Source organism: Triturus cristatus, chromosome 2_2 (assembly GCF_964204655.1).
Source record: "Triturus cristatus chromosome 2_2, aTriCri1.1, whole genome shotgun sequence".
Taxonomy (NCBI): domain Eukaryota; kingdom Metazoa; phylum Chordata; class Amphibia; order Caudata; family Salamandridae; genus Triturus; species Triturus cristatus.
The window spans coordinates 248,910,717-248,982,805 of NC_140582.1; positions in this window are offsets into that span (position 1 = coordinate 248,910,717).

A 72,089-nucleotide genomic window follows, 5' to 3' on the forward strand; every position below is an offset into this window, starting at 1 on the left:
AACCTATGGTTTTTTCAGTGAATTTCAAAGATTTTTTAAATGCTAATTCCTTACTATATCAGGCCTGAAACCTATGGTTTTTTCAGTGAATTTCAAAGGTTTTGTAAATGACAATTTTTAATGTATTAATTGTTATACTCACTTTTTTGATACTGATTTACTACATTTTTTAAACTATTTATTTTTAGATATTTTATTTTTTTAATTACATTATAATTACATTATACATGACAATACAAAATATACTTTCTCAGAATGAATTACTTTAGTTTAAATACTTTGCCAATAGGCAATAGAATTTTAAGTACATTAGTTACAGTTGTTGCAACGGGCAACAAAATTTCAAACACAATGCAACATTGAGCTCAATGTGAATTTCTAGTCAAATGCAATTACTTACTTTATGGATTACTTTTCTAACCACAGGACTGGATCCTAGATTCAGTACTTGGACATCTCCTGTAAACACTTGAGTAAAAGTGTGTTGGTTACAGTAGTGATTTTTAAGGAATATTATTGTATTTTAAAAGTTGACACAGAATTATTTTCACATCACCAATGTTATCCTACGGCAGAAAATTCACTTAGCAGGTAAGTAGTGTTATTGTTAGTTTTTCTTACTCAGTGGTGGATCCTGTATCCAGCACTGGTGCATCTCCTGTAAACAGTTGAAAGAATGTGTTTAAGTCATACAGACGATTTTTTAGGAATATTTTTAGTTTGTGAAAATAAACACTTAGAAACTTGACTGCTGAAAACCACACAATGGATTCCTATGGAAGGAAATACAAGTTACTGGTAAGTACACTTAGAATTACTTTTCAGGGTCAGTGCTGGGCTAAAAGATGCAGAACTGCGTTCTCTCCTGATAACAGGTGAGTAAATTGGAATTCGTAGTTCGGCTGATTTTAGAGGAATATTTGTACGTTTCAAAAATCGACACAGAAACTTTTCTGCTGAAAACCACACAATGGATTCCTATGGAAGGAAATACAAGTTACTGGTAAGTACGCTTAGAATTACTTTTCAGGGTCAGTGCTGGGCTAAAAGATGCAGCACTGGGTTCTCTCCTGATAACAGGTGAGTAAATCGGAATTCGTAGTTCGGCTGATTTTAGAGGAATATTTGTACAATGGTGAAGGAAGGGGGCGGGGCCTGAGGTGACGTGTGCAAACACGCCCTGTGGCGCATTTTAAGTTGGGGAATTAATTCCTCTTCAATCCTGCGGTCCCCTGGGGGCCAAGTAGCCCACCAGGTACCTTCAGTATGTGCCAGGGAGCTGCGTTGCAGAGAGGTGTTCAGAGGCCACGGCCCGTTTTACAACACTCTGCAACGCAGCTTCGTGGTGCTAACTGGAGGTACCTGGTGAGCTAGTTGGCCCCTAGGGGACCTCTGTATTGAAGAGGAATGAATTCCCCAACTTAAAACGCGCCACAGGGCGTGTTTGCACACATATCACCTCAGACACTGCCCCCTACCTTCACCACTGTGCAAACGCGCCCGTGGCATGTTTTAAGTTGGGGGATTAAGTCCCCTTGAATCCTGAGGTCCCCTGGTGGTCAACTAGCCCACCAGGTACCTCCAGTATGCACCAGGGAGCTGCGTTGCAGAGAGGTATTCAGAGGCCATGCCCCTTTTTACAACACTCTGCAACGCAGCTCCTTGGCGCTTAGTGGAGGTACCTGGTGGGCTTGTTGGCCCCTAGAGGACTTCTGGATTGAAGAGGAATGAACTCCCCAACTTAAAAAGCGCCACAGGACGTGTTTGCACACATATCACCTCAAGCCATGTCCCCTACCGTCACCACTGTGCAAACGCGCCCCATGCCACGTTTTAAGTTGGGGGATTAAGTCCCCTTGAATCCTGAGGTCCCGTGGTGGCCAACTAGCCCACCAGGTACCTCCAGTAAGCGCCGCGGAGCTGTGTGTGCAGAGAGGTGTAAAAAGGGGCGTGGCCTCATTACACCTCTCTGCAACACAGCCCCCTGGCGCACACTGGAGGTTCCTGGTGGGCTAGTTGGCCCCCAGGGACCCCCAGTATTCAAGGGGAATTAGTTCCCCCTCTGTAAACGCGCCATGGGGCACGTTTGCAAAGTGGTGCAAGGACGGGGCGTGGCCTCCGGCCCGATCCCGTTTAAAAAAAAAAGATTTAAGAAGGGGGGCTGTGTAGCCCCCCTTCTTTTTCTAATTTATTGGTCCTGGGGACCCCATCCCCCAGGGCCTGCCCACAATTTTTTTTTTTTTTAAATATAAAAATCGGGAAGGGGGCTGTATGGCCCCCCTCGCGAGGCCATAATTTGCCCCGGGTACCCCATCCCCGGGGCATGGCCCTCTTTTTTTAAAATGTTTATTTTGGAGGGGGGCTGCCTTGCCCCCCTCCTGTGGCCACTTATGGCCCCGTGGACCCAATCCCCTGGGGCCGTTTCTTTTTTTTTATAGGAGGGGAGCTGCGTGGCCCCCCTCCCGTGCCACTACTAGTCCCGGGGACCCCATCCCCCGGGGCTGGCCCTCTTTGTTGGGGGCCGTGGGGGGGTCCCCAATCCCCCCCCCGGTCCCAGCCGGCTCCCCGCGTCCTGCGGGAGCCGGCATTGCTTTTCCACATGGGGAGCAGCTAACATGCTGCTCCCCCTGTGGAAAAGCAATCTGCTTTCCTATTTGGAAGAGAGAGCAGGTTTCCTGCTCTCTCTTCCAAATAGGAAAGCAGTTTGCAATGACAGGGTGGGAGCCACAAGGCTCCTGCCCTGTTATCGAAAACTACAGTGTCCCGGGGGTGGGCACCCCGGGACACTGCAGGAGCTGGCCCTGGGGGTGGCGGTCCCCAGGGACTAGACAAGGCTCCAGGAGGGGGGGTGCATGGCCCACCTTCCACATTTTGAAGAAGCCCCGGGGGTGGCGGTCCCAGGGGATGGGAGGGCCTGAGAGCCCCCAAACCAATTTAATAAGGGCTGGGGGGCCTGGGAGCCCCCCCTCCCAATATTAATAAACCCTTGGGGGTGGCGGTCCCTGGGGCAGTGTGGCGGAGATTGGGACCCCCCACACTATATTTTGAAAATGTCCCCCCCCGGGGGCCAATTATCAAAGAAGCTCGGGAGCCCGCGCTTCATCATTTTTTTAATTTTCAGCCGAAATTCGCGCTGGGTGTGCGAATCTCACCGATTTTTTTAAAAAGAAAATGCTTTGTATGGCCCTGGGGTCCATGTGGGACCCCTTGAGCAGGCCTAGGGGGTCAGGGTGTTTCTACCCTGCCCCCTTTTTGCCTTTTTCGCATTTCTTATGCTGATTTCTTGTGCCTCAGTTCTACCGAGGCACAAGATGGCTGCCAACACTTCCTGATTTGGAGTGTTGACAGCCTATTAGAATACAACTCGTGCACGGCAGGGTGCGCTTAGACTGCGCTTAGGGTACGCGGACCCTCCGAGGCCATAGATATATATGTACTTTTAAATGTCATTTTCTCAGAAACTACTGAACAGATTTACACCATTTAAGCAAAAGGCACAAGTCTGAACTAAGGACTACCTCTTTGCCAAATTTGGTGTAATTCCGTTCAGCAGTTCGGGCTGTAGCTGCGGCTCAAGGTCCTATTGGAAATTGCATGGGGAAAATGCGTTTTGGGACCCCCCTTATTTCTCGGCCCCCACTTGACGAATCACCATGAAACTTTCAGGAAAGGAGTGGACCGGAGCTGGCCAAATGTTTTGAACATTTCGCAAAGATTCGTCAATCGGCGCCAAAGTTATTCCAAAAAGAATGTTGCGGACCACCTATGGAAAATAGGTCCTAACTATATCTACCTACTGGCGACTGCCAGTAGGTAATATATATATATATATATATATATATATATATATATATATATATATATATTCACCTCCAAATGCTCACTCCCTTATACGAAGTAGGCAGGACACAGCTCCAGGGGTTAAAAAAGTGGCTTTATTGAAGCAGTTGATGCGCACACAGGATGTCCATGAATCGCTGAGGCAGACGCGTTTCTGGCCATGACGGCTTTCATCAGTGCCGGAATCATAGGTAAGGTTCAAATGCACAAGGAGATCTTTAAAACATTCAGTGACCACTCCCAGTGTAGCAGTTACTTGGCTCCTCCTTGTGACCAGGTGTGTACCTCCTCACGCAGCGTTTCCTGGCAGGTTGCATGCTGGAACATGTTGTTTTTCCGTGGAAATCTCATCAAGTGATGAAGCGAATCCAAAGCACACAATGTTGCCCCCAAACTTGGCGAAATGCACCATATTCCGCCGCAGCTTGCCAAGGTGAGATTGTCCGGTTCATTCCACTTGTGTCCCCTTTCTCAGGCAGTACGATTACTCCTCCTCTCTCCCCCATGCAGAAAAGTAATACCTGAATGGCAATTACCCGCTTGGGCGGGGCTCTGCGTTGCAATGTCATTGCGCCAAACAAAAGTTGTCGACTCCAGCAGAGCGCCAGAACGAGAGGGCGTGTCCTTTGCCGGTGTTGACAGTACCGGCTAAACATTCACCTCCAAATGCTCACTCCCTTATACGAAGTAGGCAGGACACAGCTCCAGGGGTTAAAAAAGTGGCTTTATTGAAGCAGTTGATGCGCACACAGGATGTCCATGAATCGCTGAGGCAGACGCGTTTCTGGCCATGACGGCTTTCATCAGTGCCGGAATCATAGGTAAGGTTCAAATGCACAAGGAGATCTTTAAAACATTCAGTGACCACTCCCAGTGTAGCAGTTACTTGGCTCCTCCTTGTGACCAGGTGTGTACCTCCTCATGCAGCGTTTCCTGGCAGGTTGCATGCTGGAACATGTTGTTTTTCCGTGGAAATCTCATCAAGTGATGAAGCGAATCCAAAGCACACAATGTTGCCCCCAAACTTGGCGAAATGCACCATATTCCGCCGCAGCTTGCCAAGGTGAGATTGTCCGGTTCATTCCACTCGTGTCCCCTTTCTCAGGCAGTACGATTACTCCTCCTCTCTCCCCCATGCAGAAAAGTAATACCTGAATGGCAATTACCCGCTTGGGCGGGGCTCTGTGTTGCAATGTCATTGCGCCAAACAAAAGTTGTAGACTCCAGCAGAGCGCCAGAACGAGAGGGCGTGTCCTTTGCCGGTGTCGACAGTACCGGCTAAACATTCACCTCCAAATGCTCACTCCCTTATACGAAGTAGGCAGGACACAGCTCCAGGGGTTAAAAAAGTGGCTTTATTGAAGCAGTTGATGCGCACACAGGATGTCCATGAATCGCTGAGGCAGACGCGTTTCTGGCCATGACGGCTTTCATCAGTGCCGGAATCATAGGTAAGGTTCAAATGCACAAGGAGATCTTTAAAACATTCAGTGACCACTCCCAGTGTAGCAGTTACTTGGCTCCTCCTTGTGACCAGGTGTGTACCTCCTCACGCAGCGTTTCCTGGCAGGTTGCATGCTGGAACATGTTGTTTTTCCGTGGAAATCTCATCAAGTGATGAAGCGAATCCAAAGCACACAATGTTGCCCCCAAACTTGGCGAAATGCACCATATTCCGCAGCAGCTTGCCAAGGTGAGATTGTCCGGTTCATTCCACTCGTGTCCCCTTTCACAGGCAGTACGATTACTCCTCCTCTCTCCCCCATGCAGAAAAGTAATACCTGAATGGCAATTACCCGCTTGGGCGGGGCTCTGCGTTGCAATGTCATTGCGCCAAACAAAAGTTGTCGAATCCAGCAGAGCGCCAGAACGAGAGGGCGTGTCCTTTGCCGGTGTCGACAGTACCGGCTAAACATTCACCTCCAAATGCTCACTCCCTTATACGAAGTAGGTAGGACACAGCTCCAGGGGTTAAAAAAGTGGCTTTATTGAAGCAGTTGATGCGCACACAGGATGTCCATGAATCGCTGAGGCAGACGCGTTTCTGGCCATGACGGCTTTCATCAGTGCCGGAATCATAGGTAAGGTTCAAATGCACAAGGAGATCTTTAAAACATTCAGTGACCACTCCCAGTGTAGCAGTTACTTGGCTCCTCCTTGTGACCAGGTGTGTACCTCCTCACGCAGCGTTTCCTGGCAGGTTGCATGCTGGAACATGTTGTTTTTCCATGGAAATCTCATCAAGTGATGAAGCGCATCCAAAGCACACAATGTTGCCCCCAAACTTGGCGAAATGCACCATATTCCGCCGCAGCTTGCCAAGGTGAGATTGTCCGGTTCATTCCACTCGTGTCCCCTTTCTCAGGCAGTACGATTACTCCTCCTCTCTCCCCCATGCAGAAAAGTAATACCTGAATGGCAATTACCCGCTTGGGCGGGGCTCTGCGTTGCAATGTCATTGCGCCAAACAAAAGTTGTCGACTCCAGCAGAGCGCCAGAACGAGAGGGCGTGTCCTTTGCCGGTGTCGACAGTACCGGCTAAACATTCACCTCCAAATGCTCACTCCCTTATACGAAGTAGGCAGGACACAGCTCCAGGGGTTAAAAAAGTGGCTTTATTGAAGCAGTTGATGCGCACACAGGATGTCCATGAATCGCTGAGGCAGACGCGTTTCTGGCCATGACGGCTTTCATCAGTGCCGGAATCATAGGTAAGGTTCAAATGCACAAGGAGATCTTTAAAACATTCAGTGACCACTCCCAGTGTAGCAGTTACTTGGCTCCTCCTTGTGACCAGGTGTGTACCTCCTCACGCAGCGTTTCCTGGCAGGTTGCATGCTGGAACATGTTGTTTTTCCGTGGAAATCTCATCAAGTGATGAAGCGAATCCAAAGCACACAATGTTGCCCCCAAACTTGGCGAAATGCACCATATTCCGCCGCAGCTTGCCAAGGTGAGATTGTCCGGTTCATTCCACTCGTGTCCCCTTTCTCAGGCAGTACGATTACTCCTCCTCTCTCCCCCATGCAGAAAAGTAATACCTGAATGGCAATTACCCGCTTGGGCGGGGCTCTGCGTTGCAATGTCATTGCGCCAAACAAAAGTTGTCGACTCCAGCAGAGCGCCAGAACGAGAGGGCGTGTCCTTTGCCGGTGTCGACAGTACCGGCTAAACATTCACCTCCAAATGCTCACTCACTTATACGAAGTAGGCAGGACACAGCTCCAGGGGTTAAAAAAGTGGCTTTATTGAAGCAGTTGATGCGCACACAGGATGTCCATGAATCGCTGAGGCAGACGCGTTTCTGGCCATGACGGCTTTCATCAGTGCCGGAATCATAGGTAAGGTTCAAATGCACAAGGAGATCTTTAAAACATTCAGTGACCACTCCCAGTGTAGCAGTTACTTGGCTCCTCCTTGTGACCAGGTGTGTACCTCCTCACGCAGCGTTTCCTGGCAGGTTGCATGCTGGAACATGTTGTTTTTCCGTGGAAATCTCATCAAGTGATGAAGCGAATCCAAAGCACACAATGTTGCCCCCAAACTTGGCGAAATGCACCATATTCCGCCGCAGCTTGCCAAGGTGAGATTGTCCGGTTCATTCCACTCGTGTCCCCTTTCTCAGGCAGTACGATTACTCCTCCTCTCTCCCCCATGCAGAAAAGTAATACCTGAATGGCAATTACCCGCTTGGGCGGGGCTCTGTGTTGCAATGTCATTGCGCCAAACAAAAGTTGTAGACTCCAGCAGAGCGCCAGAACGAGAGGGCGTGTCCTTTGCCGGTGTCGACAGTACCGGCTAAACATTCACCTCCAAATGCTCACTCCCTTATACGAAGTAGGTAGGACACAGCTCCAGGGGTTAAAAAAGTGGCTTTATTGAAGCAGTTGATGCGCACACAGGATGTCATGAATCGCTGAGGCAGACGCGTTTCTGGCCATGACGGCTTTCATCAGTGCCGGAATCATAGGTAAGGTTCAAATGCACAAGGAGATCTTTAAAACATTCAGTGACCACTCCCAGTGTAGCAGTTACTTGGCTCCTCCTTGTGACCAGGTGTGTACCTCCTCACGCAGCGTTTCCTGGCAGGTTGCATGCTGGAACATGTTGTTTTTCCGTGGAAATCTCATCAAGTGATGAAGCGAATCCAAAGCACACAATGTTGCCCCCAAACTTGGCGAAATGCACCATATTCCGCCGCAGCTTGCCAAGGTGAGATTGTCCGGTTCATTCCACTCGTGTCCCCTTTCTCAGGCAGTACGATTACTCCTCCTCTCTCCCCCATGCAGAAAAGTAATACCTGAATGGCATTTACCCGCTTGGGCGGGGCTCTGCGTTGCAATGTCATTGCGCCAAACAAAAGTTGTCGAATCCAGCAGAGCCCCAGAACGAGAGGGCGTGTCCTTTGCCGGTGTCGACAGTACCGGCTAAACATTCACCTCCAAATGCTCACTCCCTTATACGAAGTAGGTAGGACACAGCTCCAGGGGTTAAAAAAGTGGCTTTATTGAAGCAGTTGATGCGCACACAGGATGTCCATGAATCGCTGAGGCAGACGCGTTTCTGGCCATGACGGCTTTCATCAGTGCCGGAATCATAGGTAAGGTTCAAATGCACAAGGAGATCTTTAAAACATTCAGTGACCACTCCCAGTGTAGCAGTTACTTGGCTCCTCCTTGTGACCAGGTGTGTACCTCCTCACGCAGCGTTTCCTGGCAGGTTGCATGCTGGAACGTGTTGTTTTTCCATGGAAATCTCATCAAGTGATGAAGCGCATCCAAAGCACACAATGTTGCCCCCAAACTTGGCGAAATGCACCATATTCCGCCGCAGCTTGCCAAGGTGAGATTGTCCGGTTCATTCCACTCGTGTCCCCTTTCTCAGGCAGTACGATTACTCCTCCTCTCTCCCCCATGCAGAAAAGTAATACCTGAATGGCAATTACCCGCTTGGGCGGGGCTCTGCGTTGCAATGTCATTGCGCCAAACAAAAGTTGTCGACTCCAGCAGAGCGCCAGAACGAGAGGGCGTGTCCTTTGCCGGTGTCGACAGTACCGGCTAAACATTCACCTCCAAATGCTCACTCCCTTATAGGAAGTAGGCAGGACACAGCTCCAGGGGTTAAAAAAGTGGCTTTATTGAAGCAGTTGATGCGCACACAGGATGTCCATGAATCGCTGAGGCAGACGCGTTTCTGGCCATGACGGCTTTCATCAGTGCCGGAATCATAGGTAAGGTTCAAATGCACAAGGAGATCTTTAAAACATTCAGTGACCACTCCCAGTGTAGCAGTTACTTGGCTCCTCCTTGTGACCAGGTGTGTACCTCCTCACGCAGCGTTTCCTGGCAGGTTGCATGCTGGAACATGTTGTTTTTCCGTGGAAATCTCATCAAGTGATGAAGCGAATCCAAAGCACACAATGTTGCCCCCAAACTTGGCGAAATGCACCATATTCCGCCGCAGCTTGCCAAGGTGAGATTGTCCGGTTCATTCCACTCGTGTCCCCTTTCTCAGGCAGTACGATTACTCCTCCTCTCTCCCCCATGCAGAAAAGTAATACCTGAATGGCAATTACCCGCTTGGGCGGGGCTCTGCGTTGCAATGTCATTGCCCCAAACAAAAGTTGTCGACTCCAGCAGAGCGCCAGAATGAGAGGGCGTGTCCTTTGCCGGTGTCGACAGTACCGGCTAAACATTCACCTCCAAATGCTCACTCCCTTATACGAAGTAGGCAGGACACAGCTCCAGGGGTTAAAAAAGTGGCTTTATTGAAGCAGTTGATGCGCACACAGGATGTCCATGAATCGCTGAGGCAGACGCGTTTCTGGCCATGACGGCTTTCATCAGTGCCGGAATCATGGGTAAGGTTCAAATGCACAAGGAGATCTTTAAAACATTCAGTGACCACTCCCAGTGTAGCAGTTACTTGGCTCCTCCTTGTGACCAGGTGTGTACCTCCTCACGCAGCGTTTCCTGGCAGGTTGCATGCTGGAACATGTTGTTTTTCCGTGGAAATCTCATCAAGTGATGAAGCGAATCCAAAGCACACAATGTTGCCCCCAAACTTGGCGAAATGCACCATATTCCGCCGCAGCTTGCCAAGGTGAGATTGTCCGGTTCATTCCACTCGTGTCCCCTTTCTCAGGCAGTACGATTACTCCTCCTCTCTCCCCCATGCAGAAAAGTAATACCTGAATGGCAATTACCCGCTTGGGCGGGGCTCTGCGTTGCAATGTCATTGCGCCAAACAAAAGTTGTCGAATCCAGCAGAGCGCCAGAACGAGAGGGCGTGTCCTTTGCCGGTGTCGACAGTACCGGCTAAACATTCACCTCCAAATGCTCACTCCCTTATACGAAGTAGGTAGGACACAGCTCCAGGGGTTAAAAAAGTGGCTTTATTGAAGCAGTTGATGCGCACACAGGATGTCCATGAATCGCTGAGGCAGACGCGTTTCTGGCCATGACGGCTTTCATCAGTGCCGGAATCATAGGTAAGGTTCAAATGCACAAGGAGATCTTTAAAACATTCAGTGACCACTCCCAGTGTAGCAGTTACTTGGCTCCTCCTTGTGACCAGGTGTGTACCTCCTCACGCAGCGTTTCCTGGCAGGTTGCATGCTGGAACATGTTGTTTTTCCATGGAAATCTCATCAAGTGATGAAGCGCATCCAAAGCACACAATGTTGCCCCCAAACTTGGCGAAATGCACCATATTCCGCCGCAGCTTGCCAAGGTGAGATTGTCCGGTTCATTCCACTCGTGTCCCCTTTCTCAGGCAGTACGATTACTCCTCCTCTCTCCCCCATGCAGAAAAGTAATACCTGAATGGCAATTACCCGCTTGGGCGGGGCTCTGCGTTGCAATGTCATTGCGCCAAACAAAAGTTGTCGACTCCAGCAGAGCGCCAGAACGAGAGGGCGTGTCCTTTGCCGGTGTCGACAGTACCGGCTAAACATTCACCTCCAAATGCTCACTCCCTTATACGAAGTAGGCAGGACACAGCTCCAGGGGTTAAAAAAGTGGCTTTATTGAAGCAGTTGATGCGCACACAGGATGTCCATGAATCGCTGAGGCAGACGCGTTTCTGGCCATGACGGCTTTCATCAGTGCCGGAATCATAGGTAAGGTTCAAATGCACAAGGAGATCTTTAAAACATTCAGTGACCACTCCCAGTGTAGCAGTTACTTGGCTCCTCCTTGTGACCAGGTGTGTACCGCCTCACGCAGCGTTTCCTGGCAGGTTGCATGCTGGAACATGTTGTTTTTCCGTGGAAATCTCATCAAGTGATGAAGCGAATCCAAAGCACACAATGTTGCCCCCAAACTTGGCCAAATGCACCATATTCCGCCGCAGCTTGCCAAGGTGAGATTGTCCGGTTCATTCCACTCGTGTCCCCTTTCTCAGGCAGTACGATTACTCCTCCTCTCTCCCCCATGCAGAAAAGTAATACCTGAATGGCAATTACCCGCTTGGGCGAGGCTCTGCGTTGCAATGTCATTGCGCCAAACAAAAGTTGTCGACTCCAGCAGAGCGCCAGAATGAGAGGGCGTGTCCTTTGCCGGTGTCGACAGTACCGGCTAAACATTCACCTCCAAATGCTCACTCCCTTATACGAAGTAGGCAGGACACAGCTCCAGGGTTTAAAAAAGTGGCTTTATTGAAGCAGTTGATGCGCACACAGGATGTCCATGAATCGCTGAGGCAGACGCGTTTCTGGCCATGACGGCTTTCATCAGTGCCGGAATCATAGGTAAGGTTCAAATGCACAAGGAGATCTTTAAAACATTCAGTGACCACTCCCAGTGTAGCAGTTACTTGGCTCCTCCTTGTGACCAGGTGTGTACCTCCTCACGCAGCGTTTCCTGGCAGGTTGCATGCTGGAACATGTTGTTTTTCCGTGGAAATCTCATCAAGTGATGAAGCGAATCCAAAGCACACAATGTTGCCCCCAAACTTGGCGAAATGCACCATATTCCGCCGCAGCTTGCCAAGGTGAGATTGTCCGGTTCATTCCACTTGTGTCCCCTTTCTCAGGCAGTACGATTACTCCTCCTCTCTCCCCCATGCAGAAAAGTAATACCTGAATGGCAATTACCCGCTTGGGCGGGGCTCTGCGTTGCAATGTCATTGCGCCAAACAAAAGTTGTCGACTCCAGCAGAGCGCCAGAACGAGAGGGCGTGTCCTTTGCCGGTGTTGACAGTACCGGCTAAACATTCACCTCCAAATGCTCACTCCCTTATACGAAGTAGGCAGGACACAGCTCCAGGGGTTAAAAAAGTGGCTTTATTGAAGCAGTTGATGCGCACACAGGATGTCCATGAATCGCTGAGGCAGACGCGTTTCTGGCCATGACGGCTTTCATCAGTGCCGGAATCATAGGTAAGGTTCAAATGCACAAGGAGATCTTTAAAACATTCAGTGACCACTCCCAGTGTAGCAGTTACTTGGCTCCTCCTTGTGACCAGGTGTGTACCTCCTCACGCAGCGTTTCCTGGCAGGTTGCATGCTGGAACATGTTGTTTTTCCGTGGAAATCTCATCAAGTGATGAAGCGAATCCAAAGCACACAATGTTGCCCCCAAACTTGGCGAAATGCACCATATTCCGCCGCAGCTTGCCAAGGTGAGATTGTCCGGTTCATTCCACTCGTGTCCCCTTTCTCAGGCAGTACGATTACTCCTCCTCTCTCCCCCATGCAGAAAAGTAATACCTGAATGGCAATTACCCGCTTGGGCGGGGCTCTGTGTTGCAATGTCATTGCGCCAAACAAAAGTTGTAGACTCCAGCAGAGCGCCAGAACGAGAGGGCGTGTCCTTTGCCGGTGTCGACAGTACCGGCTAAACATTCACCTCCAAATGCTCACTCCCTTATACGAAGTAGGCAGGACACAGCTCCAGGGGTTAAAAAAGTGGCTTTATTGAAGCAGTTGATGCGCACACAGGATGTCCATGAATCGCTGAGGCAGACGCGTTTCTGGCCATGACGGCTTTCATCAGTGCCGGAATCATAGGTAAGGTTCAAATGCACAAGGAGATCTTTAAAACATTCAGTGACCACTCCCAGTGTAGCAGTTACTTGGCTCCTCCTTGTGACCAGGTGTGTACCTCCTCACGCAGCGTTTCCTGGCAGGTTGCATGCTGGAACATGTTGTTTTTCCGTGGAAATCTCATCAAGTGATGAAGCGAATCCAAAGCACACAATGTTGCCCCCAAACTTGGCGAAATGCACCATATTCCGCAGCAGCTTGCCAAGGTGAGATTGTCCGGTTCATTCCACTCGTGTCCCCTTTCTCAGGCAGTACGATTACTCCTCCTCTCTCCCCCATGCAGAAAAGTAATACCTGAATGGCAATTACCCGCTTGGGCGGGGCTCTGCGTTGCAATGTCATTGCGCCAAACAAAAGTTGTCGAATCCAGCAGAGCGCCAGAACGAGAGGGCGTGTCCTTTGCCGGTGTCGACAGTACCGGCTAAACATTCACCTCCAAATGCTCACTCCCTTATACGAAGTAGGTAGGACACAGCTCCAGGGGTTAAAAAAGTGGCTTTATTGAAGCAGTTGATGCGCACACAGGATGTCCATGAATCGCTGAGGCAGACGCGTTTCTGGCCATGACGGCTTTCATCAGTGCCGGAATCATAGGTAAGGTTCAAATGCACAAGGAGATCTTTAAAACATTCAGTGACCACTCCCAGTGTAGCAGTTACTTGGCTCCTCCTTGTGACCAGGTGTGTACCTCCTCACGCAGCGTTTCCTGGCAGGTTGCATGCTGGAACATGTTGTTTTTCCATGGAAATCTCATCAAGTGATGAAGCGCATCCAAAGCACACAATGTTGCCCCCAAACTTGGCGAAATGCACCATATTCCGCCGCAGCTTGCCAAGGTGAGATTGTCCGGTTCATTCCACTCGTGTCCCCTTTCTCAGGCAGTACGATTACTCCTCCTCTCTCCCCCATGCAGAAAAGTAATACCTGAATGGCAATTACCCGCTTGGGCGGGGCTCTGCGTTGCAATGTCATTGCGCCAAACAAAAGTTGTCGACTCCAGCAGAGCGCCAGAACGAGAGGGCGTGTCCTTTGCCGGTGTCGACAGTACCGGCTAAACATTCACCTCCAAATGCTCACTCCCTTATACGAAGTAGGCAGGACACAGCTCCAGGGGTTAAAAAAGTGGCTTTATTGAAGCAGTTGATGCGCACACAGGATGTCCATGAATCGCTGAGGCAGACGCGTTTCTGGCCATGACGGCTTTCATCAGTGCCGGAATCATAGGTAAGGTTCAAATGCACAAGGAGATCTTTAAAACATTCAGTGACCACTCCCAGTGTAGCAGTTACTTGGCTCCTCCTTGTGACCAGGTGTGTACCTCCTCACGCAGCGTTTCCTGGCAGGTTGCATGCTGGAACATGTTGTTTTTCCGTGGAAATCTCATCAAGTGATGAAGCGAATCCAAAGCACACAATGTTGCCCCCAAACTTGGCGAAATGCACCATATTCCGCCGCAGCTTGCCAAGGTGAGATTGTCCGGTTCATTCCACTCGTGTCCCCTTTCTCAGGCAGTACGATTACTCCTCCTCTCTCCCCCATGCAGAAAAGTAATACCTGAATGGCAATTACCCGCTTGGGCGGGGCTCTGCGTTGCAATGTCATTGCGCCAAACAAAAGTTGTCGACTCCAGCAGAGCGCCAGAACGAGAGGGCGTGTCCTTTGCCGGTGTCGACAGTACCGGCTAAACATTCACCTCCAAATGCTCACTCCCTTATACGAAGTAGGCAGGACACAGCTCCAGGGGTTAAAAAAGTGGCTTTATTGAAGCAGTTGATGCGCACACAGGATGTCCATGAATCGCTGAGGCAGACGCGTTTCTGGCCATGACGGCTTTCATCAGTGCCGGAATCATAGGTAAGGTTCAAATGCACAAGGAGATCTTTAAAACATTCAGTGACCACTCCCAGTGTAGCAGTTACTTGGCTCCTCCTTGTGACCAGGTGTGTACCTCCTCACGCAGCGTTTCCTGGCAGGTTGCATGCTGGAACATGTTGTTTTTCCGTGGAAATCTCATCAAGTGATGAAGCGAATCCAAAGCACACAATGTTGCCCCCAAACTTGGCGAAATGCACCATATTCCGCCGCAGCTTGCCAAGGTGAGATTGTCCGGTTCATTCCACTCGTGTCCCCTTTCTCAGGCAGTACGATTACTCCTCCTCTCTCCCCCATGCAGAAAAGTAATACCTGAATGGCAATTACCCGCTTGGGCGGGGCTCTGTGTTGCAATGTCATTGCGCCAAACAAAAGTTGTAGACTCCAGCAGAGCGCCAGAACGAGAGGGCGTGTCCTTTGCCGGTGTCGACAGTACCGGCTAAACATTCACCTCCAAATGCTCACTCCCTTATACGAAGTAGGCAGGACACAGCTCCAGGGGTTAAAAAAGTGGCTTTATTGAAGCAGTTGATGCGCACACAGGATGTCCATGAATCGCTGAGGCAGACGCGTTTCTGGCCATGACGGCTTTCATCAGTGCCGGAATCATAGGTAAGGTTCAAATGCACAAGGAGATCTTTAAAACATTCAGTGACCACTCCCAGTGTAGCAGTTACTTGGCTCCTCCTTGTGACCAGGTGTGTACCTCCTCACGCAGCGTTTCCTGGCAGGTTGCATGCTGGAACATGTTGTTTTTCCGTGGAAATCTCATCAAGTGATGAAGCGAATCCAAAGCACACAATGTTGCCCCCAAACTTGGCGAAATGCACCATATTCCGCCGCAGCTTGCCAAGGTGAGATTGTCCGGTTCATTCCACTCGTGTCCCCTTTCTCAGGCAGTACGATTACTCCTCCTCTCTCCCCCATGCAGAAAAGTAATACCTGAATGGCATTTACCCGCTTGGGCGGGGCTCTGCGTTGCAATGTCATTGCGCCAAACAAAAGTTGTCGAATCCAGCAGAGCCCCAGAACGAGAGGGCGTGTCCTTTGCCGGTGTCGACAGTACCGGCTAAACATTCACCTCCAAATGCTCACTCCCTTATACGAAGTAGGTAGGACACAGCTCCAGGGGTTAAAAAAGTGGCTTTATTGAAGCAGTTGATGCGCACACAGGATGTCCATGAATCGCTGAGGCAGACGCGTTTCTGGCCATGACGGCTTTCATCAGTGCCGGAATCATAGGTAAGGTTCAAATGCACAAGGAGATCTTTAAAACATTCAGTGACCACTCCCAGTGTAGCAGTTACTTGGCTCCTCCTTGTGACCAGGTGTGTACCTCCTCACGCAGCGTTTCCTGGCAGGTTGCATGCTGGAACGTGTTGTTTTTCCATGGAAATCTCATCAAGTGATGAAGCGCATCCAAAGCACACAATGTTGCCCCCAAACTTGGCGAAATGCACCATATTCCGCCGCAGCTTGCCAAGGTGAGATTGTCCGGTTCATTCCACTCGTGTCCCCTTTCTCAGGCAGTACGATTACTCCTCCTCTCTCCCCCATGCAGAAAAGTAATACCTGAATGGCAATTACCCGCTTGGGCGGGGCTCTGCGTTGCAATGTCATTGCGCCAAACAAAAGTTGTCGACTCCAGCAGAGCGCCAGAACGAGAGGGCGTGTCCTTTGCCGGTGTCGACAGTACCGGCTAAACATTCACCTCCAAATGCTCACTCCCTTATAGGAAGTAGGCAGGACACAGCTCCAGGGGTTAAAAAAGTGGCTTTATTGAAGCAGTTGATGCGCACACAGGATGTCCATGAATCGCTGAGGCAGACGCGTTTCTGGCCATGACGGCTTTCATCAGTGCCGGAATCATAGGTAAGGTTCAAATGCACAAGGAGATCTTTAAAACATTCAGTGACCACTCCCAGTGTAGCAGTTACTTGGCTCCTCCTTGTGACCAGGTGTGTACCTCCTCACGCAGCGTTTCCTGGCAGGTTGCATGCTGGAACATGTTGTTTTTCCGTGGAAATCTCATCAAGTGATGAAGCGAATCCAAAGCACACAATGTTGCCCCCAAACTTGGCGAAATGCACCATATTCCGCCGCAGCTTGCCAAGGTGAGATTGTCCGGTTCATTCCACTCGTGTCCCCTTTCTCAGGCAGTACGATTACTCCTCCTCTCTCCCCCATGCAGAAAAGTAATACCTGAATGGCAATTACCCGCTTGGGCGGGGCTCTGCGTTGCAATGTCATTGCCCCAAACAAAAGTTGTCGACTCCAGCAGAGCGCCAGAATGAGAGGGCGTGTCCTTTGCCGGTGTCGACAGTACCGGCTAAACATTCACCTCCAAATGCTCACTCCCTTATACGAAGTAGGCAGGACACAGCTCCAGGGGTTAAAAAAGTGGCTTTATTGAAGCAGTTGATGCGCACACAGGATGTCCATGAATCGCTGAGGCAGACGCGTTTCTGGCCATGACGGCTTTCATCAGTGCCGGAATCATGGGTAAGGTTCAAATGCACAAGGAGATCTTTAAAACATTCAGTGACCACTCCCAGTGTAGCAGTTACTTGGCTCCTCCTTGTGACCAGGTGTGTACCTCCTCACGCAGCGTTTCCTGGCAGGTTGCATGCTGGAACATGTTGTTTTTCCGTGGAAATCTCATCAAGTGATGAAGCGAATCCAAAGCACACAATGTTGCCCCCAAACTTGGCGAAATGCACCATATTCCGCCGCAGCTTGCCAAGGTGAGATTGTCCGGTTCATTCCACTCGTGTCCCCTTTCTCAGGCAGTACGATTACTCCTCCTCTCTCCCCCATGCAGAAAAGTAATACCTGAATGGCAATTACCCGCTTGGGCGGGGCTCTGCGTTGCAATGTCATTGCGCCAAACAAAAGTTGTCGAATCCAGCAGAGCGCCAGAACGAGAGGGCGTGTCCTTTGCCGGTGTCGACAGTACCGGCTAAACATTCACCTCCAAATGCTCACTCCCTTATACGAAGTAGGTAGGACACAGCTCCAGGGGTTAAAAAAGTGGCTTTATTGAAGCAGTTGATGCGCACACAGGATGTCCATGAATCGCTGAGGCAGACGCGTTTCTGGCCATGACGGCTTTCATCAGTGCCGGAATCATAGGTAAGGTTCAAATGCACAAGGAGATCTTTAAAACATTCAGTGACCACTCCCAGTGTAGCAGTTACTTGGCTCCTCCTTGTGACCAGGTGTGTACCTCCTCACGCAGCGTTTCCTGGCAGGTTGCATGCTGGAACATGTTGTTTTTCCATGGAAATCTCATCAAGTGATGAAGCGCATCCAAAGCACACAATGTTGCCCCCAAACTTGGCGAAATGCACCATATTCCGCCGCAGCTTGCCAAGGTGAGATTGTCCGGTTCATTCCACTCGTGTCCCCTTTCTCAGGCAGTACGATTACTCCTCCTCTCTCCCCCATGCAGAAAAGTAATACCTGAATGGCAATTACCCGCTTGGGCGGGGCTCTGCGTTGCAATGTCATTGCGCCAAACAAAAGTTGTCGACTCCAGCAGAGCGCCAGAACGAGAGGGCGTGTCCTTTGCCGGTGTCGACAGTACCGGCTAAACATTCACCTCCAAATGCTCACTCCCTTATACGAAGTAGGCAGGACACAGCTCCAGGGGTTAAAAAAGTGGCTTTATTGAAGCAGTTGATGCGCACACAGGATGTCCATGAATCGCTGAGGCAGACGCGTTTCTGGCCATGACGGCTTTCATCAGTGCCGGAATCATAGGTAAGGTTCAAATGCACAAGGAGATCTTTAAAACATTCAGTGACCACTCCCAGTGTAGCAGTTACTTGGCTCCTCCTTGTGACCAGGTGTGTACCTCCTCACGCAGCGTTTCCTGGCAGGTTGCATGCTGGAACATGTTGTTTTTCCGTGGAAATCTCATCAAGTGATGAAGCGAATCCAAAGCACACAATGTTGCCCCCAAACTTGGCGAAATGCACCATATTCCGCCGCAGCTTGCCAAGGTGAGATTGTCCGGTTCATTCCACTCGTGTCCCCTTTCTCAGGCAGTACGATTACTCCTCCTCTCTCCCCCATGCAGAAAAGTAATACCTGAATGGCAATTACCCGCTTGGGCGGGGCTCTGCGTTGCAATGTCATTGCGCCAAACAAAAGTTGTCGACTCCAGCAGAGCGCCAGAACGAGAGGGCGTGTCCTTTGCCGGTGTCGACAGTACCGGCTAAACATTCACCTCCAAATGCTCACTCCCTTATACGAAGTAGGCAGGACACAGCTCCAGGGGTTAAAAAAGTGGCTTTATTGAAGCAGTTGATGCGCACACAGGATGTCCATGAATCGCTGAGGCAGACGCGTTTCTGGCCATGACGGCTTTCATCAGTGCCGGAATCATAGGTAAGGTTCAAATGCACAAGGAGATCTTTAAAACATTCAGTGACCACTCCCAGTGTAGCAGTTACTTGGCTCCTCCTTGTGACCAGGTGTGTACCTCCTCACGCAGCGTTTCCTGGCAGGTTGCATGCTGGAACATGTTGTTTTTCCGTGGAAATCTCATCAAGTGATGAAGCGAATCCAAAGCACACAATGTTGCCCCCAAACTTGGCGAAATGCACCATATTCCGCCGCAGCTTGCCAAGGTGAGATTGTCCGGTTCATTCCACTCGTGTCCCCTTTCTCAGGCAGTACGATTACTCCTCCTCTCTCCCCCATGCAGAAAAGTAATACCTGAATGGCAATTACCCGCTTGGGCGGGGCTCTGTGTTGCAATGTCATTGCGCCAAACAAAAGTTGTAGACTCCAGCAGAGTGCCAGAACGAGAGGGCGTGTCCTTTGCCGGTGTCGACAGTACCGGCTAAACATTCACCTCCAAATGCTCACTCCCTTATACGAAGTAGGCAGGACACAGCTCCAGGGGTTAAAAAAGTGGCTTTATTGAAGCAGTTGATGCGCACACAGGATGTCCATGAATCGCTGAGGCAGACGCGTTTCTGGCCATGACGGCTTTCATCAGTGCCGGAATCATAGGTAAGGTTCAAATGCACAAGGAGATCTTTAAAACATTCAGTGACCACTCCCAGTGTAGCAGTTACTTGGCTCCTCCTTGTGACCAGGTGTGTACCTCCTCACGCAGCGTTTCCTGGCAGGTTGCATGCTGGAACATGTTGTTTTTCCGTGGAAATCTCATCAAGTGATGAAGCGAATCCAAAGCACACAATGTTGCCCCCAAACTTGGCGAAATGCACCATATTCCGCCGCAGCTTGCCAAGGTGAGATTGTCCGGTTCATTCCACTCGTGTCCCCTTTCTCAGGCAGTACGATTACTCCTCCTCTCTCCCCCATGCAGAAAAGTAATACCTGAATGGCATTTACCCGCTTGGGCGGGGCTCTGCGTTGCAATGTCATTGCGCCAAACAAAAGTTGTCGAATCCAGCAGAGCCCCAGAACGAGAGGGCGTGTCCTTTGCCGGTGTCGACAGTACCGGCTAAACATTCACCTCCAAATGCTCACTCCCTTATACGAAGTAGGTAGGACACAGCTCCAGGGGTTAAAAAAGTGGCTTTATTGAAGCAGTTGATGCGCACACAGGATGTCCATGAATCGCTGAGGCAGACGCGTTTCTGGCCATGACGGCTTTCATCAGTGCCGGAATCATAGGTAAGGTTCAAATGAACAAGGAGATCTTTAAAACATTCAGTGACCACTCCCAGTGTAGCAGTTACTTGGCTCCTCCTTGTGACCAGGTGTGTACCTCCTCACGCAGCGTTTCCTGGCAGGTTGCATGCTGGAACGTGTTGTTTTTCCATGGAAATCTCATCAAGTGATGAAGCGCATCCAAAGCACACAATGTTGCCCCCAAACTTGGCGAAATGCACCATATTCCGCCGCAGCTTGCCAAGGTGAGATTGTCCGGTTCATTCCACTCGTGTCCCCTTTCTCAGGCAGTACGATTACTCCTCCTCTCTCCCCCATGCAGAAAAGTAATACCTGAATGGCAATTACCCGCTTGGGCGGGGCTCTGCGTTGCAATGTCATTGCGCCAAACAAAAGTTGTCGACTCCAGCAGAGCGCCAGAACGAGAGGGCGTGTCCTTTGCCGGTGTCGACAGTACCGGCTAAACATTCACCTCCAAATGCTCACTCCCTTATAGGAAGTAGGCAGGACACAGCTCCAGGGGTTAAAAAAGTGGCTTTATTGAAGCAGTTGATGCGCACACAGGATGTCCATGAATCGCTGAGGCAGACGCGTTTCTGGCCATGACGGCTTTCATCAGTGCCGGAATCATAGGTAAGGTTCAAATGCACAAGGAGATCTTTAAAACATTCAGTGACCACTCCCAGTGTAGCAGTTACTTGGCTCCTCCTTGTGACCAGGTGTGTACCTCCTCACGCAGCGTTTCCTGGCAGGTTGCATGCTGGAACATGTTGTTTTTCCGTGGAAATCTCATCAAGTGATGAAGCGAATCCAAAGCACACAATGTTGCCCCCAAACTTGGCGAAATGCACCATATTCCGCCGCAGCTTGCCAAGGTGAGATTGTCCGGTTCATTCCACTCGTGTCCCCTTTCTCAGGCAGTACGATTACTCCTCCTCTCTCCCCCATGCAGAAAAGTAATACCTGAATGGCAATTACCCGCTTGGGCGGGGCTCTGCGTTGCAATGTCATTGCCCCAAACAAAAGTTGTCGACTCCAGCAGAGCGCCAGAATGAGAGGGCGTGTCCTTTGCCGGTGTCGACAGTACCGGCTAAACATTCACCTCCAAATGCTCACTCCCTTATACGAAGTAGGCAGGACACAGCTCCAGGGGTTAAAAAAGTGGCTTTATTGAAGCAGTTGATGCGCACACAGGATGTCCATGAATCGCTGAGGCAGACGCGTTTCTGGCCATGACGGCTTTCATCAGTGCCGGAATCATGGGTAAGGTTCAAATGCACAAGGAGATCTTTAAAACATTCAGTGACCACTCCCAGTGTAGCAGTTACTTGGCTCCTCCTTGTGACCAGGTGTGTACCTCCTCACGCAGCGTTTCCTGGCAGGTTGCATGCTGGAACATGTTGTTTTTCCGTGGAAATCTCATCAAGTGATGAAGCGAATCCAAAGCACACAATGTTGCCCCCAAACTTGGCGAAATGCACCATATTCCGCCGCAGCTTGCCAAGGTGAGATTGTCCGGTTCATTCCACTCGTGTCCCCTTTCTCAGGCAGTACGATTACTCCTCCTCTCTCCCCCATGCAGAAAAGTAATACCTGAATGGCAATTACCCGCTTGGGCGGGGCTCTGCGTTGCAATGTCATTGCGCCAAACAAAAGTTGTCGACTCCAGCAGAGCGCCAGAACGAGAGGGCGTGTCCTTTGCCGGTGTCGACAGTACCGGCTAAACATTCACCTCCAAATGCTCACTCCCTTATACGAAGTAGGCAGGACACAGCTCCAGGGGTTAAAAAAGTGGCTTTATTGAAGCAGTTGATGAGCACAAAGGATGTCCATGAATCGCTGAGGCAGACGCGTTTCTGGCCATGACGGCTTTCATCAGTGCCGGAATCATAGGTAAGGTTCAAATGCACAAGGAGATCTTTAAAACATTCAGTGACCACTCCCAGTGTAGCAGTTACTTGGCTCCTCCTTGTGACCAGGTGTGTACCTCCTCACGCAGCGTTTCCTGGCAGGTTGCATGCTGGAACATGTTGTTTTTCCGTGGAAATCTCATCAAGTGATGAAGCGAATCCAAAGCACACAATGTTGCCCCCAAACTTGGCGAAATGCACCATATTCCGCCGCAGCTTGCCAAGGTGAGATTGTCCGGTTCATTCCACTCGTGTCCCCTTTCTCAGGCAGTACGATTACTCCTCCTCTCTCCCCCATGCAGAAAAGTAATACCTGAATGGCAATTACCCGCTTGGGCGGGGCTCTGCGTTGCAATGTCATTGCGCCAAACAAAAGTTGTCGACTCCAGCAGAGCGCCAGAACGAGAGGGCGTGTCCTTTGCCGGTGTCGACAGTACCGGCTAAACATTCACCTCCAAATGCTCACTCCCTTATACGAAGTAGGCAGGACACAGCTCCAGGGGTTAAAAAAGTGGCTTTATTGAAGCAGTTGATGAGCACAAAGGATGTCCATGAATCGCTGAGGCAGACGCGTTTCTGGCCATGACGGCTTTCATCAGTGCCGGAATCATAGGTAAGGTTCAAATGCACAAGGAGATCTTTAAAACATTCAGTGACCACTCCCAGTGTAGCAGTTACTTGGCTCCTCCTTGTGACCAGGTGTGTACCTCCTCACGCAGCGTTTCCTGGCAGGTTGCATGCTGGAACATGTTGTTTTTCCGTGGAAATCTCATCAAGTGATGAAGCGAATCCAAAGCACACAATGTTGCCCCCAAACTTGGCGAAATGCACCATATTCCGCCGCAGCTTGCCAAGGTGAGATTGTCCGGTTCATTCCACTCGTGTCCCCTTTCTCAGGCAGTACGATTACTCCTCCTCTCTCCCCCATGCAGAAAAGTAATACCTGAATGGCAATTACCCGCTTGGGCGGGGCTCTGCGTTGCAATGTCATTGCGCCAAACAAAAGTTGTCGACTCCAGCAGAGCGCCAGAACGAGAGGGCGTGTCCTTTGCCCGTGTCGACAGTACCGGCTAAACATTCACCTCCAAATGCTCACTCCCTTATACGAAGTAGGCAGGACACAGCTCCAGGGGTTAAAAAAGTGGCTTTATTGAAGCAGTTGATGCGCACACAGGATGTCCATGAATCGCTGAGGCAGACGCGTTTCTGGCCATGACGGCTTTCATCAGTGCCGGAATCATAGGTAAGGTTCAAATACACAAGGAGATCTTTAAAACATTCAGTGACCACTCCCAGTGTAGCAGTTACTTGGCTCCTCCTTGTGACCAGGTGTGTACCTCCTCACGCAGCGTTTCCTGGCAGGTTGCATGCTGGAACATGTTGTTTTTCCGTGGAAATCTCATCAAGTGATGAAGCGAATCCAAAGCACACAATGTTGCCCCCAAAGGTGGCGAAATGCACCATATTCCGCCGCAGCTTGCCAAGGTGAGATTGTCCGGTTCATTCCACTCGTGTCCCCTTTCTCAGGCAGTACGATTACTCCTCCTCTCTCCCCCATGCAGAAAAGTAATACCTGAATGGCAATTACCCGCTTAGGCGGGGCTCTGCGTTGCAATGTCATTGCGCCAAACAAAAGTTGTCGACTCCAGCAGAGCGCCAGAACGAGAGGGCGTGTCCTTTGCCGGTGTCGACAGTACCGGCTAACCATTCACCTCCAAATGCTCACTCCCTTATACGAAGTAGGCAGGACACAGCTCCAGGGGTTAAAAAAGTGGCTTTATTGAAGCAGTTGATGCGCACACAGGATGTCCATGAATCGCTGAGGCAGACGCGTTTCTGGCCATGACGGCTTTCATCAGTGCCGGAATCATAGGTAAGGTTCAAATGCACAAGGAGATCTTTAAAACATTCAGTGACCACTCCCAGTGTAGCAGTTACTTGGCTCCTCCTTGTGACCAGGTGTGTACCTCCTCACGCAGCGTTTCCTGGCAGGTTGCATGCTGGAACATGTTGTTTTTCCGTGGAAATCTCATCAAGTGATGAAGCGAATCCAAAGCACACAATGTTGCCCCCAAAGTTGGCGAAATGCACTATATTCCGCCGCAGCTTGCCAAGGTGAGATTGTCCGGTTCATTCCAATCGTGTCCCCTTTCTCAGGCAGTACGATTACTCCTCCTCTCTCCCCCATGCAGAAAAGTAATACCTGAATGGCAATTACCCGCTTGGGCGGGGCTCTGCGTTGCAATGTCATTGCGCCAAACAAAAGTTGTCGACTCCAGCAGAGCGCCAGAACGAGAGGGCGTGTCCTTTGCCGGTGTCGACAGTACCGGCTAAACATTCACCTTCAAATGCTCACTCCCTTATACGAAGTAGGCAGGACACAGCTCCAGGGGTTAAAAACGTGGCTTTATTGAAGCAGTTGATGCGCACACAGGATGTCCATGAATCGCTGAGGCAGACGCGTTTCTGGCCATGACGGCTTTCATCAGTGCCGGAATCATAGGTAAGGTTCAAATGCACAAGGAGATCTTTAAAACATTCAGTGACCACTCCCAGTGTAGCAGTTACTTGGCTCCTCCTTGTGACCAGGTGTGTACCTCCTCACGCAGCGTTTCCTGGCAGGTTGCATGCTGGAACAAGTTGTTTTTCCGTGGAAATCTCATCAAGTGATGAAGCGAATCCAAAGCACACAATGTTGCCCCCAAACTTGGCGAAATGCACCATATTCCGCCGTAGCTTGCCAAGGTGAGATTGTCCGGTTCATTCCACTCGTGTCCCCTTTCTCAGGCAGTACGATTACTCCTCCTCTCTCCCCCATGCAGAAAAGTAATACCTGAATGGCAATTACCCGCTTGGGCGGGGCTCTGCGTTGCAATGTCATTGCGCCAAACAAAAGTTGTCGACTCCAGCAGAGCGCCAGAACGAGAGGGCGTGTCCTTTGCCGGTGTCGACAGTACCGGCTAAACATTCACCTCCAAATGCTCACTCCCTTATACGAAGTAGGCAGGACACAGCTCCAGGGGTTAAAAAAGTGGCTTTATTGAAGCAGTTGATGCGCACACAGGATGTCCATGAATCGCTGAGGCAGACGCGTTTCTGGCCATGACGGCTTTCATCAGTGCCGGAATCATAGGTAAGGTTCAAATGCACAAGGAGATCTTTAAAACATTCAGTGACCACTCCCAGTGTAGCAGTTACTTGGCTCCTCCTTGTGACCAGGTGTGTACCTCCTCACGCAGCGTTTCCTGGCAGGTTGCATGCTGGAACATGTTGTTTTTCCGTGGAAATCTCATCAAGTGATGAAGCGAATCCAAAGCACACAATGTTGCCCCCGAAGTTGGCGAAATGCACTATATTCCGCCGCAGCTTGCCAAGGTGAGATTGTCCGGTTCATTCCAATCGTGTCCCCTTTCTCAGGCAGTACGATTACTCCTCCTCTCTCCCCCATGCAGAAAAGTAATACCTGAATGGCAATTACCCGCTTGGGCGGGGCTCTGCGTTGCAATGTCATTGCGCCAAACAAAAGTTGTCGACTCCAGCAGAGCGCCAGAACGAGAGGGCGTGTCCTTTGCCGGTGTCGACAGTACCGGCTAAACATTCACCTTCAAATGCTCACTCCCTTATACGAAGTAGGCAGGACACAGCTCCAGGGGTTAAAAACGTGGCTTTATTGAAGCAGTTGATGCGCACACAGGATGTCCATGAATCGCTGAGGCAGACGCGTTTCTGGCCATGACGGCTTTCATCAGTGCCGGAATCATAGGTAAGGTTCAAATGCACAAGGAGATCTTTAAAACATTCAGTGACCACTCCCAGTGTAGCAGTTACTTGGCTCCTCCTTGTGACCAGGTGTGTACCTCCTCACGCAGCGTTTCCTGGCAGGTTGCATGCTGGAACAAGTTGTTTTTCCGTGGAAATCTCATCAAGTGATGAAGCGAATCCAAAGCACACAATGTTGCCCCCAAACTTGGCGAAATGCACCATATTCCGCCGTAGCTTGCCAAGGTGAGATTGTCCGGTTCATTCCACTCGTGTCCCCTTTCTCAGGCAGTACGATTACTCCTCCTCTCTCCCCCATGCAGAAAAGTAATACCTGAATGGCAATTACCCGCTTGGGCGGGGCTCTGCGTTGCAATGTCATTGCGCCAAACAAAAGTTGTCGACTCCAGCAGAGCGCCAGAACGAGAGGGCGTGTCCTTTGCCGGTGTCGACAGTACCGGCTAAACATTCACCTCCAAATGCTCACTCCCTTATACGAAGTAGGCAGGACACAGCTCCAGGGGTTAAAAAAGTGGCTTTATTGAAGCAGTTGATGCGCACACAGGATGTCCATGAATCGCTGAGGCAGACGCGTTTCTGGCCATGACGGCTTTCATCAGTGCCGGAATCACAGGTAAGGTTCAAATGCACAAGGAGATCTTTAAAACATTCAGTGACCACTCCCAGTGTAGCAGTTACTTGGCTCCTCCTTGTGACCAGGTGTGTACCTCCTCACGCAGCGTTTCCTGGCAGGTTGCATGCTGGAACATGTTGTTTTTCCGTGGAAATCTCATCAAGTGATGAAGCGAATCCAAAGCACACAATGTTGCCCCCAAAGTTGGCGAAATGCACTATATTCCGCCGCAGCTTGCCAAGGTGAGATTGTCCGGTTCATTCCACTCGTGTCCCCTTTCTCAGGCAGTACGATTACTCCTCCTCTCTCCCCCATGCAGAAAAGTAATACCTGAATGGCAATTACCCGCTTGGGCGGGGCTCTGCGTTGCAATGTCATTGCGCCAAACAAAAGTTGTCGACTCCAGCAGAGCGCCAGAACGAGAGGGCGTGTCCTTTGCCGGTGTCGACAGTACCGGCTAAACATTCACCTCCAAATGCTCACTCCCTTATACGAAGTAGGCAGGACACAGCTCCAGGGGTTAAAAAAGTGGCTTTATTGAAGCAGTTGATGCGCACACAGGATGTCCATGAATCGCTGAGGCAGACGCGTTTCTGGCCATGACGGCTTTCATCAGTGCCGGAATCATAGGTAAGGTTCAAATGCACAAGGAGATCTTTAAAACATTCAGTGACCACTCCCAGTGTAGCAGTTACTTGGCTCCCCCTTGTGACCAGGTGTGTACCTCCTCACGCAGCGTTTCATGGCAGGTTGCATGCTGGAACATGTTGTTTTTCCGTGGAAATCTCATCAAGTGATGAAGCGAATCCAAAGCACACAATGTTGCCCCCAAACTTGGCGAAATGCACCATATTCCGCCGCAGCTTGCCAAGGTGAGATTGTCCGGTTCATTCCACTCGTGTCCCCTTTCTCAGGCAGTACGATTACTCCTCCTCTCTCCCCCATGCAGAAAAGTAATACCTGAATGGCAATTACCCGCTTGGGCGGGGCTCTGCGTTGCAATGTCATTGCGCCAAACAAAAGTTGTCGACTCCATTCCCTAAACCTTCTTCTACATTCAGATTGCGCTTCAAAAGTACCCGACAGTTTAAACATACATCTACATTTTTGTCTAAGCCAGCAGTTTTTGATACATACTTTTCCAAAGAATCCCATTTAGTCTGTAATTTTTCTGAAAGAGCAATTGTTATTCCTTGATGCTCTATTTTATCAATAGCTTCAATGTGAACTATTTCTTGATTTTCCAATTTCATAAGCTCTCTATTAAATGTATAACACTCTTCCACTGTAGGCATTAAGCAAACTTTCATTTTCTTGTACATTACTTCTGCTGGTGTGTTTTCATTTGTAAACAAGTTCTTTAGTAGACGACTTTGGAAAGCTTGTTTACCATGTTTGCTTAGAACACCAATTCTTACATCTTTTAGAATATTTCCATAATCTTCATCTCTTGCTTGTCGCATAAAGTGAGTTCTTTATATTCAAAATGTATCCACAGATTCACATTTCCAATACTTCCCAAAGATTTCTTAGTGTCTTCATATAGAAGAGTTTTAAACACTGGTTCTACTTTTACAGGGGTTAGATGTAGCAGATCTCCAAATACAATTAAAGGTTTTCCCCCAAAGAGAACGTCGTAATCTGTTTTTAATACCTGTTGCATTCTTAAGTGTACTAAAGAAAGCATTAAGTTTGAGACCATGCTCACCTCATCAATAATTAAAAGTTTCATTTTCTCCAGCACTCTTGACACTTCATAAGAAGCTTCTCCAGACAACTTCTGATATTCTAATTTATTATCATGCTCCACTGGTAACATCAATAATCTATGCAAAGTAACTCCTTTAACATTGTGTGCAGCTAATCCAGTTGGAGCTGTTACCACACAACATACATTTGAACCAGTAGTTTTTTTAAGAAAACTGTTCAAAACTTTAATTTAAAAACTTTTACCTGTCCCAGCTTGGCCACTGATGTACATCCGAAGAGGTTTAAAAGATGAACACAGACATTCTTTTTTTTAATGCAACAAAACATGTTTAATCCGTTCTCTCACTTGCACATATATTTCTTTCTGTTCAACATTTACTTGTTCTTCTAACTTTTCCAATGTTATATTCTCCTTGTGTGCTTGTTGCATTGCAATTTTGACTTCATGCATAGCAATCGCTGCTTCATTTTCCAGCATTGGTTGTCCAAGAGGATCTTGACTACATTGACCACTACTTTGACTATCTTGAGAACTATCATGAGCTATTTCAGCTATAATAGTCTTTTCCTGTTCAACTTCATCATTCAACATTTTTAAATATGTAGGGGAAAATTGGACATCGAATGCTATCTTTACAAGCATTAAAAGTATCTTCATAGCAGTCAAACTCTCCAAGTAATTCACTTTCACTATGCCATGGTTTAAACAGCTGCAGAAGTGCTAAATAGTAAAATTCTCGCTTATCAGGAGTTTCACAACTAAGTTTCTTGTGGTTTATAAGATTACCCTTTGCATGTTTTACTAAACAAACATGACATCCAACTACTGCAAACTTTCCTTCTTTTAAATTCTCTTTAACATTTCTTTTGAAGCTGTAATGTTGAAGTACTTCATACAGACATAGCTGTTCCAGAGGTTGACTCCTTTTCGAATAGTATGTGTCCAATATATTAGTTTTAAGTATGTATGTACTCTCTGGCTCATTTGTTGCTAATTGTTCAATTTCTTCCAATGATTTCAACACTCTATTTCATTTGCAGGCAAGACCTAAACCTACCCAAATGATTCCTCGTGACTTTGAATATAAACTTGAAGAACACAAGCGGTCTGAACATTCATACGATCCAATTTCTTGGTGGGAAAGCATTTTCAAACTAAAGATGTACAATAAGACTATTCTCTTGTGCAATTCCTTCCCACATTTGTTTCATCTCTGTTTTTTCAGATATTGTTATGTACGATGTAACATAACGTGCAACAGCAATTGAGTTATCGGCAACATACTGGATATCCATGTTCGCATTCCACATTTTTAAAATGACTGGATTGTAGTCATTGATATACTTTGACACTTCTGTTCTTTTTAAGTTGTAGGAATTGTTTGGAGATTTCCGAGTGATTGTGTGCCTCACAGAAAAAAAAAATAATGTACTCTTTCTTTACAAATGACTGGACGGGGAAAACCAAACCGACATTTGCTGTAACAGTTTCCTTTAGACTTGTATTTTCTTCTGCAATACTTTCCACAAGAGTGACTTTGGAAACGTAAAACTTGCTGTCTCAAGCTTCTATCTCCTCCTCCTCTTGGAATCTCACATGTCACATACTGTTCGATGAAAGACAATACTGTTTCATCAGAATCATTTCCAAATTTAGGTGCATCCTTGATCCATACTAGCATATGTATATGAAGTGCACCTCTTGCTTGATACTCCTTTCTCCAAAAGAAATCGGTAACTTCTCCAAGAGGTGGATTCTTTTTATTACAGATAAAAGACATCATACCTTGAAGCTTATGATTAAAATATCTGCACACATTTCCAGGATCCAATGAACACAGTTCACCAGGAGTCTTTATTTCAACATTTTTTATATTAGAATTTGCTTCTCTTAAAAACTCAAGCAAATCTCATGCATACTCTGCACTGCTAAGTGTGACAAACCATGTTGGTGTACCTAAGTTCCGTAACATACACTTGAGTTCTCCATGACGATGATACCAAAACTCATTTGTTCCACATTGACATGCCATCAAATTGATTAACTGTGTTTCTAAATATTCATCTGTTTCTTGAACTTTCTCCACAAATTCTTTCGCAGAAAGAAGTGATTCATGAACTCCAGTTTTAAGTATATGATTCACTGCATACGAGAGAGAAGACAGATCACTTTCAAACAAAAGGTGAAATATGTATGGAATGCACTGTCGAAATCTAGTATCTTCAGAATATAAACTTATTGACCGATATTCTGAAGCTGGAATCCATACAGGTCGGTCATCATATCGTCCACCTTCTCCAGTAGAAAACAACTGTGGAAAACAATGAGCTTCAAAGCTTTTCTCCCATACACTCATTGAAATTCCCTGTGCCTTTTTCATTTGGAATAACTCAATGCTACTTCCTATCACTTCTTTTGAATGCAAAGGACATATTGCATAATGTTAATAAATCTCTTCAGTACTTGACTTGTCCACTTTCTCTATTTGACCACTTGAAATTTCAAAATCATCTTCTAAACGTATTACCTGTTCATCCACATTTACATTGTTGTAATAAGTATTGTTCTCTATAAGATATAAGGTAGCCTTTACAACTTTATGAACATCCACAAATTCTTGCCATATTTTCCGACTCTTTGTGGGTACACCATTTACTAAAATAACTACTGCCTCATCTTACTCTTTCTCTCCAGCAATAGTTTCAATGTTTTTCTTAAAATCCAAAGGTAAGTACACCACTCTTTCTTTCAGCCCTCTTTGCAAGTCTGTTGGTGGCAGTTTACCTGTTTTAGGCTCCATCCGAATTATAGTTTGAAAAGGATGAACAGATTGAATTAGAACCGACTCATATGTATTCAATTTGGCCAACTCCTGCGGAATAGTTACTAACTCCAACTTATTATGGACTGCTCTTGCAGGCATTTTGTTCTCTTCTAATTTGTTGTAACAATATTTACATATACGTTGATCACTACCTAACTCAAATCAACCTTCAACAAACAAGTAAGTTGCAAATTCTTTCCACTTACCATTGTTCTCCTATTCACTTTTCAAATACAAATCAACATTCCTACTTTGACTTTTATAATGAGTACGTCAACAACAAACACAAACATAGTTTGGTATTTCAGAGCACACTACATTAAACTTTCCAATTTCTTCTTCAAACTGATCAGTGCTAATCACTTTCTTATCTCCTCCAACATCTGTAATTGTCAAAATTTCTCTTTCTATGAGCTGCTCTTCTGAACCAAAATATCGCATTTCAATATCATCTCACTTTTTTTGAACATCTGATAAACAACCATACAAAGACTTCCATTCAGTTCACTTAAAATTAATGCAGGACTTTTTACATAGTACAGTTTCTTTACAAAGTTCGGAATTTCTGAATGGTGTACTGCTAAACATTTCTTGAAATACAAGCCAGAGAATCCCATACTTCTCAGTATATTTTCTTACATTACATGGACCTAGTCCTTGTAACAACTTAATCTTCTGTTTTATACTTTTCTGAGTATATTCTCGTAGTAAATTTCGCATTACATCAATGGATTCCTGTCGAATACTACAAATGCTACTACAACTCCACTTATACACAGGAGCTTGTGGATGTTTCCCTTGCACTTCTTCAGCTATTAACTCTTCTGCACTTTTACCAACCATTTCCTCCTTTGGAAGCGGAACACCATCCTGAACTTCGTAGCAACGACCTCCAATATCAACTGCAAATGAAAACTATTTTCCTGGAAGTAACTTTCCTCATTAAAAAAAGGCTCAGTACTAGAAGTATGTCTCCAATGTCCACTAAAGATTTTACAAAATTTGTTTCTGTTCACAAGTCTTTTTTTTCTACTTTTGTCTTTCAATACTTTGACTATTTTATCCAATGCTTTCATTCTCTTTAAAATCAAAATGAACAACCGCTGTTTCAAATTGAAAGCAGTATCCACTATACTTTCAACATGATGCTTCTCTTTGAATTGGAACATTCTTCTTTTATATTTGCCGTATGTTTTCAATAAATTCTGAATCACTCTTGATCGAAAAAGTCTCAGACGAATTTCTTGAAATTGTTTTTGTCTCCAAGTACCAGATACTATTTCTTTATCATCTTTCCTTTTCCTTGTATTGGAAATTGAACTCTGGTTCACCTTACTTAAAAATTCTTCTTTTTGCTTTGTGTGATGTTTTTCTCATTAAATGTTCATAATATTTTTTTCAAAAATTGTCTTTTGCTTTTACTCAAACAAACAATTTCTCTACTACTCGCATTTTTTCTTCTTCAAGATCTTTCCTTTTCGTCAAATATATATTTTTCTTCTCTTTTCTTTTTTTTCACTTCTTCTAGGCATTTCCAAATTTCAATCCAAACGAAATAACTTTCTGAAAAACAAAAAATAGATTCAATTATTTTTCACATTTCTTCACTATGTTAAAATATTAACATACAATTGCAAAACTTCCACTAACAACTTCCAGACCCAGTGCTGCAACGTGATGGAGCACGACAGATGAGCACTAGGATGACAAGTAGTGCCATAGAACATACAGCAAGTATTTATTTAATTATTTACATACTCCTTTACAATTTATATATAACTACACTACCTCATACTTTTCACCTCTCCGCCACATCCCACCACACCACTTTCTCTGCAACCCACCGCACACAGATTTATGAATAGTATTTTTAAAAATTTTAATCCATGTACTTAGAATGATATTATCAACCAAACAGCACACATAAAAAATTCCATTATTACCTAACAATTTTATCAACAACTTCGCAAACATAACACTGAAACCAGGGCTTTAACTGGAGGGGTGTCTGTGGGGATGTGACCACCAGCACTTTATTTTTGGGAGCTTCGAAACTGGTCTTTATAGGGCTCTATTTTCCGACCTCCCAAACGTAATCCGTTTTTTTTTCTTTATTGCACTGCAGTGACACTGTGAGAGCATGCACATAGCTCACTACTTAGAAGTGCAGACATCATGCCAAGTGACTCGCATTGTAGGAGAAGGGAAATCCTTTAAAGAGAGCCATTTTCTCTCAGTATTTCCCTTCTCTTTTTGCAACACACCAGCAACATCATTGTGGGGTGATTAGCAGACAGACCACCAGGCACGCAACGCCCATTGCCCCTGACTCTCTGACACAGCTTCCTGGGCACACACACAGAGCCGCACCCGAGTACTTCACCGGTCTTCAAAACATAATTTTTTTGTAAAGGAGACTCTGTTCTTTTTCCCCCTTTTTACAACCCCTACATGCCCACCCTGCCTATTGCTGAAAGAATTAGGCTCCCCGAAATTTCCCTCTGGTTGCGCCTCTGCAAACGACCACAACAAGGCAACTTCAGCACAAGCCTGCTCTCACTCTTGTTTTAGTGCTACAAAAACACACACTTTGCCTGCCTCACCAAGGGGCATATTATCAAGAAACGGCATTAAAATTATCTCCACTTTCGCTGCAGAAAACTGCTGCTAAAGCAGCGATAATGGGCTTGATAATATGCCCTTGAGAATTCCCATAGAAGCCCATGTTCTGGTGTCAACATGGGCTTCTATTGGAATTCCCTGCAGCATATTATCAAGCCCATTATCGCTGCTTTAGTGGCAGTTTTCTACCGCTAAAGCGGCGATAATTGTAATGCCGTGCTTGATAATATGCCCCTAAGTTCTCACACCCCCTCTTTAATATGAACATAAAAGCTTTTCAATTACTTTGATATTCCTATACTGTACTTCACATGGAAATATAGAACTCAAGGTTCTCACCACCCCAAATTAGCCCTCTGGTGTACTTTCACAAATATAAGAAGTACAGGTATTCAGTATCTGTCAGTCACGGCCACTTTAAAACAGTGCACCTATAAACAACTCGACAAAGCGTTATGTTTCTAAATTAACGAATTACACTTAAAAGCTCCTTTACATTTCTTTCGCTAGATGTACCTTTGTTTAAAACACCATCAGAGAAGGGTGTTGAAGTATGCTCCACAAAGAGTAACTCAAAGCTTTGTTATTCTTTATTAAAATATGTGCCTGTCAATGCTTTTCGCAAACCTTTTCAACGCCTTAAGAGAGTAGCTGGAGGAGTATAATACGTCGTATTTAAGATCGGGGCAAACGATGCACGGAAATAGGAACGTATAGTTAAATAAAGGGCGAGTGGATGCATGGCCAGATGCATCAATGGAGAGATACATAGATCAATGTATCAATGTATGGATGGATGGAAGGATGAATGAATGCAAAGACCAGTACTTACGATAGACGGGTGGGCTGATAAATTGTTAGGATTGATTCTGGGACAGATATATCTATGCATATATAGGCGTATCGGTGCATGAATGGCACAGTGCTTACTATAGGCGAGTGTGCTCATAGATGCTAAAGATAAGCGGACAAACAGATTTATGTATATATATAAGTAGGAATATATGCATCAATTAAAAGATGGTTGAATGGCGCAGTGCTTAGGATGCATGGATACTGCGCTTTAATTGGGCCGGGTCTGGGGACCGGCCCTTATTTTTAGGCAGCCTCGAAACTAATTTCTACCAGGCTCTATTTTTGGCCCTCTCAAAGATAGTCAATTTTTTTTTTTTTACACTGCAGTGACAGCATGCACAACGATGTACGCATGCTTAATTTGCTCACTACTGAGAACTGGAGACATCACGCTAGGTTACCCACGTTGTAGAAGAAAGTGAAATCCTTTAAACAATGTTTTTTTCCAAACCTACGATAATTGGAGAGGAATTTCTAGAGCACACAATGATACTTATCTTGATTTAGACCACGCCCCAACTTGCATAGCCCACACCACTTTAAGAGCTTTGTGCCCCCCTTTTAGAGCACCCCCACTTTTTTTCTCCCACTTAGAACCCTAACTACACCATAGTAACAAACAAACAGTGTAACCTTCTATTAAAATCTACAATGGCACCAAGTTTCATAATTTTCCATCAACGCTATCAGCCTTCTACCACAGTACAAGAGTGTCTATCAGCACGAAGATGTCTTATCCACAGAAATGTTGTATAATTTCTGTACCTGTCTGCTGGAACACTCATCACCAAAACGTATTAAAACATGGGAATTTGCCAGAAAAACATATACCATACCATAAATCGATTCATAAATGGGCACACTGCCACTGAACCACCCTCTTCCCCATCCTTCCTTAACTTCACGAAATGAAAGAAAGAGCCACACCAAACCTAGTAAACACACTATACCAATACAAGAACTTAATTTCAACAACCGTCTACCAGAACGCTCATGAGCAAAGCGTATTAAAACATACAAATTTGCGGGTAAAACATATACCATGCCATAGGGCACTTTATAAGTGCTCCCAGTGGTATTATATCACCTTCAGTAGCTCGACATCTGCACATTACTAAATTTTGTGTTTTAATCAGAACCATACCCATGTCCCCCACACCCACCCCCGCCCTTCCTTAACCCTACGAAATCAAACAGAAACACCCACCATTCCTAGTAGCGCCACTATACCCATACACAGACTTCATTTTAACAGGTGTGTGCCATAATACTTATCAACAAAATGTATTCAAACATGCAAATTTGCGGGAAAAACATAAACAATACTATAGCACGGTTAATAAATAGGCCCACTCAAACTACATTACCTTTACTAACTACACATGCCCACGTTACAAATGTCCGTCTTATAATCAGCAACATATGCACATCCCCCACCCCCACCCATACCCATGCTTAACCTTACGAAATCAAACAATGAGCCCCTGCACTCCCATTACCGCCACTATAGCCATAGATAGACTTAATGTCAACAGGTGTCTGCCTGAACGCTCATCAGCAAAAGCTATTAAAACTTACAATTTTGCAACTCAAACATACACCATACCATAAGACGGTTTAAAAATAGTCACAGTACCACTACACCACCTCAACACCCACCCTTGCTTAACTTTACGCAATAAAAGAAAGAGCCCAAGCAAACGTAGAAGCGCAACTATAGCCATACACAGCCTTAACTTCAACAGATGTCTCCTGAAAAGCTCATCAGCAAACCGTATTAAAACATGCAAATCTGCAGGTTAAACATATACCATGCCATAGGGCGCTTTATAAGTGCTCCCAGTGGTACTAGATCACTTTTAGTTGCTCGACATCTACACGTTACTATATTTTGTATTTCAAACAGCAACATAACTACCTCCCCCACACCCACCCCCGCCCTTGGTGAACAGCACGAAATCAAACAGAAACCCCCCATTCTTAGTAGCGCCACTATACCCATACACAGGCTTAATTTTAACATGTGTCTACCAGAACACTTATCAGCAAAAACTATTCAAACATGCAAATTGGAGGGTAAAACATAAACCATCCCATAGCACTGTTTATAAATGGGCCCAGCGAAAATACATTGCCTTTAGTAACTACACATGCCCACGTTACAAATATCCGTCTTATAATCAGCAACATACGCACCTCCCCCACCCCCACCCATCCCTTGCTTAACCTTACGAAACCAAACAACGTGCCCCAGCACTCCCGTTACCGTCACTATAGCCATACATAGACCTATTAAAACCTGCAATTTTGTAACTCAAACATACACCATACCATATGACGTTTATAAATAGTCACAGTACCACTACACCACCTCAACACCCACCCTTGCTTAACTTTACGCAATAAAAGAAAGAGCCCCAGCAAACGTAGAAGCGCCACTATAGCCAAACAAAGGCTTATTTTCAACAGATGTCTCCCGAAATGCTCATCAGCAAAACATATTAAAACATGCAAGTTTGCTACTAAAACATATCCCATGCCATAGGGTGCTTTACAAGTGCTCCCTGTGGTACTAGATCACCTTTAGTAGCTTGACATCTGCACGTTACTATATTCTGTGTTTCAATCAGCAACATAACCACCTCCCCCACACCCACCCGCGCCCTTGCTTAACCGTACGAAATCAAACAGAAACCCCCACCATTCCCAATAGCGCCACTTTACCCATATACGAGGTTAATTTTAACAGGTGTCTGCAGGAACACTTATCTGCAAAAAGTATTCAAACATACAAATTGGCGGGTAAAACATAAACCATCCCATAGGACGGTTTATAAATGAGCCCAGTTGAACTACACTACCTTTACTTGCTAGACATCTATATGTTACGAAAGTCGTTTAAACACTCTGTGAAGTGTATAGCAGGGCATGGGGAGAGTACACAAAGTTCTAATTCCCAAACTTTTGATATACAGTCCCTTTATTGTATCTATATTAAAGATATTAAATGGAATGAATAAATAGACAAGTGTCTCAAAAAGGATAGTGAAGCTCACCATCAGTAAAACACGAACCACTTCAACACCTACATATATCCGCCACAGCGACAAAGCCTGACAAATAGTATCACTTACAATCACATGTAGTTCTCTAATGTCAACAAAGCCATACAGAAAATATACCGCACATTTAAATTTTTATCTCTCACATATTTATAAAACATCTCTTCTAAAGAAGCACTCCCCAACTACTTCTATTCCATAAGAACAGACAATAATTAATACTACCATATATTTTAGTATATCTACCTTTTTATTATTCACTAGTCAGAAACTACAAAAACTATTCACTATACCCAAATGCAAACCAGAAACCATATTCATATTTATCTCAACTTAGGATCACATGATTCACACTATGCGTACATAAAAGGAACGTATCACTTTTTCTATCTCCATTCCCTCTCCATGTAATCTCCAAACACTGTGCACGGCCCCACTGTACAACAACCTACCCTGACTTACATTCAAACCTACCTCTCAGTGTCAAAAATAAGACCACAACCTGCCCACATAACATTTCTGCATTTCGTTTTATCGCTTTTAACTTAATAACACATACATCTCCTACCACCACCCCACCCCACTATTTCCACAAAACGTATCAGTTGCAAATGTGCGACATTTTGTTTTATCTCCCCAAATATATTACAAACTCAAATTAACGCTGTACCTCTTTTTCAAAACAATACAGTCCTATAAAGATGACAAACTACACTTCTTCTCTGTGAAAAATTCCTAAACATATATAAAATACTTATATAACATCAGCTCAACTTGTATGCATATTTCATAACCAATTTCAAACACCACACTTTACTAACACTATATTACTTTGAAATAAAAAATACTTTCAAAATTAAAAACATCACCTCAAATACTTAATCAATACTATAAAACACATAGCACACCTTGTTCATTTCTAACTCACCTTTGTAGTTGTTATCCAGATTTCAAATGACACACACATGCAATTCTCTCTTTCGCACATAGTACATGTAATGCTCCGACTTCATCAAGAATGAAACCAGGAATGGCACAATTTCTCTGTTGCTTAACACATAAATACATGTAAAGAACAAATCAAAATACTTAATTCCTTCAACGACATTCCAAAACTTACCTCCATTGGTTAATTTTGAATTTTCCTTCCAAAAAGCTACTTATTATTCCGTGCCACATACAGGTCACAAGTTCAACCTATTTTAGCACCACACTTTCTGGAACCTTCTACAACACCAGCAGGTTAAAAGTTCATCATTTTGTTTTTTTAACCTAACAATATACTTTTGCAACATTTTATCGAACATTTAACGGCACATGCACGTTAAAAGTTCACAATAGGGGTCAGTAGTTCATCAGCTTTATTCCCAACTCCAGCAGCACGTCACCTTACGCCCCCAACGCCATCAGACCCGTAGGAGTCAGTGCTTTCCACTTTCCATATACCAAATTCATTTCATACACATTAATTTACCTTCGCACTCCCTATATAACACCCCCTAAGCACCATACACAAGTTACAATGTTCGAAACAAAAGTTCCTCCAAGTAGCTATAACTACATGCTGACACTACTTACACAGATGTAGGACAGCGGCCAGAGCACATGACTTCACAGCATATGACACACAGTTTGGGCTCATGCTTTCATCCCCGGCAGCAGCTCAGCTTAGCAGCATGAGACTCTACACACTACCTCACATATTTTCCGTACCCCAGAACTTTTAGACCAGTACGGGTCAGTAGTTCGTCCTAGTAGTTATAAACACATGCTGACACTACTTCCACAGCTGTACTGCAGCAGCCATGGCACATGACTTCACACCATAAGACACACAATTTAGACTCACGCTCTAACCCCCGAGTCCCGCACCACCTCACCTTAGCAGCATCACACTCTAGGCAATACCTCACTTAATTTTTGCAGCCTAGCACTTTCACATCGGTAGGTATGATTAGTTCACATCGCACCCACTCTATAGCACACCCTAAACACCCCACAAAGGTTACAGTGCTCCTACCCTCCTCTTTCCCACGTTTTTTGCCTTTTTCCCCCTTACTCGCTTCAATGGAATCACAAAATGGCAGGCCAACACTTCCTAGTTGCAAACGCTCGCAGCGCTTGCAGCCAATTAGCAGCAATCTCGTGCTCGTAACGCCTCAGCCAATCAGAAATCAGGAAACCTCCTCAAAACGTCCACCCATCCCATCCTATCTACAAAGGACCATAGTCATGATTTGCACTTCCCCACCACCTCCCTAGCAGCTCTTCATCTGTCCTAGACCAGATGTATTATGTCAATCCAGTCGCCCCCTATTACCGTCAACCCATGCGGGTCGCCTGTCCAGGTAGCCATCAGGCTTTCCACTAGGGCCTGGGTAAGTGGTTGGGGAGTGTACACACTTCCCTGGACCACTTCATCCCCGTGGAGCGACTCCTCAGCAACAATATATCTGCCCTGGGTGTCTACCAATGATCGTGAATGCACGGATTTATTTGCTTTTGACATGAAGATTATATGTAGATATGTGTAGTTTGTACATCAACACACAGTACACCATATAACTTACTTGTACTAAAACTCCCATAATGCATTGTCAAATTACAGCAAAAATCTCGATGGAGTTTCATTAGCTATGATGTTGTACTTGAAGACTAATAAACAATACGTTATAGAAATATTTATAGAAGAAACAAATGTACCTTGGCTAAAGCCTGCAGGATTGGAGGTGTTGATATCTGACACTCCGACCATACTTTCACGATCAAGTGTTCCCTCAATGAGTGATTTCCGTAGAATGGGAGGAGGATGCATGGAAGGCCACCACTTGTTCCATGAGCCTCACCCATCCTGCTGGCCACCTTCTCTTAGTACAGGTTCTTAGGGCATGTCAGCATTTCCTTATTTCAGGTATGGTCCTCTGGGTGACACCAAGAGAGTTCACTTTTTCCAGGATGCTGTTCCAAATTTTGATATTCAGGCACAGAAAAAGATGATTTACCAAATAGCTGGAACGTGTGTGCCACACATTCCTCAGTCAACAGCTCCAGCACCTTATCTGAAAATGTCACTTTCCACTTACTGCTGTCCAGGTCCTTTTCCCCATCATCCTTAGACATGGTGTTGTAGGAAAAAGTAAGTGTCACTGCCTGTAGTCACAGAGGAACACACCTTCCTTCCAGCACCTTCCTAGGCTTCCTGGTTGTGGTCACACCTCATATTTCTAAACTTCCTGGATCTTACATTATCATTCTGCATCCAAAATGTGACTTTTCCAAATTGCAAATTTCAATTTGGCAATCGCATCAGTGGAATTTCCAAACAGGAAATGTTCTAATTGCAATTGCAATTTGACAAGATCGCTAATAGTGGAATACTCTTTTTCATACACCTCAATATGCAATTTTCAAATAGAAATTTCTATGAAATGACTATTTGTAATTCGCTAACTCAAACTTTCATACATATGGCCCTTACTGTATACTGATATACAGATTTACTTATAAAATATTTTGCACACAAATGATAATGTGTTGAAATTGGGGTTTGGTGAATATTAATCATTTGTGAATCACAAAGTAACATGTCTTGATTTGTTTTGAACCAATTAAAATCTTTGTTTGCATCACACTAAATAATTATAAACAAATGTGCGTAATTTTTCCTTTCCAAACCACTGAATGTGTACATTTCATTTACAGGTGTTTACGTTTTGCAGTGTGTTAAAAAACATGACATCCAACAGCCTTTCCATTCTCAATCTCCGTATACCTGCAAGATTGTCACATAATTCTTTTTTTCTCTCACTGAGTGCAAAGTGAGACAACACCAATTCACATGTTAACTAAATAAGAAGCAATTTTTCAGAAGACATATTCAGACTTTCGAGCTCTGTCTTTGACATGCAGTAAATATGACAAGATAAATGCATAATTGAATGCTGCTTTTGATAAATTGACTGTTATCCATAAGGGTTTCTAATTAATATACTAACAACATTTATGAAAGCTATGTGTCTAAATTGACTGGTGCAAAGCATAATTCTATTAGCAAATTTAATGAACGGACTGTGAGAGTTAGTATGAATGCTGCTGAAGCATCTTAAATTTAAGATTGCTCAGGAGAAGGGAGATAAATGTATGATGCAAAAGAAGTGTGTAAAAGAGGATGTGTCAGTGAGGATTGGAATAAGTTAATGTAGTTATAATTACAAAGTTGATAAAAATTATATGTAGGGTGATGATCCAATCTTAAGAGGTATTTCTCATTTCTGTGGTAAAACAGCCAATATCAACCTCCCTACTAAGTGGGTAGATTCTGATTATTTATCATTAGTGTTTTCCAAACTCTATCATAATAATGATTTGGATGAAAGGAATGGAATGAATAATAAGAGATTGCAATGTAGGTTTGGTCACGTACCAATTTATATATATTAGGTGTGTTGTTTCCCCTACTCGTGTGGCTTTGAATGATGTAAAGATTAGAAAGTTATCTATTTTGTTACTATCACTGCAGGTGTTTTAGCTAAAATTAATAAGGAGATGGTAGCCATTTATCCAATGGTTATACAAAATTGACATGCTTTGGAGATTTATAGTGCTGGAAGGTGGTGTGTTGTGTGATTAAGGTGTAGCAGTAATTTACATTTGTCCCAGATAATGGAAGTAATATATTCATATTATAACTAATACTGCTCATGAAGCTACAATTTCGGGAGAGACTGGTGTATGAAAGACAATTGGTTATTGATTCTGAAAGATTGGGATTGGAAAATGTATTGCAAAGATTGTTTAATGGTTTGGAGATGTGGGTGGTGGATTACTAAAGATAATCTGAACAACAATAGTGATAATAGCACCAACAACAAGTCTGATCCTTATATAAAAATGCTTAGGAGTATTTCCAGTTTAAGGAAGGCCAGCAATGTGGATACAGAAGAAAAAAAGACAAAGATTTGGAAATGGAAAAGAAAAGAGATTGAATTGTTCGATCTCGAATCAAAGGTGTATGATGAGCTAAAAATCTTGGAGAAGAAAAAGCGGAAGAAAACAAAACATACCGATAACGTGGTTTCCTGAAGAGTTTTGAGAGGATTCATAAAACAGCTGGTAAGATGTTAGAGCACTTTTGATAACTAGAAAATAAAGTTTGTTTCATTGTTCTTACGTTAACATCAGAAGACTCGTATTAGAATAACTAGGCCTAGAGGTAGCTTTACTAGGCCTCAGATAGGCCTCAGCCTGCTAACACTGACACCCATTTTAAAGCTGTTAAAGTTTAGTGCTCAATTCATTATTTTGCGAAGGAGTTCTCCTACATGCATGTTTCCTCTCCTGTGTTCTATTTCAGAGAATACGTGAAATGGAAGCATTTTCTTGGTGTTCTTTTGCTAGTGCTGAATGTAATATTTTTACTTGTGTTCCTTATAAGGAAGCCAGATCGGGGTGTACTACTTCAGTCAGAACTCAGTGTATTTTGATTGGGCCTGTTCAGTGGTCTATTCATTTAATGAGTCTATTATTGTTTGGTGTTGCAAAGGTATTCCTTTTTGACCTAATGCTTAGTAATGAATGTGAAGTAGGTGATTCTAAATGTTTTTCTTCATACATCACCTTTGTATCAATTAGTATTTGTTGTTAGCCCTATGATCTCACTTTACACCATGTGGAGAGTGTGGCTCTCACTGTCTCAGATTCATGCCAGAATATGTTGTTCTTTTTTCAAAAGCAGTCTCTACATCAGACTGTTATTTGACTCTATACATATTTATTGATTTTATTTATAAAGATTTACATAGCGCAAACATGATCCCGAAGGATATCAGAGCGCTTTACAATTGGAGGGAAAGGAAGGTAACAATTGCAGTACATGCATCAAATAGGAATACCAACCAAAAAAGCATATCAATCAAAAAGGTTGCAATCGAAAAGGGTCAACAAAGAATGAGATAATAACTGGCACGTAGCGAACTTGGAGGGGAGCAAATGATTAGTAAAGAAGAATCATACCCAAAGCAGGGCTTAAGGTGTAAGTCCAATGCATTAGAGCAGATGATCCAGAACCCTTTTAAGGTAAGAACTTGTTCATGAGGAATCTTTTTACTACCAATTTGAAGGCAAACTTGGAGGAGATTCTGTATATTTCCGGTGGGAGAGAGTTCCAGATTATCGGAGCAGAGCCGGAGAAAGCTCGGTGACATGTTCTCTTTTTGCGAAAGATCTGTTGTTTCAGGAGGAGAGATTAAGCACTCCTAGCAGGTCTACCCCCTCCGGATAATTCTAGCTATTGCACTAAATAACTGGGGGTTTTGAAAGGGAGGGCTTTGGGAGACAGGCAGGCAATCTTTAGCTGTATTCTTGGTTCGTAGGGCAAACAATTTAGGGATTTTAGGACTGGGGAAATGTGCGCTTTTATTTTGGTACCCATAACCGATCTGGCTGCTACATTCAATGAAGCCCTTAGTGGGGCCAAGGTATAGTTGTGGAGGCCACAGAGCGTAGCACTGCCATAGTCTAGCCTCAGCAAAACAAGCGCTTGGACCACTTGCTTGAAGTCAGCTTGTTGGAGTAAAGGTTTGAGATTCCTGAGTATCCTCATCATGTGATTAGCTCCCTTGCACACATTGCTAATATGATTCTTCATGTTCAGATGCTTGTCCAGGGTGATTCCGAGAGATTTGGCTGAGTCAATAATGAGGTTGCAGCAGTTGAAGGCAGTGAGGTGGTTCATCCAAAGATCTAACTGGGGATGCGATTTGGAGGAGAAATGAGAAGGAATTCTGTTTTGGAGGTGTTGAGCAGGAGGTGGTTCTCAATTAACCAGTTTTGAGTATTCATTAGGGTAGTGTTGAGTGATATGAGGTTATCCGGGGAGGAGATTTGCAGATAAAGTTGCTTGTCACCCGGATACATATGGAAGACAATGTCCGCGGAATTTAGTGCATTAGCTAATGGTTCCAAGAACAAGTTGAAGAGTATGGGAAATAAGGCGGATCCTTGGGGGACCCCCATAGATATGGGTGATGGCTGGGAGAGAGAGTGGCTCGCTTTTACTCTTTGAGATCTGTGGTGGATGAAGGACAAGAACCATTGCAGCACCGAACCAGAAAGGTCCATCCTGTGCTCCAAAATAGATAGAAAGTTGTTGTGATTAACAGTGTCAAACGCAGAGGAAAGGTCAAGAAGGGTAAGGAGGCAAGATTAATTTTGGTCGAGCAATTTTAAAATGTCATCCATAACACGAGTGAGAGCCAATTTGGTGCTGTGTCAACTCCGAAAGCCAGATTGATGTTGGTCCAGAAGATGGAAATTCTTGATGTGAGCACAGAGTTGAGATTGGACGCATTTTTCTAGGAGTTTGGCTAGAGTGGGAATGTTCAAAATAGGGTGACAGTTGTTAAGGTCAGTACTATCTGCGGTACGATTTTTTTTTAAATAGGTGTTACCTGAGCAGCTTTTAGGCACTCCAGGATCCTGCCTTGTGACAGAGAGGCATTGACAATCTTTTTCCAGATAGGGGTGGCGACATCATTGATTTCTTTGAAGATGGAAGGTGGTAATGGGTCGCTAAAATGATTGGATGGGTTGATACTCTGAAGAATTTTGTTAATGTCCCTTTCACTGAGGGGAGTGAAGGTGCCCCATGAGGCATTGTTTTTGGTACTCAGGCTAATTGGTACGATCCTCTCTAATAGGGCCGAGGGAGCGCAGACCCATCGTATAGCAATAGAGCTTTCCTGGAGTCAAGATCAATATTGATGAGTCTTGATTTCTCAATAAAGAAAGCAGACAGATCATCGCATGAAGGTGGGCTGACTCCAGAGTCCGAGCGGTTTGGTGCTTCCACCAATTGTTGTTTAACCAGCTCAAAAAGTTTCTTGGGGCAATTAGCAGCTTGATTAAGTTGGGATCTGAAGTAGTCGACCTTAACGATCTTGATTTGTTTGTTATAGGAGCTCCTTACAGATCTAAGGATTTTTAGCTGGTCCGAGGATGGTTTGGATCTCCAGGATCGTTCGATTGCCCTAAGGTTGCGGTGTTCTGAGTTTAAGTTGCCGTTGAACCACGGTTTGGATATTTTTGTTGAGGCATTTTTTTGTTGGAGTGGAGATATGGAATCTATAATGCTAGAAATAGTAGAGTTGTAGAAGTCAGTGAGTGCCTGAAGCTCAGACATGTCAACTTGGGAAGAGAGGGCAAATTTACAGTGGGTTGCTAGTTCGGCTGTATTGATATCTCTTAGGTCCCTTTTCCAAATCTTCAATTTTGTTGGTTGAGCCTTCCTCAGAGAGATCTCCATGTTAATATAAAAGAAGATGCTGTGATGGTCGGACCAATCGCAAGGGGTAATGGTATGGTGTGATGGTGTGACCAGTGTGATGGTAATGGTATCCAGTGTGATTGTGTGATCAGTGATGACAATGACGTTTAAGGTCATATATGGACATTTATAAAAATGTTTGTAAAATTGTAACACATGGCCACATAGAGAGCATGTTTCGAACCTTTAACCTTCAGATTTAGAATTGAAGCTCCTAACTACTAGACTATATATAACTCTATCCTATGTAAATAGAAACTCTTTTCTATACAGCAGACACATGGCAATATAGATATTAGGCCTCATACCTTTAATCTTCAGATATTGAGTCTAAGACCTTAACCAATAGGCCACAAAGGATTGTTTACCACGCTGGGTCAAAACACAAGTGTGACATTCAGTCAAAAATACAAGTGCATAAAGTGCAATAGGTGGGTGTACTCGGCCGGCAACATCACTTACCGAATTGGATGGAGGTGGGAGGTGAGGGAGGAAGGGTTGGAGGCAGAGGGTAAGAGAAATGTAAGAGAGAGAGAGAGAGAGAGAGAGAGAGGTGCGATGGAGGAAGGGTTAGAGGTAGAGGGAAAGACAGATGGGAGAAAGGTGGAAGAGAAAGAGAAAAGTTGGTTTAATCTTTGTTCTATTGTGTACTTAAAAATAGATATTTTCAGGCAGAGTGTCAAGAAGGAAATTACTTGCACATGGATGAAAATGACATCCACCTTTATGTTTATTTATGGTAAATAAACACTTTACAAAACAGAAGACACATGACCATGTAGACAGCAGGATTCATATGTGTAACATTTGGATTGTGGGCCAAACACCTTAACCATGCAGCTGCAAGTGACTCTTTACCATTCTTGATCAAAACAAATCTATGACATTCTGGTGAAAAATATTAGTGCCTATAGTGTCAGAGATGGATTTGGCAAGCCACATCATTTACGGAATAGGATGGAGGAGGAAAATGGGGGAGGTAGCGATGGAGTTAGAGGGAAAGAAAGTTGGGAGGAGAGAGAGAGAGAAAGAGAGAGAGAGAGAATAAGACATTTTTAATCTTTGCTCCATCAGATATTTCAAAAGAGATATTTTCAGTCACAGTGGCAAGAAGAAGATGATGTGCCCAAGGATAAAAACAATAAACACCTTAACTTTTTTCAGGGTACATAGCAACGTACTAGAATTTAGAACAAAGACAGGAACAAATAGACACCGTGAGCCAAACTCAACCTCCAGAGAAACAGGTACAACCTCCTACTCTCTGCTGGCAGAGTGCAGTTACCAACAAAAGCATCCCTGGTTTCTAATCATGTTTCAGAAAATATGAACTATGGTTAAGGCAACCTTATTGGCTCCACATTCCTGCAACAGCACAGTGATCATCAACGCAATACTACACTTTATTGAAGCAGATGTGGGGGTCTCATCATCAACTTATAATACGCTACAACAGTGCTCTGAGTCTTGTAAAAAAAAAGGTGCACAGTCTCACCTACCTCAATACATGTAACATGTAAAGCAGTGCCAGATATCATGTGTATTTTCTATATATTAGTCTAGCAGCTTTATTTTATTCCTCAAGAGCAATGCACGCAATGACTGACACTGCCTTGGAAGGCATAACATTCAGTCAGTTGTGCAGCATACTACACGGACACTGCATGCCAACTGTTTGCCCTGACAGCCTTAGGATGGTCTTCACCCCAACTTTTTATCTGCCTCCTTCACTTTACTGACCTAGTTGTTGCTGATTTTAGTACTATGTGCACTTTATTTAAGCTAGAGTGCTTGTGCTCTTTCTCTAAAAATGGTAACATTGGTTCATCCCCAATTAGCATATTTAGTTTAATTATAAGTCCCTAGTAAAGTGGTACCCCATATACCCAGAGTCTGTAAATTAAACGATACTAGTGTGCCTGCAGAACTGATTGTGCCACCCACTTAAGTAGCCCATTAACGATGTCTTAGGCCTGCCAATGCACAGCCTGTGTGTGGAGTTTACAATGCCATGATAACCTGGCAAAATAACCCATTTTGCCAGCCCCAAACCTTCCCTTTTAAGACACATGTCACAGCTAAGTTAGGCCCTGTATAACCCAGAGGGCAGGGTGCAATGCATTTAAAAAGACAAGCCATGTACTTTAGGTTTTACATGTCTGGTGGTGGCGAAAAACTCCCAAAGTCATTTTTCAGTATTGCAAGGCCTATCTCTCCCACATAGGGATCACCCTGTTACATTTTATAAGTGTCATTTCCAAATGGGAAGAGAAAAGCTCCAAGTCTGGTGTCTCTGGAATCCTAATTTAAAATCCAAACTCATGGTGAGGTTGGATTTTAAATTGCATTCTGAAAATACCATTTTTAGGAAGTGTATGACTATTTTCTCCCCATGTGGTGCCTGCTGTATGCCTCTGATCATATGTCTGGGGTGTGTCACAGTTGGGTTCTGTGTATTCCTCCTTGACAGCCACATACAATGTGAGCTTAGGTGTGACCTGATGGGCCATCCTGCCAGGGTGGGAAGGAGGAGCTGGACCAAGTCTCATTTACACCTGAATAGGCTGTGTCTTGACCCACACAAAGGGCTTCATACCCCCTGTAGTGAGACAGGGCAGAAAGGGGAGGTCCTCTGAGCACTTGATAGTCCTGTCTTTGAAGTCTCAGCCACTTCAAACACCCAACTGGGTATAAGTACTGGAGCTGACACCACCACTTCAGTACCTTTCTGGACCTGTGAAAAACTGTGCCAGGAAGTAGGACTGCTCTGCTGCTGAAAGGACTGCCTCTCTGCTGGACTGCTGTTTTACTGTACTCCTGCCTTACTGTGTTGACCCTGCCATCTTGCCTGTGTGTAGGGACTGGACTTGCATCACCAAAACCCAGAGTGCCTCCAAGGGCTAGCTGGCTGGACTCCTGCTCTGAAGTCTCAGGGACAGAAAAGACATCCAACCAAATGGCTTCTACACCTACACCCTGCCATCTGTGAGTCTACCATACCAAGTAGTACCACTCAAGTCCTGGACTCTTGGAATTGGGCCTAAGATGGTTTTCCAGCAGAACAGACACATCTTCTGCTGAGCGTTGCATCACCAAGCAGAACTGGCGCATCTCATCAGCTGAGCGGCGCATCTTTGAACAGAGCTGACGCATCTCAGCTGTTGCATGGATTGAACTCGTCGCAAGAGCCTCACATCGCCACTGCATTCTACATCTTGGGACCAACTCATCACCTTTAGGTTCGCCACTGCTTGATGCTTTTCCCTGAGCAAACTCTTTGCATCACTTGTCGATGGCAGCCACGATGACAAACCTCAGCAACACAGGCTTCTCTGCTCACCGGAACCTACACATCACCGCCACTGAGCTTCGCATCCCCTGGACCAGCCTTAACATCACAATCCCTGTCAACAGGAATCTTGATGCTGATGCATCAGGGCCTCACATGACAGCCTTGCACCATCTCAGAACCGATGCGTTGTCTCTGCTGCATGAAAAACCTTAGAAGCGGTTCCAAGCATCGCCCGCGACCAGGATTAAGGTACTTTGGTTCAGCAGACCTAACTGTGTCTCTGCAGCCAGTTCACACTCCCTAATGGTCAGCCTGAACTTTTGCTTTTGTCGTGGTCCAACGCGACCATATATCCCAAGTAGCGCTTTTTGCTTCTTGGTGCTAATTTACACTATAAACTTTAACATTCACTATCTCAAGTTCTACCTATTGGATCTTTGGCATTTAGTCTTGTTTTACATATTGAAATAAACTCTATTTTGATAACCTGGTGTGGAATACTTTTGAATGGTGTTTTCAAAGTTTTACTGGTTGAAGTGTTGCTCAAATGCTTTACACATTACCTGTAAAGTTAAGCCTGACTGCTCTGTGTCAAGCTACCAGAGGGTGATCACACGTTAACTTATGGTTTGCCTGCCTCTTACCCTGATTAGGATTGTGGTTGTTGTTTGCTTAGGGTTCATACCCCAGTCAACCACCAACCCAATGTCTAACAGCAAGCCAAAAAAAGAACTCATTGGGCAAATAACCTTGTACTGAAGCGGACTACTTTTAAAACAGTAGTGAGCACATTGTGCACAATCAAAAGAGCCAACTGGATGTAGATATATATATATATATATTTGTTTCTTTCTTTTTTTGAGGGGGTGGGGACGACGAAATCCTTTGAGGCAACTTTTGCTGTCTCACTAGGCCATTTTCTTAAAAATAATATAAATTACACTTACATATTGAGGCAGTTGGTCTGTATTCTTCATCCATTGGTATGTTACTTTATTCTTCATCACTTGTTTTTGCCCATCACACCCTACAGCATGGGGCATTGGGTAAACCCACTTGCCACTTCACCATCTGGCATCTCTTGCGCTGTGAGTTATGGCATTTTGCCTGATCACATGTGCATATAACACTTAAAATCGGGCATCAAAGTGCGAGGTCTGGTGAATCAAGCTCTCCTTTCATTTAAAAAAAAAAAATGATAGTTACAGGTTTTTTTTGTTTTGCAAAACCTGTAAGATGCAACAGCATTTACAGACCTAGGCACAGAAGCAGGATCTTTGCTACTTTTAATTGCTGGGCACCACTTGGTTGTACAACCACTCAAGCTGATAGTGAGTCTTCACAGTTTGGGAAAGTTCACAAGACCATAATACACAGAAAAACATAAAGATAACGAATATCAAAGCACTGCACATCACATAACACAAAAACACACCACAGTACAGCATGGCAGCTCAGAACAGTACATCCTATAAGACCAGAATTAAAAAACGCCAGATCAGTGTATCATATCTAATTATGAGGGTGCTCAGCAAGATTCACAGTGTCTTGTGTACTCATCTGCTGTTGTGGAAACCTCACTGGAACACCTGAGGATGGTTGCAAGAACTGCAAATACATGCTGATTGGAATGGTATGCTTTGCTTTAGTTCAAGGGATTCCTGAGCTAGGGTTGTCACCTGACAGATTTCTTTTTACCGGCATGACCAGAAATTTAGTGTCAAACCTGACCTGGTGCAAAGAATAAAAACCACCTAAAGCCAGTATTTTTTCCGCTTACCGGTATGTACTTCAAACAGTAAATATAAGAAGAAAATAATGACATTAAAATGTATGCTAGAATTGCCTTGGTGTACTGTAACTGATAATTAGTGTAAGCAAAGGCAGAAATACCATGTTAAAATTCGTTACAGATGATTCTATATAAAGACCCATTTAACATTTAAAGACTTATTTTAGTTTCATGTCCAGGCCTTTTCAGAATATTAAAACATGATTAATTGGCTAGTATTATTCTCTGGAAAAGGTGACAACCCTATCCTTAACATGTAGGTGCCTATCGGTACCTATCTTTCCTGTGGAAGTTTACTGCAGGCATCAGTAAGGAGGCAAACTTGCATCACTCACCTTGAGCGTAGCAAAGACCGAAGGGGGCGGAGCCATTCCCCAATGCTGTATACTGTGGTGACAAATGCAAAAAGAACTGTTGATGGACAGAATGCAGAACAATGTCATACATTCACCCCAGTACAGAGATCTGGGCCTAAATCCATAGTTTTTTTGCTCACCATGCCATTCCAGTTTGGACCCAGCCATATGCAAATCAGTCTTGACCCTGTGCCCTATGGGAACAGTTCAGCCCGAACTGCCAGGCCAGATCCTCCCTGGACTGGAAACAAGCATCCTAGGACCGGTTTCAGGGTTTCACCCCTCTTCAGCCCGGATAGCTTGATTCCAGTGGCATGGAGAGCACGGGACTCACGTCAGAGCATACCCGTCCCACTCGGGGTGACAAATGCAAAAAGAACTGTTGATGGGCAGAATGCAGAACAATGTCATACATTCACCCCAGTACAGAGATCTGGGCCTAAATCCATCGTTTTGTAGCTCACTATGCCATTCCAGTTTGGACCCAGCCATTTGCAAATCAGTCTTGACCCTGTGCCCTATGGGAACAGTCCAGCCCGAACTGCAAGGCCAGGTACTCCTGTGTCTTTTGCTTCTTCGCCTTAAGTGCGCCGGGTATGCCCAGACGTGGGTCCCGTGCTCACTGTGCCACTGGTTTCAAGCTATCCTGGCTGAATAGGGGTGAAACCCCGAAACCGGTCCTAGGATGCTTGTTTCTGGTCCAGGGAGGACCTGGCTTAGAAGTTCGGGCTGGACTGTTCCCATGAGGCACAGGGCCAAGACTGATTTGCATATGGCCAGGTCTAAACTGGGGTGGCATAGTCACCAAAAGAATGATGGATTTAACCCAGATCTCTTGACTGGGGGTGAATGTTTTGATTTGTTCTGCATTCCATCCATCAATTGTGTGTCTTTTGTATACTGTGGTGGGCAGAAGTAAAATGTGAATGGCACTCAGACAGACCATTAGGCAATGACGAGGCCCGAAGACCCCCATTGTGTATGTACGTGTATAAATGCATGTATCTAGTTAAAGATTTTTTTAATGCAAAAGGTCTTGGCTAATGCCAGACCTAATAACTATGAGACAGCTTTAAAGTAGCTATGAGTCCTGTCAGAGGTGTGACGAGGATTATTGTTATCAGTGATTGATAGAAATATTAGTGCTACGTTTCTTTGTTTTTTTCTAATTATTCCTCCATTGCTGCTAAATGTATATTTTCTCCCATCTACGTGGTGCATTATCTAGATCACTATGGACTGGCCAGAAAACTTGGGTAGGTTAGGATACCCCAATGAAACCTCACACCATGAGGAACCTTGTGGTCCTTGATCTTTGATTATCATACCTAGCTGCACAAGTGCATTATGGGTCAGATTTATGACCTTTCCACACAATGCAGCACAGCACCCAAAGTTGCCGTGTTTTGCTGCATGACAGGCAGAGGAGGAATGCACCATATCTACAGAGATATGGCACTCCCCTTCTCTCTCTCTCTAATGCTGGAAGACAATCAGGCTGCTAAGCGCCATGCACACTCCTTTTCACCATAGTGCTAGGGTGTCTGCGTGAGTCTAGCATAGGTTTTGTACTGGAGGGGTATCCAATACTATTCCTTGACTAACTGTAAACCTTTTTCTACTTTGTATGTGTCCTATACAGTGCAGCACACATACAAATTCGGAAAAGAAGGGAGAAATAAAGTGTGTCTCCTTCAAACGCCTGCTTCAAAGTGGTGTAATTTTTTGGGTGCAAAACTCTGTCTGCTATTGTCAGTCAGTCAAAATCTTTATTCGATAAATCAATATCATAAAAGACATTTATACAATCATAAACAATCACAATTAATTTCATGGATATAGATAAAAACTTGATAAATACAAAATGGATAAAAACTTAATATATACAAAATTCATATTTTGTTTGTCATGAACTATATAGTCCAATCTAGCACAAACATAAATAAGTATAATCTAAAAAAACCCTACTATAAATGTATGCATCAAGAAGATCTTTAAGATACAAGAAATATTCTAATTGAAACCACTTGAGTCCGGCGGTGTGATATCCATTTTTTTCCTAACACGAATAGCAGCAACCAAAAAACTAGCAACATGAAACATTATTCGTGGGGAATTTAGTTGCTGCAGGTACACAAGTGCTGGCCTAACCTGTATAAATCCCACCTCCCTCAGTATTGGGAGCAGGAACTTCCTTCTACAATCATTATAAAAGTTACATGACATAAAAAAGTGAAGGGTATCGTGTCTTGAAGAATTATCACATTTACAGGGGTCAGCACATTCCATAGTGCACCATGTTCGGAAAAAACCCAAAGAAAAATGTATCAGGTTAAACCTAAATCTGGTTAAAAGATAGCGATGGTATGGGGCATTCACAGTAGTCAAGTATGGCTCAGGGCCCGGACAGCTAACCAAGGCATAATTAGCTCTTACTTTTGGTTTTTTCAATTCTGTCTCCTCTCGTTCTAAGGATAACAAAGCCAATAGGGCATTTTTTGTCAAAGCAAGGTCCTTTCTTATTATAATTTCAGGTGAGGAGAAAAGGGCCTCGCGCCCTATTTTTTGAAAACCAGATTTTATGTAAGCCAGCCATGGAATTTTATTTACATTGTCCGACTTAAGGCAATTTTTCAGAATTGTATGGTTTAGGGTAATTTCTTCGTTCAACCATATCTTTAGCCAATATATCAAAGGTGCAATTTTGATTTGATCGGTAACAAATCCAACCCCCACTTCTGTGTGTGTAGAAAAAGTGGGAGTGGACTGAGGAACAGAGAGAACATCTCTCAGAAACTTGTTCTCTATTAGCTGAATTTTTTTGTGATTGGTGTAGCCCCATATTTGACAGCCATACGTTGCAACAGCCAGACATTTTGCTTTGTAAACCTTTAGGAGGGCTTCAACAGGTCTGGCCCCCAACCTTTTGATAAACCCCCTAAGCCCTGAAAATGTCCTAGCAAACGCCACACTTCGACTATTATTTTGTGCGTTCCAAGTTCCCTTTTCATCAAAAACAACCCCCAAGTAGGGGAATGTTGATACCCTACAGACCTCTTCCCCACTACAAAAAAAGATTTTAACCTTGGGTTTCCACTTTCCCCTCCCTGCGATCAGAACCTGGGATTTTTTTGCATTTATTTTTAAAACCAGGTTCTCCATAAAATTTCCAAAAGCATCCAACAGCTTTTGTAATCCTACCCCAGTACGAGCCAGGAGAACGGCATCGCCGCGTAGAGGAGAACCGGTATAACCAGTTCCCCTATACGCGGAATATCCAAAGATGCCTCTCCCAATTTAGATTCAAGAGCATTTATATATAATGTAAACAGCAGGGGGGCCAGAATACATCCCTGTCTGACACCCCTTTCTGACCTAAAGTGTCTAGTGCATCGCCCCTCAGTATTAACTCTAATTTTGGCAGAGAGGTCCGAGTGTAGGTATGCTAAAAAGTAAACAAGGGATTCTTCAATTCCCATTTCTAAAAGAATATTCCATAATTTCGATCTATTTACAAGATCAAAAGCAGAGGAGAGGTCCATAAACCCCATATATAGTGACCCCTCCTTTGCCACCGTATATTTACTTATTAAAAGATGCATATTCAGGCACTGATCAATAGTGCTCCGCTTTGGTCTAAACCCATATTGGGCATTAGACAGTATCCCTCTCTCCTCCAGCCAACCACTCAATCTTTGCAGGACCACTCTACCTAGTATTTTTACTGAAGAATCAATTAAAGAGATACGTCTATAACAAGAGGGATGCTGTCTAGAACCTTTTTTATATACCGGGATAATAATTGAGGTGGCCCATGATGCTGGGAAGCTATCTTGCCCAATCATGTTAAAAACATTAGTTAAAAAATTTTACCAAAAATACGGGTCAACTCTGAACAAATCCACGGGGACCTCGTCCGGCCCAGGAGCTTTATTTTTTGACATTTCCCCTATAGCCCTTTCAACTTCAGAGACCTGAAAATTCAGGGGGGACAGGACACATTAGCCTTCTGCAGGGAGACTATATATCTTTTCAAAATGGGCTACCCAAGCCTCGTCCTTGATATTACAGTCCAAAAGGTGATTTTCATCATCATTTGTAAACAGAGGCTGGTTTATAGTTGCCCAAAATTTCCCACTATCTTTCAAAACTTCAGTTGACAGAAGTTTTGTCCAGGCTTCATCCCTCAACTCCTGTTTTCTTTCGGTCAGGACCTGTTTATATACTGACCTACAAGTGGCTATGAGTTCCTTGTCCGTAGGGGTACCCTTCAAGGCCTTTAAAAGGGCAGCATGTGACTGTGAACATTTTTTATTAAACCATCTTTTACCAATCCTTGGTTTTTGGTTCCCTTTAGCTAGTAAACTATGGTTTATTTGTACACAGATACTATTAAAAGCATTTATGATGTCAGGGCCTTGAGCCTCAACATCTAAACAGATATTGAACTCTACCTCTGCCTTAGATAGAATTTCAGATAGAAAGGCCTCTGGAACCACTTTTTACCATTTCAATTTTCTCCCATGGTCCGTTGGGGTAACCTCTTTTACTGCCCTTTGTAAAGTGTGCCTAAAGGATAATAATCGGTCCCCCGGGATCAATTCCAAAATCACCGGATTGTGATCACTAAAAATAGAAACTTCCGTAAAATATCTTACAACTTGGACTAACATTAAAGAACTCAAAAATACATAGTCAATGATTGTACCTTTGTCTTTCCCTTTAAAGGTTGGGATCCTGTTTTCAACCTCCCCACAAGCTGACTCATACAGGTTCCAATCAGCTAAGAGGAGTTCCAATTTCTCACCCTGTCTAGTATGTTCAAAGTGAGGGAATGCCGAAAATGATGGACCCTCATGGGCATTTCCCCCACACAATTTATCACAGGGGTGAATATTTAAGTCCCCCATCAAAACAATCTCAAAAGAATTTGACCTTAAACTATAAATTAGAAGAAACTGTTCTAACAAATCCAGATTATTGTCTATTTCCATAGAATTATAGAAATTAATAAATAATACTTTATTTATATCAGACACTGAAAGTTCCACAACTAGACAGTTATGGTATCCTGCTTCCAGCTACATGAGAGAGCCCTTTATCTCTAAGGAGAACAAAGTAATCAATCCTCCCTTCGCTCTCCCTGCAGCACCTTGTTTGGCTGAGATATAGAAATGACAATAACCATCCAAAGAAAAACAGTTTTCGGTATCCCAAGTCTCTTAAAAACCCCTGCCATCTTGTGTCACCCATTTTAGCCCTTAAACCCGCTACATTCCAGCTCATAATTTTACAAAGAGAGGCTGGGTAGCCTTCTGGGCACTCGTTCTCCCCAGAATATCGTTCAGAACGCATAAGGCTCCCCTGAGTTGATTCATTCGTTCTAACGTGAGAAACTATCACTGGGTCAGTGGGCAAGGGATAAGAATACGTTTTTCCTTGTGGGTACGCAGAGGGAACAGAGTCCGATGATGATAAGAAATATAGGTTATTTCGGTCTACTGGTAATGGAAAAATATCCATATTTGGTCGTTCACTGTCGATTTCTGTAAGACCCCCCAACGGACAACTATCAGGAGTATTCCCCCTCCTGGTAATGCTACCTTGGCCATTTTTATCAGTGCGATCAAGGTCTAAACTGTTTTTGTCCAGTCAATCCACCCCTTCCATGCTACTCAGAGGTCCAAAACGATTGTACAAGGGGAGATTAAAAACTGGTCTAGGTGGGCCTAATGGCCCCTATATACCCTTTCCCACCGTGCTGGCTGGGTATCTGGAGTGTTGGGATAGAAGTGCCGTAAATAGAGAGTGAGTATGCCTTTAGGACACTGGGTATTAAAATGGTAGCATAAACGCCTCACTACTCTGGGGTCCCTAACATTTATAATGATACAATCACCCTCCTCATCCTTACATTTAGTACCCAAGCAACTCACCCTTCGCACAAATAGGATTTCAGCATGCAGATTGGGGGGGAGAGGCCTATTTCCGTTGAGCCAGTGTATGACCTTATTCTTCAACTCTCTAAAAGACTCTGTCTGATCGTGTGAAATCCCTGGGACGCCTGCCAGGATTACCGTATATGGGCCTGACTCTGGGGGTAAGTTTATACATGGGGGTTTGGGAAGCGAACCTGCTTTCGAGAAAGCAGAAGTTCTGCCAGAGATGTGATTAGAGTTGGTGTCAGTATTTACTAACTTATTTTTACCAACTCTATTTTCATTATGGGCATCTTCCTTTGCAGAATCCAAGGCAGGAGTATTTACCGGCACTATAGGTGCAGAACCTATGGGACAGTCAGGTAGTTTACTATGCAATATAAAATGGTTTGTGTCATTTGGTATATTCTTTTCTCGTGTCGCGTTTTCTGCTAGTAGTGAACTCCCAGAACCAGAGTGGCGCTCTAGGGTTTTTTCCAGAACGGCCGTATTCGCAAGCATAAGATTTTCAAAGTTCTCCACCTTTGTGTTCAATTGTTTAACTCTCTCTAGTATAGGGAACAACAAAGATTTTAACAGTTGTTCAAGAGTATCCATAACACCAGTAGGGAATAGGGTTGCACTAGGCTGGTCAAGTAGGGTCTTGGCAACCGTAGGGCTTGAATTGTCTGGGGGTAGATTAGTGTGGACTGGGGGGTTAATTAAATTAGGAAATATGTGGGGTTTTGCCACTTTGGCTCGTCTTCCCTTGTTTAACCCTCCCACACGTTTCCTTTTTGTTGGTTTGAACTGGGTCATACTCCCCTTTTCCTTGATGGCTCCTGATGATAATTCTTCAGTAAGCACTGAAGGGATGGCACTATGTTCCCCCAAAGGAGGTCTATTCTCTAGGATTGATATACTATCTGTACTATGGACACTATTGGGGCTTAGGTTGGTTGAGTCCAAACCCAGAGCCTCAGTACTGAGTGCCACATTTAAGTCAGTGTCAATTGACAAATGCTCGGGGGACTCTACAGACATTATTTTCCCCAATGAGGATCTCTTAGCTGATAGATCTAGGGACAGTCTTTTTTCTGTAATGATGATTTCATGTTCCAGAACACGGGTAGCTCTGGTAATAAAAAGACACTGAGCCCCCTATACGATCCTGAGCAATTTTCCTCCCAGACCTTAAAGAATTTGCCATGATTTAATATCCTGTGTGTAAATAATAGAACAATTAGTAACACATCAATGATGTCAACAGGTGTTCTTGTGTGGCTAAAAATGTTAGGCCTAACAACAAGTATCTCAAGTATATTTGCCACATATATAACAAACACAGAACCATAACTGGCAGAAGGAGTTGAATTGCTAGGTCCTGGTGTGGTAAACGGAGCAGTGATAATGTCTTATGACCAACACATACAACCTGAGGTAACGTTTTGAAGAGGAGTGGCCCAGCCCGGCCTCTTCTGGCCCCTGACGGCCACAGACGGCCCGCCCTTTGCCCGGGCTTAGCCCGGCGCCCGCCCGAGCGCGTCCCGCGTTCCGGGAGGCGCGAGCTCCTTTGTAGGTCTGGTGTAAGAGGGAGGGGCCACAGGTCACGACTCAGCCCCTCGACCTCCTGGGTCTTGAAGTCCGCTGCTCTCCGGTAGGGTTTGCTGCGGTCCCCGCCTGTGTCTCCAACGATGCGCGTCCCGCGAAGCGGGAGGCACGAGCTCCTTTGTAGGTCCGGTGTAAGAGGGAGGGGCCACAGGTCACGACTCAGCCCCTCGACCTCCTGGGTCTTGAAGTCCGCTGCTCTCCGGTAGGGTTTGCTATGGTCCCCGCCTGTGTCTCCAACGATGCGCGTCCCGCGGAGTGGGAGGCGCAAGCTCCTTTGTAGGTCCGGTGTAAGAGGGAGGGGCCACAGGTCACGACTCAGCCCCTCGACCTCCTGGGTCTTGAAATCCGCTGCTCTCCGGTAGGGTTTGCTGCGGTCCCCGCCTGTGTCTGCAACGATGCGCGTCCCCCTATTGTTAGCAGATAGGGTTTTGCATCAAAAAGCTTGGGTGGTAGCACAGGAACACCCATGAACTACTTATGTAACGCCCGTCTGACGCACAGTAAAGTAAAGCAGAGTTTACCTTTAGGCAGCTTTCTAGCACAAAATAAGTTTCGCACTGAAAAGTAAGTCCAACAAAAAACAGTTTGCACAGGTTTGCATCAACCCCAGTGCAAAAGGTTTACCAAATATTGCACGTTGAGATATATTGGTTTGAGCAGGAAGAGGTTTATCCATATGCATAGACCACTGGCTCATGGAATATTAAGTGTCAGTCTGTTTGTATCATAAATGTGTGTTATCACAGTGCTGTGCAAAATTGGTCTGCATATCCATGCTAACAGATGGCCAATTCTGTTGTACTCAGCATGCATGATATCCATGTATCACTTACTGTTTAGACACTGCAGTTTCTCAAAAATATTGACATACTCTTCCTGCCCTGCCAAGAATTCCTACTTCCTGTTGGGGTTATACATTCCTTTTTCCTTTCTCCTGAGAGAGTCATACAGTCTATTCTATTCCCCAAAAACATATGTTGGTCACTCACCAATTTGCCCAAACAATGACTCCTTGTATCTATTTTCAATGTTTCGCACTTCATAAGGGGGCTTGCTGTCGTCCACTCATTTTCCTGAAAGTAATTAGTAATTGTTTCTCGTAGGAATGCTGTAAACTCTGACTGCACCAAGTGGGAATAGGTGAGTTCTGTCTCCTCCATTGTACTGTGAATAATGTTGCAATTTAAATTTATCATAAGTAAATATAAATTACCCTCTGAAATTTGGAACTGTTTTAACTCAAGGAGATTGATGACAGTGTGCATACTTCCTCTGGCAAAGAAGGGATCCCTGACAGCCTAACTAATGTACAGAATGATCTGGGAAAAGATTATTATATTTCAGTAGTGTAGCTTATACCCATTGCATAAACAAACGGAGGATAATAATGATTTAGAACACATTGTTAATGTTAATGTCCAACATTGGTGCCTGTTTTGCTCAAACTAAGCATATCAATTGAAAACAAATCCTGGACATGCCAGATCTGGGCTCAGTCTCTTAGACATTCCCTAAGATGTCAGTTACAGGAAGAGATTGTGGGCCTGATTTAGAATTCGATGGACGGGTCACTCCATCATAAACATGGCGGATTGCCGTCAGCCATATTACAAGTGCATTATATCCAGTGGCACTTGAAATATGGCGGACGGGATATCCATCAAGTTTGTGATGGAGTAACCTGTCTGCCAAACTGTTACTCAGACCCTTTATCACAAATGCTGATGTTCACTGTGATACAATGTATTTAATACAGATTTCTAATAATATGTGTGTGGGACAATGGTCACAGTGGGACGGGCTCAGCTCGCAGGGCGTTAGTGTATGAGGAAAGCACACTCCAAAATGGGAAAATGCCCTCCTTAACAATAACATGCCATTGGTGATGATTAAATCCAGCGGAAACACTGCAAGTCTTGTTTACAAACTTCCACGCACTATTAATCCACTCATGAGCTGTGTTTCCATTGGCGCAAAGGTATCATGCAGGCTCCCAGCCCCATTACCTTTCCCATACAGTTTGCACTACTGCATATCACAAAGCATGCATATATTATATTATATTATATTATATTATATTATATTATATTATATTATATTATATTATATTATATTATATTATATTATATTATATTATTGATGTTATGTTGTGTTATATGTAATACTATATTATATTATGCTATGCAGTATTATATTATGTAGTATTAGATTATTTGTATTATGTTATGTTATATTATATTATACTATTTTATATTATACTATACTATAATGTATTATATGTTATTACATTATATTGTATTATATATTGAGTCTCGGAAATGACGCTGAACATCCTGTGATTCAGGGCAAATCACTTAATCTCCCCGTGCCTAAGGAAAAAAAATGGATGTGCACTCATGTAATGCAACTGGTGCTATGTAAAGCGCTCTGATACCCGATCCGGGTCCAGATCGCGCTATATAAATCTCTGTGAAAATTATATTATTCGTGTTATGATATGTTGTATTATATTATACTATATTATATTATACTATATTATAATATACTATATTACATAATACTATACTATACTGTATTATGTTATATTATATTATATTGTATTATATTGTTTTTTATTTCAAAGCAGACATTTGTGATGATGCATTGAAAAAGTGAAAGAAGGACATGTCTGAGTTTACCATTTGGGTGGGTTGCTTATTCTTTAGAAGGCAACACTTCTGCTCCTCAAAACGAACTGAGGCTGGGAAACAATGAACTCTGAGCTGTTCACATTTGTGTTGTTTTGCCCTCACGCTTCAAGCTGGTTTCCCATTACCCACACAGGAAGGAGAGGTAACTCTAGATCCACAGATGTGTTCAGCAATGCGCGCTCCCATTGTGACATTGATAAAAGATGAGGCAAGAAATACTAATGTTATGCTAAAAATATATGGAGTTGTCAGCCCCAATAATGAGTCTCTCCGCGTGCTTAAAAGTGAGACGCTTGAAGCAACAGGTCCAGGGAGAAATGGCACCGGGCTGATGAACCCAGTAGAAAATGTGATTACCTCTCCACTCGCTGAATTATTTAATTTCTTTTGACTACTGACATTTGAGTATCATGGGGAAGATTGCTTAAGTTCAACTTTATGCGAAGCTGTGATATTTTAGTGACAGGACATTTCGTGTGATTTCTCTGCTGGCATTACTTTTGAATAGTTGATTAGCAAACCCGGGAAAGCAAATTTGAGTGACTGACTGATTTTGGCAGTTTTTTTCGCATTCTTTTTCGATTTTCAAGTTTAAGCAGGATTATCACCTTTAGAATAGTTTTACTGATATGAACATTACTGTGCTACCTGCCAATTACTTTGTGACTGAATATTATTAAGCACATAGCTCTAAAAATGCACCGTAATTACGGACAAAGCAATTTAAATGAGCCCCTTTTGCATCGCAAATCTGTGCGCTAGGGTACACCATGCAAATTACTATTTTTGAAAGTCATTGAAAAATGTAAATTACTCCGCATTGTTAGTCAGGTAATTCAACTTATTTCAGTCGGGATCTGCGGTTTCTTTGTATTGCTCTGTTTTTTATGAAGAAAAGCACAAAATGAAGGGCAATGATGATAAAAGCGTACTTTTATTGTGAGCAGTAGCTGTCCGTGGAGGGAGTTCGGTGGGGCAGTGAGGCGGGCGGGGGAGGGAAAGGATGGGGAAATGTAAACACCGGAATATGGATGAACGGAGGTAAGTACACATTTAAATAAATAAAATGAATTTCATTGCGCGCGCTGCATCGCATTTTGCGATGCAGCTCGCGCAAAGGAATTTGTTTTATTTATTTAACCCCTTCCCTGCTCATGACGGAACCACTCCGTCATGAGCCACGGTCGCGCTGTGCTCATGACGGAGTGGTTCCGTCATGCTGTGGCCGTTGGCGGCCGCTCCGCCCACGCGGTGCCATTTGATTTCCCCGCCTGTGCGGGCGTGTAACGTAAGTGGGTGGCGCCGTGACGGAACCATTCCGTCATGAGCACAGCTCGCCCGTGACTCATGACAGAGTGGTTCCGTCATGAGCACAGCGGCGCCGCGCCTACTGAAAAACCCCCCCAGCGCCGCGGCGGAATTTGCGCCGCAGCGAAGGGGTTAAATGTGTACTTACCTCCGTTCATCCATATTCTGGTGTTTACATTTCCCCACCCTGCCCCTCCCCCGCCGCACTGCCCCGCCGAACTCGCTCCACATACCGCTACTGATTGTGAGCCTCAGGCCTTTTGATTAGTCACGAAAAAAAAAAAAATTTAAAAAACAAGAAAAGGGGGCAGGGTAGAAACATCCTGACTCCCTGGCCTGCTCAGGGACCCCAAGGGCTAAAAAATGTATTGTTATTTTTTTTTTTAAACGGCAGGATTCCGAAATGCAGCCCTAATTCAAAAGAGGTGTCAGATCCCAGACACAATTTTCGAAATCTACCTTTTAAGTCGGTAGCTCAAACTTAAGGTTTATTTTACTTTCACAAGATGCTACTGGTTAGAGTTGTATGTACGCCATTTTACTCCCCATTGGCAAAAACTAGGGTTTGCTTCATAAAATAGTGTTTGAAACGCCTGAAGAAGTAGAAAACTAAACTGCCCAATCATCATATTTAAATGGTAGATGTGAAACGACTATGATGAGAGCATAAACCACATTGTCAAGATCTACGAAAACAGGCGTACCATTGAGCAGATTGTATAAAATGGCTGCGCCACCATATAGGTTGTTCTGATGCCTAGGGTCATTCAAAAGGGACACTGCTATTACTGCTCGTATATCCCAGCCTAGCCATTCATGACGCTTGGAACATGGGTTTCTGTTCACCATTACATGCAAGCAAAAACATGCATATGCATGAATGTGTGCACACAAATGCGCACACATGTCCTCAACGTGCCACAGAATGAGCAGCTCAGAAAAACCACTGCCACACAATTCTATCTGTAGCAGATCTCCAATTAAATGTTGTCTGTCAACAGTAGAGATATGGCACTACACCCATTCGCCCACATAGAACATGTATTAGTACCTGCAATGGCTATTCTCCTATGTAGTCGTTTTGCAAGACGTCTATGTGCAATTGCATAACCATGACACAGAACACCATGCTTGGCTGGGTGGATTGCCAGCTGGCTACGGGTATCAAGAACATGTTTTTATGATATAAAGCGACGTACTAAAAGAATGGGAAGGTGGGGTGATCGGCTGCATTTTCCGCAGTGTCCACCAGTGGCAGTGCATTTTAATAGGTTGGGCGGAATTTGCGAAATTCACTTTCGCAAATTATCGCGAAAATGTTAAAAATCTCCGCAAACACGCGGAAATATCGCGAAGATGCGGAAGTTTTTTTCCCGCCCGTTCGCGGTATTTTCTGCATGGTCGCAGCTCGCCAACTTACCCATGTGGTTGCTCGCGGGCGCGGCCATCTTGTTTTCAGTTGTCTTGCTGTGCATGATCGCGAGAAGAAAGCCGTGATCGCACGACAAATGACGTCACTGCGGGCACGAACTGTCGCAAGACAGCGCAAATGGCTACCAACAATCCAACATCTCATGGAGAACGCGACCGGATCGGGAAAACTTGTCGGCGAATGCGGGGATTCAGGTAAGGCGATTGCGCATGTATTATTTTACAGCGCGAGCAAGAAACAAATTATCGCTAAGCTGCGGAATGCGGAAATTTTGAAATTTTCGCACTTTCCGCGGAACACGAAAATGTCAAAATATCGCAATTTCCGCGCCGGAACGGAATTTTAGCCCAGGCCTAAGTTCACACATACAAAGTGAAAGTTCTCTCTGTGTTCTGCATTTGTTGTTGTTTACCTAACCAGAGATTTTAATGATTTTATTACAAATGTCTGAAAATTACACACTGTTTCAAGTACTGAGCCTCTGGTCACAACATCACACAATTACAATTAGGTCATTCTTCTGTTTTGCCAAGGTATGAAAGAAAACACTTCGGATATTGTTTTTTTGTATGCGTATATAGCACGCACGAATAGACCATTTCTCAAAAAGACAATTTTCATGAACTATTATTACCTTAGCAGTATAAAGTCACATGCTGTGCCTTTGGGGATATATTCACCTATATATGAAATGAGATTTTTGCCTGGTATGATAAGATGTTTCATTCCCGTTTACATTCCTGGCGATTATTTGTAGGTTTAATAATTACTTTGCTGAATCAAAAACAACAGAATTGCCACTGTGTTTAGTGGTAGTGAAAACATAATACAATTTATGAAAGATGAATTATTGATTTAAATATAAAAATAACACAGACTTACCACTGAATTTTAGTTTTTAGATTGGAAAATAGAGACAGTTTAAATATATGGTATTAGCAACGGTTACATAGTGCTGGAATGTACATGACAGACAATCCAAAAACTCTTTTGTAATTAGCAATTATAGACGTTACTTGGTCATAAAACATAACTGGCAAAATAGGAGAGATGCTTCTGTCAGGAAAATGGGCATTGCTATTTCCTTCTTGGGGAATTTTGAGTGTTCAGTGGGTCCATCACATGCTTGGCACAATAGGGTGTGTGTACCTGCAGGGCACATGGGCTCTTTATGACGTGGTGGTAACTAGGGCTTTCATTGGTCGATCAGTATATCTAGGTACCAGCTTTACTGGTTCCTGCTAGGGAAAGGGGCTTAGTTGTTTTATACATCAGTACTAATGGATGTTAAATTGCTGCTTTGCTCACCTGATGATGCATTTTCATGATTACTGCCATGGAATGTTAATAGCTATTTTGCGCATGGTGGATTATGGGCGTTAAATGGTTGATGAGTACATTTGCCACTGTATTCTAATGGTTACTGTTAGGAAAATGGGAACAGCTATTGTGCACGTACGTCTAAATACATTAAAATAAATTATTTATTTTTGAATCGCAAATTTGTGCGCTAGGGGGCCCTATGCTAATGACTATTTTTGAAAATCATTGAACAATGTAAAGTACCCAGCATTGTTATTCAGATATTTCAACTTTTTTTTTGAACTGGGATCTGTGGTTTCTTTGTATTACTCTGTTTTTATGAAGAACAGCACAAAATGAATGGGAATCATGAAATAGAGTTACATTTCTTGCACGCCTCAAACTTTTCGATAACGTAATTCTGAAATGCTGCCGCAATTTAAAAGAGCTGTCAAATCCCAGAGACAATTTTCGAAATCTACATGGGCGATTGTGGTTGGGAACTGGCTCTTATATCACCTGCACAATGCTTTGCTTACTGCTCTTTGGGATAAAGGGCATAGTTATTTTATAGATGGGGAGGATGGGTGTTAAATAGCAGCTACATATACCTGGGATTGTATTTTCATGATTTCTGTAAGGAAACTGTAATGAGCTATTTTATGAATATATTTTTCCCTGTCTTCTAATGGTTACTGTTTGAAAAATATCAATAGCTAACTTTTATATGGTGGATTATGGCTTGCACATGGCTGTTACATATCACATGCAGAGTGCTCTACATATTCCTTTCAGGATGTTCGGCCTGAGGGATGATGGGTGATAAATGGCTGCTATGTATATCTGCCACTGTCTTTTAATGATTTCTGTAGGAAATGCTAATTGGCAAATTTACACATGGGGACTACTGACTTTAAATGGCTATTAAATACATTTGACACTATGTTCTAATGTTTCCTGTTGAGACAATTGCAATACCTTATTTCACATCTGGATTATTAGGTTGTAGATGGTGGCTTTCATGAATCCAGTAAGGAAACAGTAATAAGCTATTTTACACATGGTAGATTATGGGCTTTAAAACACTGATGAACACAACTATGAACCAATGTTTCCTGCTGAGAAAATGGGATTTGCGTATTCTTACATGGAATTTTGGGTGATATCCTGGGCATGGTGTCTATTTATTACTCTATAAATAATTGATATAGTGATTTTCAAAAGAGGTATGATGGGTGTTAAGTGGCTGTATGGGTGGTAACTGGTTGGTAATAAATACATTTACCATTGTAATCTAATGCCTGAGTCCAAGCTGAGGTGGCATGGTATGAAAACGAATGATGGGTTGGAGTGCTACCCGAGCTATTCCAGTAGTATTACTTATTGCAATCATTTCTCCCATCACATTTTGTGTGTTTAATCTAATGCCCTAAATGGCCAAGTATGTCCCCAGGCATAGGTTGCTTGTCACTCTGTCACCATAACCAAGCTATGCATTACTGAAGAGCCCTAATCAGGGCAAAATCAGCTTCAGGTTGATTGTGTTCCAATTCTGGAAAGACATGATCATGCCGTTTATGCTGAACTGTTTCTATTAGAGCAGGTTCGAGATTGATTGCATATGGCTGGGTCCAAACTGGTTTGGCTTGGTGAGCAATGGATTGGAATGCTACCCTCCTCTATTCCAAGGGGACCAGAGCCAGTGGGTAGTGGCTCTCATGGTTGTCTGCTTCTACAGCCTGGTGGAATGTATTAGGTATCACCTGCTCTGAGGACATCAGATGACACCTGACAGTAGTCATATTGGCTGCTGTGTCTCTCAAAGCTTCCACCCTCTCTCCATTGATGGCATTTCACTGAGAAAAAAATGCGAAATATATGCATTTTGGTTCCTACGCATAACAAAACATTGCACCAGAATGGACTAAGAAGTCAATAGCATTCATCATTAACTCTGAAGATTGTAAAGATGCTTTCAGCCTACCATCTAGCAACTGGCAGGAAACTCTTACAGGGAAGCACTTCAGTCAGGTATCGATTTTTACAGGTCATCACACAGCTTTTTTATATACGTAGCTAAATCACTGCAAATGCAAACAATATCACTCCATTCTTTGTTGAACTTGGTAAACGTTTTGCAGCAGCATTCATAGTGACACTGTGCTCCATGTTTTCCAAAAGTCTGGTGTCATGTTTTCACCACTATCTCAGATGCTTCGTGACAGCACTCTCTTCACATATACCAGTCACTACACCTTGCATTGAATGTTTAAAGTCTGGGGTGTTTGGCAATTCACCTGCTATCAATGCTGACTCGCTAGAAAAGGGGGCTGATGTATCAAGGGGTTTTAGTATTTCTCTGTGGGTAAATGAGATGGTACATATTGGGAAAGATTCTTATGAAACCAGACATTTTACCTATCAGTGAAAGAATCAAACACAGCCAACATATCAAATCTGATTTTGATGTCCTGGTTCACTATAGATTATAAAATAACAAACAAATGACCTAAAAGATGCTTCTATGCCCTGCATCTTTAGACCAAAGACCACAGAACAGAAAAAAGTAAGAGGAAGAAGAAACAGTATTTTAGTGATATCCCTAAACAACAAAGCTCAAGCAGAATGTTAGACCAGTCTTTCTTGCTGCTACCTTGTATAACAAAGTAACATTATATTGACCACTTCAGGAAGAAATAAAAATGACTCCTTCACTCTCCTTTACCTTTCTTTGAATGACATTTATTTTGTGGTTGTGCAGGTGTTTTTTCAGTGTTTAATCGTTTACACTGGTGAGGGCCAGTTCCCTTTCGGTGGGGTTTTATCAGTTAATATAGATTCAAACCAAAAACAAGATAGACTAATTATTTGACACTAACATGACAAATCTCCAATCAGTAGAACAAAAGTTGTGAATTTGTTAAGTTTAAGGTAAAAATAAACACAAAACATCAAAGCGCCAACCGTAGACATCTAGTCGCTCAAGACCAGGCCAAAGTCAAAAGTACGACTGACCACGATGGAGTATGGATCGTGTACTATAAGTGGATTGGGCCCAGTTGGCATTTACCTTCAGACGTAGAAGTAATTTCAAGAAAAATTGACTGAGAAGGTAGACGTTCAGTGGGGTATATCTGCAGGTGGTGGCCGAGGAGGATACATTGTTGTCGGGAAGCTGCTGGATGAAATTGAGGTGAAGAGTTCCATGTTCAAATTTAGCGGCTGATTTCGAGTTTGGAGGTCCAAAGATTCCGAACTAGAAGATTAAGTCCGCATATATAGTAAAAGACAAGTGTATTTGTGGCTACTCCTGATGAAGACACTCACAGTGCCAAAAAGCGCATCGAAGAATCTATTTCTGCCACCCTTGAATTTTAAATAGATTCATTGGTGTCATTAGATAATGTATTTTTAACAAAATGTCAATGTAAATGTTTCCTTAATAAAAAATTGTGAATTTTTTACTAGTTGCTTTTTTAACTCATTTCCTGTACTATATCTGTAACTTTGTGACCACACGTTGCCTGGGAACTATATTTTCCATTGTGTTTTTGCCCTGTCCCAGGAACCACATTATTCCACAGGGGATCCTTGATACTTACATGTAAATTGAGGCTGACCTGCAATGAACCTTTGGCAGATAGAGGAGCAGGTTGGTCCTGGTCTCGTCTCAGTTTTCAGAGCAGTTTTTAACCAGCAATTCTTTAAGTCCCAAGACTTGGATTTTGGCTATCTAGGCATTTTTGGCACCTCTTCCAAAGGTCCAAGACTGGGGAGGCACCACTTGGAGGTTTGGGACTAACTCAGGCTGGGTCCAGGTGTGGGTTAAAGTTGGTTGGAGCCTTTTCTGTCCCTGAGGCTTTCATCAAGAGGCCAGCCAACTAGCCCTTGTAGTCCTGGGTTTAAGAGATGGAACAGGATACAAGCAGCAGGGTATGCCTCTGAGGGTTAAAGACAGGATTCAGGATGCAAAGCAGCTTTTCCACATTCAATAAAGCAGCATTCTGAAGTACAAAGCAGCAGGCAGTCTTCTAAGAGTCATTTCACAGGTCCAGAAAGTGAAATGAAAAGTGAGTCTGAGGGTCATATTTTATACCTGGTGCCTTCTTTAAAGTAGGAGAAGCTTCTGGAGATTTCCCTTTGAAGTACTTAAAGTTTCCTACCTTTCCTGCCCTCACTCCAGCCTGGCTGTCTGATCAATGAGGTGGTGTCAAGGCCTTTGTTTAAGGAAACAGTAATTAGCTAATTTTGCATGGGAAATTATGGGGTTTAAAGAGTTGTTGAATACATTTGCCACCATGTTCTATTGTTTACTGTTAGGAAGATGGAAACTTGTCCCTTCAGCACCTCGCCAATGCTATATAAATGCAATTATAATTACAATTACGTGCCAGCTAAGGCCAAAGGTTTCTTTAACTAAAGGTGAAGCATTCATTCATCTCAGTACTTTACTCATACCTGCATTGCTTCTTGCACAGCATATATATGCGATTCATAAACTCCCTGTAACACTAGTTTTAATAATGCTTTAAATGTAATGTTAAGTTTATTTTATACTATTCCTCATACAGCTGAGGAAATCTTTAAGCTGGGACAGAAGTCTATAAGCCTTATTGTGAGTTTGGCGTGTGCAGGAGCGTGACTGCCCTCCTCCGCACTGCCAAACCCATGTAGGAACTGTCCGCCAGATCAGGAGTTTTTTCCTGGTCTGGCGGGTGGTTCTGTGGTGCCCCCAGTGCGGTTCCTATAAAATAGGCACTGAAATGAGAACATCAAAGTAGTACCTGCATGGCATGGACTGCTGCAGTCCATGCCATGCAGGTACTGGGGAGCATGCACACTGGGGAGCACATGTTGTGCCCTCCTGTGTGCATTCCCATGACTTGAGGCACCACAAGTTTCCTCTCCACCACGGTTTTCATGGTGGGCTCCCCACCATGAAAACCGCGGCAGGGAGGAAACTTGTAATATGTTTGGCAGGACCGCTTCAGTTCCTACAAGTATATTGCAGCCTTAGGACTGCTGTGTAACAACCTGGGATAGGCGGTTCCCTGGTGGTTACGGCAGTCTGTTGGCAGTCCGACTGCCCTAGTCGTAATAGGGTGGTTGGGAGACTGCCACCGTGAGACTGGTGGTCCGTGGACCACAAGATTCATAATAAGGCCCTATGTAATTGCAGCTGAAGAAGACACAGTGTTAGTCTTGCAACCATAAACAATAACGATGGGTATGTACCTATGCTAACAAGATGTTTGTTTTATGAAAAATCTGCATATAAATGTGAAAATATATTTAGGCGTGTATAGAATTCAGAAATAACATTGACATGCATATTGGTACACTAATATTTACTAATGTTTATTTATTCAACTTATTAGGCTCTAGGATGTTATTAAATCTACCATCTGCCGCAAGAGCAACTTCTGCTTCTAGGAATTCTGTCACACAAGATAAGCGCCACACAGCAGATAGATGGTGAAGGCTGGTAAGTTCTATATCAGCTCTTTTTGATGTCCTTAATATCTTGACTTTATTCTTGAAATGATAGCGCTTTATATTTTATCACACATCACTGTTGTCCACAAGCTCATAACACCAAACCAATGTTTCATTTCTAACTATTTAATATTTATTTGTTTATGAATTTTATCACTGTAAGGTTAGGAATTTACTGTATGTTTGGTCTTGTTCAAGGTAGCCGAAAACCTTTGGCGGATCCTTCAAAATGATTATTTCAAATGTGTACATAGCATCTTCTTGTGTGACTTACACTGACTTATTTCAATATGTTTGCCTCTCTTGCCACACAAAGTCTGTCTTAAAACAGACCCTGATGTCAACCTTGAGAAAATAATCAGATAGGACATGAATGGACATTCTGGCAGGTGCATTTAGGCCTTCTACCATCCATCCCTCAGGTAAGTCTGGAAACCTGTGATCCTAAATTCTATATTGTATGATGTACCCAATCACTAACTCTTTGTTCTGTTATTAGAAATTATAATAACATGTTTAAATCTACTTCATGGTAGTGTCAAAGCACCAGTTTATATTTCTGTAATATATCTGATGTTGTGTTCCTTAAGAAAAATTAAGATTGACTTATTAAATTGCACCAACGTCTTCTCCTTCTAGCTGGTGGATTTAGACAGTCTTTGTCCAGTACATTTACAAGGACCCAGGTTGAACAGCTGACATCACAGGGAATCTCTACAACACTCATCCGTGTGCCTGGAGCTGGTGAGATTTTCTTGCAAGTGCTGGTGACATTGAGCCAGATT